General features: G+C 43.4%; 1 protein-coding gene across 1 annotated transcript; it reads left to right on the forward strand.

Moving 5' to 3' along the window:
- The first annotated feature begins 23175 nt into the window (after positions 1–23175).
- Positions 23176–35080, forward strand: LOC135050931 (nicotinamide N-methyltransferase-like). Its single transcript, XM_063957176.1, has 3 exons — positions 23176–23326; positions 30601–30808; positions 34660–35080. The coding sequence occupies exons 1-3, from the start codon at positions 23176–23178 to the stop codon at positions 35078–35080; spliced, it is 780 nt and encodes a 259-aa protein (XP_063813246.1).
- The last annotated feature ends 37009 nt before the right edge of the window (positions 35081–72089 follow it).

The raw sequence follows: 72089 nt of genomic DNA on the forward strand, positions 1-72089 counted from the left end.
TGCCTGTGATTTGAGACTGGGACAGAGGTTCACCTTCCAGCAAGACAATGACCCGAAGCATACTGCTAAAGCAACACTCGAGTGGTTTAAGGGAAACATTTAAATAGGTTGGAATGGCCTAGTCAAAGCCCATATCTCAATCCAATTGAGAATATGTGGTCAGACTTGAAGATTGCTGTTCACAAGCGGAAACCATGCAACATGAAGGAGCTGGAGCAGTTTTGCCTTGAGGAATGGGCAAAAATCCCAGTGGCAAGATGTGGCAAACTCATAGAGACTTATCCAAAGCAACTTGCAGCTGTAATTGCCGCAAAAGGTGGCTCTACAAAGTACTGACTTTAGGGGGGTGAACAGTTATGCACGCTGAAGCTTTCTGTTATTTTGTCCTACAGTATATGTTGTTTGCTTTACAATAAAAAAGAAAAAATCTTCAAACTTGTAGCCATGTTCTGTGAATAAAATTATGCAAACCTTCAAACAATCCATTTTAATTACAGGTTGTGAGGCAACAAAACATGAAAAATGCAAAGGGGTGTGAATACTTTAGTAAGGCACTATATATATATATATATATATATATATATATATATATAGTAAAAAAAAAAGACGGCGTCACTCCAGGTCTTTCAAATAGTGATGGTGTAATTCAGATAAACATCACAAATGCCAACGTTTCGGGGCCCGTAGCCCCTTTGTCAAGGTGTGTGCAGTGCAAAGGAGAAAAAACCTTACCTTTTTAAAAGATCCATGTCACCCACAGTGAGGAGGAGCTTGACCCGCGTCGTCACCGCTGTCGGTTGCCGGGGGACTTCCGGCGTCTCGTGGACTCCTCGTCACGCGAAGGTGCCCGTCCACTTCCGGTGTCCCGCAGTAGTGACATTTCGATTGGGTCCCGGCCGTGGTATCCATGGTAACCCGTGCCGTTGCCAATGCGTTTGCGCGCCGGGATCTGCATAGAAACAATAAATGTGAAAGGGTAGTAGTGTAAATCGTACAGCATATTAGTGCTACGTCTTCAACTATGGATTTAAATTGTAATAAAAGTGTTAAAATAAGCCAGGTTCATACTGCCGATTAACAAGGCTATATGTCCTATCATACTAAGGTCCTGCCAGGTTCTAAACGGCGGGCCGGGATTGTATGCTTTGCATGGGTGCTAGTTATATACAGAGTAATAGGACTGGAATACGCAAAAAAAGAAAGAAAAAGGGGGGGGGTGACAGGGAAAGGGTGGAAGAGGGTCTGGGGGGACGCGGAAAGGGAGGTAGAGGGGCTGGGGGGGGGAGAGGGAGAAGGGGAAGAAGGGATGAAATACGGGAACGGTGAGAAGGGGAAGGGAGGAGAAGGGTAAGGGGGGGGGGATGGGGGAATTGGCTACCTAAATATCTAGGAGAAGGGTTGTACTTATACATATGATACATTATAGAACTGGCCTCTTATCCTATTGTAGTATTATTAGGGCAGAGAATAGAGGGAGAGAAAGGTAGAGCCCATCACCCTATGTTATCTATATAAATCAGAGGAGACAAGACTATATGTGGTCTATGTCCACAGGTGGCAGAATAGACTCATGAGCTTATTTCTTTGTTATGGTATTCCACAGAATCTGTTCATTGAGTCCTTTCGGATGGATTGTTTCCAGCTTGAATATCCATTGTGCTTCCATTTTCAGCAGCTTTCCATTTCTATCACCTCCTCTTAGGCTCATGGAGATATGGTCTATAATCATATACTTCAGCGCACTGAGCTGATGCTGCTTGTTCACGAAGTGTTGGGCTACTGGTTGATCTGATTTTCCATTCCTGATGGCTGCCATAATAGCCGATCTGTGTAGTGCCATCCTTTGCCTCAGGTCCCTGGTGGTCTTCCCCACGTATCCTAATCCACACGGGCAAGTAATGAGATAGATTATGTGCGTTGTTGTACACGTTAAAACATGTCGGATACTGAAGGTTTGATCTTTGCTAGGATGTTTAAACTTTGATCCTGTTAGTAGGGATTTGCATGTGGTGCACCCAAGGCATCTGTAGCACCCAGGTGCTTTTGTGAGGAAGTTCACCGGGGGGTTGGTATCAAATCCTGTAATATCTGAATGTACTATGTAGTCTTTGATATTCTTGCCTCTTGTGAAACAACTCATCGGTCTCTTTGATTTAAAACATCTTAATTTATTATCAGTCGTGACAATTGGCCATAGAGCTTTAGTAGCTCTCTGCACTACCGGGCTGGAGGTGCTGAACTTGCTGGTCCATGGTATGGTGTTCTTGTTGTCCCTTGAGGTCTTCCTCAGCAGTATTTCTCTTTCGAGATTTAATACTTCCTGTTTCTGCTCCTGGAGCTTAATTGAATTATACCCCCGCTCTATGAACCTATTCATGACTTTATTCAATTCTGTGTCCAGTGTGTCATGGTCGCTGTGTATCCTCGCGGTTCTCATCATTTGTGACCTCGGTAGTCCTCTGATGAGTGGCTTGCGATGATGGCTGTCTGCCCTCAACAGAGTATTCTTATCTGTCGGTTTAGAGTATAAGGTGGTACTAATCTTCCTATTCTCAATTTTGACTGTCACATCCAAGTAGTTCATACTAGCCGTATTGTTTTGAAATGTGAATCTGATATGTTCCGCTTTCAGATTAATATCTTCCATTAGGTCTTTGAAAAGTCCGCCCCCCCCCGTCCACAGCATAAATACGTTGTCTCTGAAACGACAGTATAGTAGTATATGTTGTGCTATGTTTGGATCCTTGAAGAAAAGTTTATTTTCCTCCTTAAACATATACACATTTGCGTACGATGGCGCTACATTACTTCCCATCGCGCATCCATTGCGTTGTAGGAAGTATTTCCCGTCAAACAGGAAATAATTCCTATGTAGTGTTAGGGAGAGAATATGCATAAATAGATCCAAGTTCACTGCCTTCATATTTTCATCCTGGAGAAACTCTCTGACCGCCTCCAACCCCTCAGTATGAGGGATGCTTGTATATAGGCTACACACGTCCATTACACACATCTGTGTGTTCAGCGGGACTGTGTCTATATTTTTCAGCCTTAATAGAAAGTCTGTTGTATCTTTGATATACGTTGGTTGTTGCGCGACCAGAGGTTGCAGTACACAATCTAAAAATTGTTATACTGGCTGATATAATGAGTCTCTTGCCAAAATTATAGGTCTCCCAGGGGGCTTTCTGTTGTCTTTATGAATCTTGGGTGTGGTGAAGAGAACCGGTACCGTTGGGTATTTTTGAGTTAGTGCATTGTGGATCTTGCTGGAGATGTCGCCTCTGGATTCAGCTTCTTCCAGGATTCCATCTAATTCTTGTTTGAATTTATAAGTTGGATCCATCTCTAGTGCTTGGTATGTCTGTGTCTCCCCCAATTGGCGGTAGATCTCTTCCCGGTACTCACGTACGTCTTGGATTACCAAGGCTCTGCCCTTATCTGCCGGGCGGAAGACCACGTCTTTATAACCGCTGAGATCCTTTAATGCATCCCTCTCATCTCTTGTCATGTTGTTCCTTTGTTGTATAGGGGCACTGGTGTAGCGCGTGACAGAGTCATCCATTAGCCATATAAAGGTTTTTAATGAGGGGTTAGATGACTGGGGGTCAAATGTGGAAGTGGAACGGGTAGTTAGAAATTTATTGAATACCGAGGTGTTTGTTTGTGTGTCCATATGATCTTGAAAATATTCCTGTAGCCTTAGTTTCCGTGAAAATTTGTGTAAGTTCATTTTCCAGGAAAAAGCAACGTGTCTATTGGTTGGGACATATGAAAGACCCTTATTGAGAACCTTAGTCTCTAATGGTGTAAACACTCTTGAGGAGAGGTTGTATATTAGGTTTTGTTCTTGGCTGCTCGGCTTCTGTAGTCTCTTGTTTTGGCCCCCTCTATGGGTGGCCGCCCTCTTGCTCCTTTGGCTTTGGCCTGTGCTTCCCCTAAAGGGATCTCACTTAGCGGGGGCGAGGTATAATCTGAGTCGGGTGCCAAGAATTCGCTGTCGCTGTTTGAGGAGTAGTTATATTTGGATCCTCCATCTCTTTTCTTCCTCCATTCCCTCTTAAAGATATAGTTACGTGGGCCGGTCTTATGCGTGTCTCCTCCCATTAGCCACTTGTATACTTGATTATCCTCATAGTCACTTTTGACAATGAGGTGCTTATTTCTCTTGAAGCGTATAAGCTCCTTCTTGTATGCATCACATTGGCCCTGAAGTTTGGACATCCAATCATGTGACAAGTCTTCCTGAAGTGTCCTTAGGTTCTCTTTCTCAAAGTTGTTAATTTTGTCTCTGGTTACCTTCATCTCTCGTCCCACTTCCTCTACTACTAATAGGACTAGGTCAAGGCTACATTTGTTTAATATAGCCGTCCATTTATGGCAAAAATCAGAATTATATCTGCCCAGCGTGGGCACGTTTCTAATCCTAAATCCCCTTGGGATCATCTGCTCCCGGAGGTACTGGGATAAGGAGATCCCATGCATAAGGTAGTCGATTTCTTTTTTCTTTAATTTTAAGAGCTGGTTGAACGTGTCCTGGACGTCACCACTGCGGAACACCGGAAGTGGACGAGTGCTTTCGCGTGACGAGGAGTCCACGAGACGCCGGAAGTCCCCCGGCAACCGACAGCGGTGACGACGCGGGTCAAGCTCCTCCTCACTGTGGGTGACACGGATCTTTTAAAAGGTAAGGTTTTTTCTCCTTTGCACTGCACACACCTTGACAAAGGGGCTACGGGCCCCGAAACGTTGGCATTTGTGATGTTTATCTGAATTACACCATCACTATTTGAAAGACCTGGAGTGACGCCGTCTTTTTTTTGACTACATGCCCTAACCAGCACGGAGGGCACCCAGGCATCTTATACCAGCAGGACCAGGAGTGCCGGGCACCATAACTACAATTATATATATATATATATATATATATATATAGTGATCACAGTCAATCTGGCACTTACTTCAGTCCAGTCAGCTTGCAGTGTGCCCTGGCTATACAAATCCAGGAAGGGTATTAAACATACCACGCACGGCACTGCTGATAAAACTCCATTATATTGAATACATGTTACAGCATATTCAAGCAACATTTTTGGGCCACTGTAGAACAGGCTGTAATAGCAGCCTGATGACAATTTCTAAATAAAACTGGGACACTACGATCATGCTGACAAATTCTATACACTAATTTTGCATCACAAACAACAGATACTATATGAATAAATGTAGCAAAAAAATCCCAAAACACACTTTTCTTTTAATAAAACACCATACTCACCAGCTGGCCATGGCACATCAGAGTCCCTGACATAAGTCCCACGGACCACCCCAGGAGGAATCAGGACCTGAAGTGGCTCCTCATACTCCAGGTAGGTAGTGATGTTAGGGGGGGCCCTCTTGTCTGCCATGCTGACTTCACCTCTTTGGACATCTTTGCCTCACACAATGCTTTATATCATAGAAGGACTTGCATCATGTGTCATCCGTCCTGTGCAAGTGGCCTTTCGCATTCACCAGCTTTGCCCAAAATCACATTGTTCTTTCATGTACAAACTTTGACAGCCTCATGACCAAACAGCTGTCGGCAATGCTTCATCACCTCTTGCACCAGGCAAGGGCGTAGCTACCATAGGTGCAGGCAGTGCAGCTGCTATGGGGACCATAGTATTTATGTAGGGTCAAATAGCTCAATGAGTAGGGTGTTGAATAGAATTTAACAGGTTATAGGTTTGAATCCTGGGTATGGCAGTATATTGAAAAGTGTTATTTAATCAAGGGTATTATAATAAAAAAACAACAAGATCTCAAGTTAAGTGAATGTGGTATAAAGATGATTTGTGTCCAAATCCATTCTCTTGCAGTGGTCTATAAATGTGTGTTATTATATATATATATATATATATATATATATATATATATATATATATATTAATCTTGTCATGCCCTTCCCCACAAGGCATGTGCCTTATGTCCCTATTAAGAAAAATGGGGGGGGGGAGGCAATTCTCTCTCTGACACAGGGCTCCAGTATAAGCTCTGCTCCATGTATTAGGAGGCGGGTGTTCACCACTATGGTTGTCAGTTACAGCAGCATCTTCCAAAAGTGATGGTGCAGTTCATGGGGTAATAGGCAAATGAGTGATACTGGGTAACACATTTCATCCCACAATGCACTGGGACTTTCTCCAGACTAAAGAGAAAGTTCCCAGTGCATTGTGGGACAAAACCATAGCGGTGAACACCTGCCTCCTAATAGACGGAGCAGAGCTTATACTGTCGCAGACAGATACCCGGGGCATTGGCCGCCTCACCACCTGGGGAGAGAGATACGGCCCTGGCTTTAGTGGAGGAATTCCCGAACTTGTGGAGGGGTAACTATTACAGCAGCTATCTTACCATGTAAAGTGCTTTGTATTCTAATATAGCCGATACGCCGGCTGCTCTTATTAATCATGTAAGGAACATTGTTACTATTACAACAAACAGCCTGTCCATACAGCGGGGTAATTTGCTACACTGACATCATTGCAACAAACTGCTACGTAATTACAAGGAATAAAATACAGGATAGCAGTGTAACTGGAGATTGAGAGGGAATTTATACCAGTGACTATAAAAAATTATACAATTATCTCTGGTAAACCAACAATGTCTCCTAATATATTGTGTATATTGAATGAAAATATATACATTTTTATGTTTTCTGAACTTTTGTGTTTTTGTGTTGTTTGATATTGTTCGTTTTTAAATAAATGTGTTTCTTTTGAAGTGGGATTATCCCAGCATAGATGCTAAGCACACAGCCACTTTTTAATTATATTTTAATGTATACATTTATGTTATCACGAGCGCAGTGTTTAAATAACTATGGTTTACTTTTTGCCAGAGGCTCCAAAACAGACTCAAAACACATGCAGCTGTGATACATTGAAATAAAATAAAACATATAATAAGTGCCGGGAGGGTGGTACTGGCTTAATACTGTCTTGTATGTGTGTTGATTTATAATTATACCACATTTAATAAGCAACCGAAAATAAGACATCATCTGTATAATAACAACACGTGGACACGAGATTTAATCTTTGTGACACAATCTTTATTTTTCATTTCCACTTAATGTATATCAAGACTCTGTGAATTTAACTTCTCTTTTTCACTGTACTATTTGCTAAAGATGTGAGTAAAAATCACAATGTTTTATTGAACAGAAATTAAGTTATGTTTTTTTTTCTCTTATGCACCAAAGATACAGTTTGTCTCTCTTTTTTCTAGTGGAAGAAAGCAGTGTCCTGAAACTGAACATGGTCAGCAGTTTGTGCAGGTACTGTACGGCAGAGGGACATTTGAACCAGAAACCATTGGTCAATTGGGAAGTTATACAGATGTCCCTCCTCAATTGTAACAAGATTTTCCATCTGTATGACCTAGACAAACTGGACCTAGATCCTTAAACAGCAGGCTCATGCTCTGTCTCAGGCCTGCACAAAACTAATGGCTGTGTTGCTCTTTCTTGCTACTGGCAGCTTCTAGTCTGTCACTGGCAGAGTGATAGGGGTTTCACAGTACCTGCTCTCCTGGTATCTGACTCATGTGCTGGATGCATTTTAGCCCCACATAGATGCCTCTATCTGCTTCCCTACCCAGGAGTTACATAGTTAGTGAGATTGAAAAGAGGCAAAATGCCCATCGGGTTCAACCTGTATTCTGTGTTAAGCTGTTCATATTATAATGCGCCTGCTGGAGTAATGGTTTAGTACCAACTGACAACTATGATTCTTACCACTCCCAGCAATTATTGTCAATATCTTAAATGCTATAGCCTTGGATACTTTTGCCAGTTAGAAATTTGTCCAATCCATTTTTAAATGCATTTACAGAGTTTGCCATTATTACCTTCTCCGGCAGGGAGTTCCAAATCTTTATTGCCCTTACCGCAAATAACCCTTTCCTACGTTGTGTACAGAATTTTCTCTCCTCTAGCCTCAGCGAGTGCCCACGTGTCCTATACAGAGTTTGTTTAATAAACAAATCCCCTGCTAACTCCTTGTAATGACCCTTTATATATGTGAAGCTATAAATAATGTCTCCTCCTAGATGCCTCTTGTCTAGTGTATACATTTTCATTTCCTTTCCTCGTACTCTCGTGTCTCTAACCCTTTAATCAATTTAGTAGCTCACCTTTGAACTCTTTCGAATCTCCGATATCTTTTTTAAATTATGCACAAAATAGTCTAAGTTGGTGTAGTGAAATGAGAAAAATGTATATACAAAATATTTTTTAGAAATAAAAATGTGAAAATTGGCATGTGCATATGTATTCACCCCCTTTGCTATGAAGCCCCTCAAAAGTTCTGGTGCAATCAATTACCTTCAGAAGGCACATAATTCGTGAAAGGAAGTCCACCTGTGTGCAATTTAAGTGTCACATGATCTGTCAGAATAAACACACCTTTTCGGAAAGGCCCCAGAGGCTGCAACACCATTAAGCAAGAGGCATCACACCATGAAGACCAAGGAGCTCTCCAAACAAGTCAGCGACAAAGATGTGCAGAAGTACAGTACAAGTCAGGGTTGGGTTATAAAAAAATATGCAAATCTTTGATGATCCCCGGAGCACCATCAAATCCATCATCTTAAAATGGAGAGAACATGGTACCACAACAAACCTGCCAAGAGAGGGCTGTCCCCCAAAACTCACAGATGGGGCAAAGTGGGTATTAATCAGAGAAGCAGCAAAGAGACCAAAGGTAACCCTGAAGGAGCTGCAGAGTTCCACAGCAGAGACTGGTGTATCTGCGCATGTGACCACAATAAGCCATACACTCCATAGAGCTGGGCTTTATGGAAGAGTGGCCAGAAAAAAAGCCATTACTTAGTGTTAAAAATTACATGGCACATTTTATGTTTGCCAAAAGTAAAGTGGAAGACTCGCCAAATGTATGTAGGAAGGTGCTCTGGTCAGAAATGACTAAAATTTAACTTTTTGGCCACTAAGGAAAACGCTATATCTGGCGCAAACCCAACACATCCCATCACCCCAAGAACACCATCCCCACAGTGAAATATGGTGATGGCAGCATCATGCTGTGGGTATGTTTCTCAGCAGCAGGGACTGGGAAACTGTTTCAAGTCAAGGGAAAGATGCATGGTGCTAAATACAGGGATATTCTTGAGCATAACCTGTTTCAGTCTGCCTGTGATTTGAGACTGGGACAGAGGTTCACCTTCCAGCAAGACAATGACCCGAAGCATACTGCTAAAGCAACACTCGAGTGGTTTAAGGGAAACATTTAAATAGGTTGGAATGGCCTAGTCAAAGCCCAGATCTCAATAAAATTGAGAATATGTGGTCAGACTTGAAGATTGCTGTTCACAAGAGAAAACCATCCAACATTAAGGAGCTGGAGCAGTTTTGCCTTGAGGAATGGGCAAAAATCCCAGTGGCAAGATGTGGCAAACTCATAGAGACTTATCCAAAGCGACTTGCAGCTGTAATTGCTGCAAAAGGTGGTTCTACAAAGTACTGACTTTAGGGGGGTGAACAGTTATGCACGCTGAAGTTTTCTGTTATTTTGTCCTACAGTATATGTTGTTTGCTTCACAATAAAAAAGAAAAAAATCTTCAAACTTGTAGCCATGTTCTGTGAATAAAATGATGCAAACCTTCAAACAATCCATTTTAATTCCAGGTTGTGAGGCAACAAAACATGAAAAATGCAAAGGGGTGTGAATACTGTGGCAAGGCACTATATATATATATATATATATATATATATATATATATATGTATATATATATATATAGTGATCACAGTCAGTCTTGCACTCACTTCAGTCCAGTCAGCTTGCAGTGTGCCCTGGCTATACAAATCCAGGAAGGTTAATAAACATACCACGCAACGGCACTGTTGATAAAACTCCATTGTATTGAATATATGTTACAGCATATTCAAGCAACGTTTCTAGGCCACGGTCATCAGGCTGCTTCCACAGCCTGTTCTACAATTTCTAAATAAAACTGGGACACTACGATCATGCTGACAAATTCTATACACTAATTTTGCATCACATTAGAAAACATCAGATACTATATGAATAAATGTAGCAAAAAACTCCCAAAAAACACTTTTATTTTAAAAAAACACCATACTCACCAGCTGGCCATGGCACATCAGTGTCCCTGACATAAGTCCCACGGACCACCCCAGGAGGAATCAGGACCTGAAGTGGCTCCTCATACTCCAGGTAGGTAATGTTGTTAGGGGGGCCACCTCCTGTCTGCCATGCTGACTACGCCTCTTTGGACATCTTTGCCTCACACAATGCTTTATATTATAGAAGGACTTACAGCACGTGTCATCCATCCTGTGCAAGTGGCCTTCCGCATTCACCAGCTTTGCCCAAACCCCATTCTTCTTTCGTGTACAAACTTTGACAGCCTCATGACCAAACATCTGTCGGCAATGCTTCATCACCTCTTGCACCAGGCAAGGGCATAGCTACCATAGGTGCAGGCAGTGCAGCTGCTATGGTGCCCAGAGTTGAGAAGGGCCCACCTTCCCTGTCAAAGTTACATGTGTTATATACATTTTTTTTTTGCCTTTGGGTCCTTTCAAACTGCAATATACCTAGAGGTAAGCCCCTGAACCTGCTCATTGTATTGTGGTATATAATGAACTGGAGGGCATTTTTTAATATTATGTAAAATGAACCGGGGCACTGTAATGAGGAACAATATGAACAGGGAACACTATATATCATAATGTGAATTGGGGGTGTTGTGCTGCATAATGTGTACTGGCAGCCCTGAAATGTGACATAGGGTGAACTTAAGCACTACTACGATTCATAAAAGAAACTAGGGCACTATTATGGGGCATAACATTAAATAAGGCTCCACTATGGTTCAGAAAATGAACTAGGGTACTATTATAGGGTATAAAATAAACAACTGCTGCACAGAAGTGTCTCCCTATAAGCATTTGGACGAAGGCCCCATTAAAATGTTGCTATGGGGCCCACAAAGATCTGGCTATGCCCCTGGTACCAGGGACATATTTACACCAAATGTAAACTTGACGTTACACCCAGTCCAGGTGCGCTGCAGGGGTGCCTCATACTATCCTCAACAGAACAGTGTAGCCTCAACTGCCACCTCCTCCACCTACCCTCCAACCAAGACATGGCACACAGCACTTACCACCCAAAAAATACGGCCACACTGACAAAATATGGATCAGAGTAAAATCCAGCCATGTGCGGCAGTGTACAACAGATGCTGCCGGAAAACACAGTTCTGGAATACGAATGTCTTCAACATCGGAAAATACAAATTTGAAAAACTCAGGAGCTGAGTAAATTCCTGAATGTGAGCTTCAAAATATAGACATGAAAATGGCCGATGCCAACTGAGATTGATCTCTCCCCGAATTGGCAGAAACACGGGAATTTAGGAAATTTACCCCTAGTAATTGTCATGCAAGAAGAAATTATCAGAAAGTGCTCTTTTAAAATCACTAAATGATCTCGCCTACAACTGAATTTTCCAACGTGTTTTGAAAACATAATGAAAAATTAAATAATTAAAAATAAATTGATTAAATAAGATTAAATTGAGCAGTTTAAATTCATTCAAAAAATTATATCACCATCACCTATTAGGGCATAGAAAAGCTTGTATGAATGACCCAGGTATGAGGAAAGGGTAAAGTGACCACGTGAATACCAGGAGACTATCCCCTTCGTAATGTACGTCTGTCACATTTATAAAAACAAGCAGATACTGTACATGGGGGTCACAATAGACAACATAGGATATAAATCAAACTTATGCAGTATCACTGTAACAATCATGTATAAGTATGACAAAGGGAGAAACTCAGGATGAAAATGGTGCCTTATTGATCATCCACTGATATTATACTGTGTTATATATATTAGGAATGACTAATGTACTGTAAAATGAACAATGCAATTACAACAGAAAGGCTCATTTACAAACCATATACAGTACAAAATGCAGACAGTTGGCTGTAATGTGCTATACAGCATCAGCTAATGTCAATGCTTCCTGTAAGCAGAAGGCGCAGAGAGCAATATCAGTAGGAATTGTTCCTACATGTAGGAGCAATGACTGCTGGAGCTACTGTCAGGGGAGCTGACAGCTCTGTTGGGCCCTGGTACTGAGAAGGGGCATGGCCAATGCAGGGAGAAATTTGACATTTTAAAAAGTAGTAGGTTATGAGCATCCATGAAGAAGCCGCGTGCACCGCACTGAGTGGTACCGGTGAACGATCCGGCAGGCGGTCAGGCTGGTGTGATTGTAGGAGAGAGAGGACTGACTGCTTCTACAGCTGCCTTTATCCTCAGCCCAGAGGTTTGCGATCGTATTGTCGTCGCCCAGAGAGAGTAAAAATCCGCCCAGTTCAAGTCTGAGTACGCCTTGCGAAAATCTCTGCAAATGCCGGTCAGCTGCAAATCCATTCACAACTCACTCATCATCTAATTATTTTTTCCGGTCCGTAAAGTCTGTGCGTAGCCCAGGACTTACTCCTACAGTGCGATAAAATCAGGTGTGTAAAATCAGTGTGCTAATTGCTTTATTGTGGGGACTGGGGACCAGCAGTATTATATAGTAGGAGGAAAGTGCAGAGTTTTGCTGACCAGTGACCAGTGACCACCAGTATTATACATTCTCTGCCTGAAAAACGCTCCATATCTGTGCTTCATTGTAGTACATAGTAGGAAGACAGTGCAGAATTTTTCTGACCACCAGTATAACTATATATATATAGCAGTACGGTACAGTAGTCCACAGCTCTACCTACCTCTGTGTCATCAAGTATACTATCCATCCATACCTGTGGTGCATTTCAGTTTTGCACAGTTTGCTGACCACCAGTATATACTATATAGCAGTACGGTACAGTAGGCCACTGCTCTACCTACCTCTGTGTCGTCAAGTATACTATCCATCCATACCTGTGGTGCATTTCAGTTTTGCACAGTTTGCTGTCCACCAGTATATACTATATAGCAGAACGGTACAGTAGGCCTCTGCTCTACCTACCTCTGTGTCATCAAGTATACTATCCATCCATAACTGTGGTGCATTTCAGTTTTGCACAGTTTGCTGTCCACCAGTATATAATATATAGCAGTACGGTACAGAAGGCCACTGCTCTACTTACCTCTGTGTCGTCAAGTATACTATCCATACATACCTGTGGTGCATTTCAGTTTTGTACAGTTTGCTGTCCACCAGTATATAATATATAGCAGTACGGTACAGTAGGCCACTGCTCTACCTACCTCTGTGTTGTCAAGTATACTATCCATCCATACCTGTGGTGCATTTCAGTTTTGCACAGTTTGCTGACCATCAGTATATACTATATAGCAGTACGGTACAATAGGCCTCTGCTCTACCTACCTCTGTGTTGTCAAGTATACTATCCATCCATACCTGTGGTGCATTTCAGTTGTGCGCACTATATATATTAGTAGGCCATTGCTATTGATATATTACTGGCATATAATTCCACACATTAAAAAATGGAGAACAAAAATGTGGAGGGTAAAATAGGGAAAGATCAAAATCCACTTCCACCTCGTGCTGAAGCTGCTGCCACTAGTCATGGCCCAGACGATGAAATGCCATCAACATCGTCTGCCAAGGCCGATGCCCAATGTCATAGTAGAGAGCATGTAAAATCCAAAAAAATAATGCTCAGTAAAATGACCCAAAAATCTAAATCAAAATCGTCTGAGGAGAAGCGTAAACTTGCCAATGTGCCATGTATGACACGGAGTGACAAGGAACGGCTGAGGCCCTGGCCTATGTTCAAGGCTAGTGGTTCAGCTTCACCTATGGATGGAAGCACTCATCCTCCTGCTAGAAAACTTAAAAGAGTTAAGATGGCAAAAGCACAGCAGAGAACTGTGCGTTCTTCTAAATCACAAATCCCCAAGAAGAGTCCAATTGTGTCGGTTGCGATGCCTGACCTTCCCAACACTGGACGGGAAGAGGTTGCGCCTTCCACCATTTGCACGCCCCCTGCAAGTGCTGGAAGGAGCACCCGCAGTCCAGTTCCTGATAGTCAAATTGAAGATGTCACTATTGAAGTACACCAGGATGAGGATATGGGTGTTGCTGGCGCTGGGGAGGAAAGTGACAAGGAGGATTCTGCTGGTGAGGTGGTTTGTTTAAGTCAGGCACCCGAGGAGACACCTGTTGTCCGTGGGACGAATATGGCCATTGACATGCCTGGTCAAAATACAAAAAAAATCACCTCTTCGGTGTGGAATTATTTCAACAGAAATGCGGACAACTGGTGTCAAGCCGTGTGTTGCCTTTGTCAAGCTGTAATAAGTAGGGGTAAGGACGTTAACCACCTAGGAACATCCTCCCTTATACGTCACCTGGACCGCATTCATCAGAAGTCAGTGACAAGTTCAAAAACTTTGGATGACAGCGGAAGCAGTCCACTGACCACTAAATCCCTTCCTCTTGTAACCAAGCTCCTGCAAACCACACCACCAACTCCCTCAGTGTCAATTTCCTCCTTAGACAGGAAAGCCAATAGTCCTGCAGGCCATGTCACTGTCAAGTCTGACGAGTCCTCTCCTGCCTGGGATTCCTCCGATGCATCCTTCAGTGTAAAGCCTACTGCTGCTGGCGCTGCTGTTGTTGCTGCTGGGAGTCGATCGTCATCCCAGAGGGGAAGTCGGAAGACCACTTCTACTACTTTCAGTAAGCAATTGACTGTCCAACAGTCCTTTGCGAGGAAGATGAAATATCACAGCAGTCATCCTGCTGCAAAGCGGATAACTCAGGCCTTGGCAGCCAGGGCGGTGTTAAACGTGTTTCCGGTATCCACCGTTAATTCACAGGAAACTAGAGAATTGCTTGAGGTACTGTGTCCCCGGTACCAAATACCATCTAGGTTCCATTTCTCTAGGCAGGCGATACAGAGAATGTACACAGACGTCAGAAAAAGAGTCACCAGTGTCCTAAAAAATGCAGTTGTATCCAATGTCCACTTAACCACGGACATGTGGACAAGTGGAGCAGGGCAGACTCAGGACTATATGACTGTGACAGCCCACTGGGTAGATGTATTGCCTCCCGCAGCAAGAACAGCAGCGGCGGCACCAGTAGCAGTATCTCGCAAACGCCAACTCGTTCCTAGGCAGGCTACGCTTTGTATCACCGCTTTCCATAAGAGGCACACAGCTGACAACCTCTTACGGAAACTGAGGAACATCATCGCAGAATGGCTTACCCCAATTGGGCTCTCCTGGGGATTTGTGACATCGGGCAACGCCACCAATATTGTGCGTGCATCACATCTGGGCAAATTCCAGCACGTCACATGTTTTGCACATACATTGAATTTGGTGGTGCAGAATTATTTAAAAAACGACAGGGGCGTGCAAGAGATGCTGTCGGTGGCCCGAAGAATTGCGGGCCACTTTCGGCATTCAGCCACTGTGTGCCGAAGACTGGAGCACCAGCAAACACTCCTGAACCTGCCCTGCCATCATCTGAAGCAAGAGGTGGTAACGAGGTGGATTTCAACCCTCTATATGCTTCAGAGGATGGAGGAGCAGCAAAAGGCCATTCAAGCCTATACATCTGCCCACGATATAGGCAAAGGAGGGGGAATGCACCTGACTCAAGCACAGTGGAGAATGATTTCAACGTTGTGCAAGGTTCTGCAACCCTTTGAACTTGCCACACGTGAAGTCAGTTCAGACACTGCCAGCCTGAGTCAGGTCATTCCCCTCATCAGGCTTTTGCAGAAGAAGTTGAAGACATTGAAGGAGGAGCTAAAACAGAGCGATTCCGCTAGGCATGTGGGAGTTGTGGATAGAGCCCTTAATTCACTTAACCAGGATTCACGGGTGGTCAATCTGTTGAAATCAGAGCACTACATTTTGGCCACCGAGCTTGAACCTAGATTTAAAACCTACGTTGTATCTCTCTTTCCGGCAGACATAAGTCTGCAGAGGTTCAAAGACCTGCTGGTGAGAAAATTGTCAAGTCAAGCGGAACGTGACCGTCAACAGCTCCTCCTTCACATTCTCCCGCAACTGGGGCTGCGAGGAAAAGGCAAAGAATTCCGAGCCCACCCGCTGGCGGTGATGCAGGGCAGTCTGGAGCGAGTGCTGACATCTGGTCCGAACTGAAGGACCTGCCAACGATTACTGACATGTCGTCTACTGTCACTGCATATGATTCTGTCACCATTGAAAGAATGGTGGAGGATTATATGAGTGACCGCATCCACGTCAGACAGTCCATACGTATACTGGCAGGAAAAAGAGGCAATTTGGATGCCCTTGCAGAAACTGGCTTTATTTTACCTAAGTTGCCCCCCTCCAGTGTGTACTCCGAAAGAGTGTTTAGTGCAGCCGCTCACCTTGTCAGCAATCGGCGTACGAGGTTACTTCCAGAAAATGTGGAGAAGATGATGTTCATCAAAATTAATTATAATCAAATCCTCCGTGGAGACATTCACCAGCAATTGCCTCCAGAAAGTACACAGGGACCTGAGATGGTGGATTCCAGTGGGGACGAATTAATAATCTGTGAGGAGGGGGATGTACACAGTGAAAGGGGTGAGGAATCGGACGATGAGGAGGAGGTGGACATCTTGCCTCTATAGAGCCAGTTTGTGCAAGGAGAGATTGATTGCTTCTTTTTTGGTGGGGGCCCAAACCAACCAGTCATTTCAGTCACAGTCGTGTGGCAGACCCTGTCGCTGAAATGATGGGTTCATTAAAGTGTGCATGTCCTGTTTATACAACATAAGGGTGGGTGGGAGGGCCCAAGGACAATTCCATCTTGCACCTCTTTTTTCTTTCCTTTTTCTTTGCATCATGTGCTGTTTGGGGACTATTTTTTTGAAGTGCCATCCTGCCTGACACTGCAGTGCCACTCCTAGATGGGCCAGGTGTTTGTGTCGGCCACTTGTGTCGCTTAGCTTAGCCATCCAGCGACCTTGGTGCACCTCTTTTTTTCTTTGCATCATGTGCTGTTTGGGGACTATTTTTTAAATCTGAAATCCTGTCGGACACTGCAGTGCCACTCCTAGATGGGCCAGGTGTTTGTGTCGGCCACTTGGGTCGCTTAGCTTAGTCACACAGCTACCTCATTGCACCTCTTTTTTTCTTTGCATCATGTGCTATTTGGGGACTATTTTTTTGAAGTGCCATCCTGCCTGACTCTGCAGTGCCACTCCTAGATGGGCCAGGTGTTTGTGTCGGCCACTTGTGTCGCTTAGCTTAGCTATCCAGCGACCTTGGTGCACCTCTTTTTTTCTTTGCATCATGTGCTCTTTGGGGACTATTTTTTGAAGTGCCATCCTGTCTGACACTGCAGTGCCACTCCTAGATGAGCCAGGTGTTTGTGTCGGCCACTTGGGTTGCTTAGCTCAGTCATCCAGCGACCTCGGGGGAAATTTTAGGACTAAAAATAATATTGTGAGGTGTGAGGTGTTCAGAATAGACTGAAAATGAGTGGACATTATGGTTATTGAGGTTAATAATACTATGGGAACAAAATGACCCCCAAATTCTATGATTTAAGCTGTTTTTGAGGGTTTTTTTGTAAAAAAACACCCGAATCCAAAACACACCCGAATCCGACAAAAAAATTTTCAGGGAGGTTTTGCCAAAACGCGTCCGAATCCAAAACACGGCCTCGGAACCGAATCCAAAACCAAAACACAAAACCCAAAAAATTTCCGGTGCACATCACTAATTATTTTTCAGTTTGGCCTCACTCGTGCACACTACGATCCATATGCATGCACAGTTGATCAATAATCAGCCTTGCGAATTCGCACAACAGCGATCAGGTCTGATTTATTTATGGAACTATTTCCAGTATAAGTATAGCAGCAGTTTCGAGAGATGCACAGTCCAAACAAAAACAAATAAAGTTCCAGAGAACTATTCCCAGTAAGCTTGTGGTGGTTAGTATAGCAAGAGCGTAGACAATTGCACAGTCAAAGCAAATAAGGCTTAATTCAGGCAAAACATTTGTAAGCGCAGTATAGCATATATCTCTTGGTAAAAGACTTAGGGGCCTATTTATCACCATCCGCATTCAAGGATGCGGATATGGTGTGATAAAATTGCCCAAATCCGCACTGCGATAATTGATTACATCGCACAGTTGAATCAATTATCGCATGCAGGGACAGAGCTTGCTAGCATCATCGGGGAGTTTTTCAGGAAAAATCCCTTTATGTCCTTCTGCGCATGCACTGCCACCGCCAACATCACCGCTACCGCTTCTGCCAGGTTGGCCCACTGTTGCGACTAACCCCCCCCAACGCGCCACGGACCCCTCCTCCACCTGCAGTAAATATACTTACCAGTCCAGGTAGCTGGTGATCGCTGCTCCTGCAGTGCTGCCGGGTGTCGGATCCTGTGCGCTGCTGTGACCCCCAGTGCTGTAAAGTGAGTTCCCATTTTGCAGTGTCACTTTACTGCACCGGGGTCACAGCGCAGCACATGGAGGCCCCGGCAGCCCGCAGCGGAGCACCGATCACCGGCTCCTGGTCTGGTAAGTATGTTGTTTTTTTTTAAACCAGTGATCAGCTTGTGTGTTCATCGGACACACAGAGCTGATCAGACTGGCCGGTCCCCACACAGCTTTCTCTGCCAGAGAGCAGAGAAATCTGGGCAGAAGGCAGCTTATCACAGTGCTGCCTTGTGATGTCGCCAGACTGAGAAGGCGTTAATATCACAGGGCTCACTGCAAGTTTTTTTTTCACATTTTTTTTTTCAGGAAATTCATTCCAAATCGCATTTCCCATTTTAAGTATGGGGAATGCAATGTGGGTTACTAAAAATAAGTGAATTAAAGGATTTGGAGCAATTTTCCATGAAAACTGGTCCAAAAGCCCTTTAATACATTTAAGTGATACTAAAATAGTGTAAAACGGGTGTGAAAACAACCTGTTTCACATAATTTTAGTAAAAATAATGTTAATAAATATTTATTAACATTATTTTTGGTAAAAAAAATAATAATGTGAAAAAGGGTGTTTTCTGTTTTCACACCCTTTTAACATTTATTTAGTATCACCAAAATGTATTAAAGGGCTTTTGGAGCAGTTTTCTTGAAAAACTGCTTCATACCCTTTAATTGTCATGGTTTTAGTAACCCACATTGCATTCCCCTTACTTATAATGGGAAATGCGATATGGCCGAATTTACTAAAAAAAAATGTCAAAAACACAGCAGTGTGCCCTGGTATATTAATTAGTGATGAGCGAGGTTCGGTTTTACTCGGTTTTACTCGGTTCTCAAAACGGCATCTTATTGGCTATCCAAAACACGTGACATCCGTAAGCCAATAAGATGCCGTTTTGAGAACCGAGTAAAACCGAGTAAAACCGAGTAAAACCGAATCCGCTCATCACTAATATTAATGCCAGCTCCGGCTGGCGAAATCACAGGGCAGCACTACAAGATCCCTACTTTTGCACAGCTTTCTCTGACCCCACTCGCACATGTGCAGTTAGGCTGCTGCTCAAGACTCAATCTCATTCTCAGTCAACTGCGCATGTGTGACGGTAATTTTGGGTTAACTTGCGTTCCACTGTGTTCTACTGCACATGCGCGGTGGCCATTTTACATCGGCTTTCCATTCCGCGAGCGGGTTTCATGTTCCATCGTGTCCCAGTGTGCTTTCTGATTAATAGTAAGGATATTACCAAGATACAAATTTAATTTATTTTTTTAAATGGATGCTTGGTGGACAGTTTTATTTTGGCATTCAACCTATTTAGAAACAATAGTGTTATTAAAACTCATCCTCTTTTTAGCCCCCCCCCCTCCTCCCATAAAGGGAGATCTTTAAGATATCAATAGAAATCACAAAAGAAAAATGAGAACAAATAACAGCAATTGGACAGTCAATTGCTTAGTTGAAGTAGTACAAGTGGTCTTCCGACTTACCCTCTGGGATGACGATCGACTCCCAGCAGCAACAACAGCAGCGGCAGCAACAGCAGGCGTACCACTCAAGGATCCTCCGGAGGGATCCCGGTTAGGAGAGGACTCCTCAGTCTTGCCAGTGACATGGCCTGCAGGACTACTGATGTTCCTGACTGAGGAGGAAGTTGACGTTGAGGGAGTTGGTGGTGTGGCTTGAAGGAGCTTATACGCCAGTACCACTGTAATTATATGGTAGGATCACTGTACTTATACGGCAGGATCACTGTAATTATATGGCAGGATCACTTTAATTATACGGCAGGATCACTGGACTTATACGGCAGGATCACTGGAATTATACGTCAGGATCACTGGATTTATACGGCAGTACCACTGGACATATACGGCAGTACCGCTGGACATATACGGCAGAACCGCTGGACATATACAGCAGTATCAATGGACATATACAGCTGTATCCCTGGACATTTACGTCAGTATCACTGGACTGGATTTATACGCCAGTACCACTGGAATTATACGGCAAGATCACTGGACTTATACGGCAGAATCAGGGACGGTTCTTGGGCGACAATAGGGGGCGTGGCTTTATACAGGGGGTCATTTACACCCCCTGTACAGACTGAAATGATGTGCGGTGCGCGATGACGTCATCACGCACCGCACAGTAAAGGACCTCTCCACGAAGGGAAGAAAGACAAATATGTGAGGTTATTTGTGGACTGTACAGTTGGGATGTAATTAGATAGGGAGACTTTGAATGTTATGTGGGTGGGTCCGGAATTTGATAAGCTTCTCTGAAGAGCTGAGTTTTCAGGGAACACTTGAAGGTTTGGAGACTACAGATGATGATTTATATGTATAAAAAAGTTGCTTGGGGCTGAAAGCTTGGGCAGAGATGAAAGATTGGAAATTTGTTGTTTTGCAGTGTCCAGAGTTTTACGATAAGAGTGGTAAACGGTCTTATACAGTATGTGTGGAAGTCACTTGAAGTACGAGATTTACGCAACTGATGTTCTACTTTACGTGAAAGTTTTTGTAGGTGTCTTGTGAATTTAGAGTGCCTCAGTTTACATCTAAAGATGGAGCCACAGTAGCCGAGAGCGTCTTCGTTCGGGCGGACGTGCGCCCATGACGAAGACGAGCCCCATTCACTAGAATAGGAGATCATCTCTGTGCACTCTCGGCGGGGCTAGGCAGATGGATCGCCTAGTCACGCCGGGAGTACACGCCGGCGATGGAGCCACACTGGATGAGTACAGCTCCATCTGTAAGTCTGTGTGGAGTGTTAATGGTAGCTGGAGAAATTTCCTTGAGTCCTTTTCTTGAGTCTGGTTCAGGTGTGATACAGCAGTCTCAGGAGAGGTGAATGTAGAAAATGGTGAGAATAGGTGTTGCAGAGTGGTGGATAGTTGTTGAAAATTAAGGGTGTTAATATTTCTGTGGGTTTGAGGAGGTTTGGTAGACATTGACTTTGGAGTAATGGAGGAAAGCATACAGGTAATAAGAGTCAGGTTCTGAGATATTTTTGTTTCCGACGCTGTCACAGAACTAGTTGGAGATTAGTATGCAAAGTTGGAGGGTCTTATATAGCTTCTTCACATTCAGAAGATCTAGGCTGGAACCACGTAAAAGGCACAATAATCCACATACCAAAAATAGCAAGAGGTAGTTGGCGAAGAACAGCGACACAAAGTCTTAAACCACAGGTGGTCTTCACCAGGGATTCCCGCAAGGGAATTTGGGCTCAGCTGTGCCCAAATGGGACAGTCTTGGCTCCCTGTCTGGGTCCCCTATGCTATCACTAGAGAGTAAGAATGAGATTCAGTCTAGGAACTGATACCCAAGGGATATCAGACTGGTTCTGATGACTGAAGACTTGAAACTGGCACCGATGATCAGGAAGATTGGACTTGCACTGATTATCTGGAATTTTGGATTTACACTGATGGTCTGGAATAATGGATTAGCACTGATGGTCTGGAATATCGTACTTTCACCAGTGGTCTGGAATATCGGACTTGCACCGATGTTCTTGATAATACAATGTATAAATGCCGACAACGGATTTAACAATGGAAGAGACTAGGTCATGGTAAGTGTCCTCAGAAGCAGACTGGTTCAGCAGGGGAGCACAGCTACACCACTCACGCACAGAGCTGTGTGATTTATGGAACTGGCCACCTGTGCCCTGGAAAGCAGCAAGCTATATACCTCTGGGTTGCTCTGGATTGGCTGGAAGTGTCAGATTGGACAGGATTGTTCAGTAGAGAGTCAGCTGCTGGAACCAAGATGGCAACATCTATGGTTTAGGCCCAAACACCAGGAAGTGGAGCACTATGGAGGGTTAAAGTAGGATTATACACAGAATGCTGAATGCGCTGTAAAGAAGCAGCATAAATAGACTTCACTGACAACTAAGCACAATGAGCAGAGACCAGCTGCTGAACACAGGTGACTAATCAGTAGTTTTCAGCAGTAACACAGACTGCAGCTTGTATGCTGAACTACAGGAGTTTTGTCAGAGGAAAGACACCAAACATGAGAAATGTAGTCAGGATTGTCACAATAAGGTTTTGATTTGAGCGAGAGAAAGGAGTGTTAGTGAATTTAGAAACTGAGCATAATCTGGTGAATACAAGTTCAAGGCAGTGACCCTCCTGATGAGTAGAGGAGTCAGACCATTAGGAAAGGCCATAAGAGGAGGTTAGAAAGAGTAATTCAGGGGCATTGGGAGATTGTGGACTGTCAATAGCGATATTTAATTCACCCATAATGAGTGTGGAAATATCAGAGGATAAGAAGTGAGGCAGCCAAGCAGAAAAATCTTCCAGAAATAGTTTGTGTTGCCCAGGTAGGCGATAAATGGCAGCAACAGAAAAATGGATCAAAATCCTAATAGAATATACTTCAAATGATGAAAATGTGAGTAATGGAGCCAGTGGTAGAACTGTAAAATTTGAAAAATTGGGACAGAAATATTCCAACCCCGCCTCCTTTGCTATTATCAGGCCTGAGGGTGTGTGTGTAGAGAGCAGGCCATCATGTGACTGTAGTACTGTAAATAAATATCAGCATGTGATAAATATTGAAATAACACCCATGTATTATTCAGATCATCCTGTTAATGCACTATAAAATGTGGTTGAGGTTTTCCCTATTAGTAGAATAACTTGCTGTTGAAAGACTTACGCAATGGCGTCCTCTCCACTGAAGTATTACCAATCTGATGATTTGAATGCAAAACTAATGCTTAAATCATATTTTTCAGCAACAGTGGATAAAAATATTTTACAGGATACAGTCATATTGCCAATGAAGCTACTTCACAAAGTGTTTTCCACAGGTATGTATGTAGATAGAGTATGCAGTGTTTGTTAGGCTGCATCATGTATTCCATTGTATACAGTAGTGCAAAATGTGGGATAGACACTGGAGGGATATCACTGGCCATATCATTATAATTCTCCAGTATCTGTCTTTCATTCTTTTATAGATTTACACAGAACCTTGCTTCTACCCTGTACATGTGACTGAAATGATATTTGATAAGTTCATTCCCCTGCAGGGCAGGATAAAAGCTAGTGTGTGTGCCCCAGGGCAACAAATGTGTGGGGACCCCACCAATAAAATTGACTGCGCACCCCACCGTTGTCACTGCTTAGCCCCTAAGGGGTGCAGGAGAGAGTGTGAGTGGAGTGAGTGAGAGACAACAGGGTGTCAGGGAAAGACAGAGAAATAGTGGGTAAAAGGCAGAGAGAGAAGGAGAGAGAGGGGGAGAATGAGAGAGAGAGAGACAATTTCAGAAATAGAGAGAGAAGAGAGAGATAGAGAAAAAGGGTGTCAGAGAGAGAGAGAAAAGATGTCAGGAGAGGAGCGGGAAAGAGCGAGTTGGTGTGAGGTGTCAGGGAAAGAGAGGTGGGTCAGGAAAAGAGAGAGGATGTCAGTGCAAGAGAGAGAGAGGATGTCAGGGAAAGAGATAAAGAGAGGGGAGAGTAAGAGAGAGAGGGTGTCAGAGAGAAAGAAAGAGGAGAAAGACAGAGAGGGGAGCAGTAGAAAGAGGGTGATGGAGAAAGAGAGAGGGGTGAGAGGGGAGAGAGTGAAGGTGTCAGAGAGAGGGATAGAGTGGCAGCACTTCAGAGAGAGTGAGGTCGTGTCAGGGAGAGAGATAGCGTCAGGGGAGATAAAGAGGGTAAGACAAAGAGAGGGAGAGACAGAGGGAGAGACAGAGAGACATGTTGAGGAAGGAACGGGGAAAGACATGTTACAGTCTGGCTAGGCTTCAGCACAGGTCTCTAATGGGGCAGATGCTTCATGGCATTAGGCCATGCCCCCTTTCATATCTGCAAATCACAACACTGCTGTCAGGAGCCAGCTAGGTAGGGGTAGAGTGGGTCTTTTCCTTATAAAACTGCTGAAAGTATATTTTCCATTTCTTTTTGGGTATATCCATACTGTATGTCTGGTAAGTATGGGGACTATTTATGAAGCAGTGAAAAGTGTGGAGAAGTGAACCAGCGAAGAAGTTGCCCTTTTCAACCAATCAGTTATTATGTATAATTTTATAGAATGCACCTTACAAATGTTACCTCAACACTGATTGTTTGCCATGGGCAACTTCTCCACTGGCTCACTTCTCCACTCTTTTCACTGCTTCATGAATAGAAACCTATATATCTTTTATCACATAGGGGGGAATTCAATTGGGCACAAGGATTTCACATAAAAAAACACCTTGCACACAATTTTGGATTGCCACAGATATGCGCACTTCTGATACCCATAGTAGTCAATTTAAAAAAAGTGGTCTTGGGTTTTTAAGCTCTGAATACCCTACGATGTGTGAAAAAGAAAAAAACAGATACTCACCTCTCCGGAGGTTTCTGGTGGTCTCTGTGGCTCCCAGTGGTCTTCCCTCCATCTTCACACTGGGGAGGGAGCTGCTGGGAGGTGAGGGGGATGCTGAAAGATGTTATTGCTGCCTCTGGGAAGGGATCACACAAATGGGGAAAGGGGTGGCCACCCACACCGAGGGTCACACAAACTCAGCACATACAGTACTCACAATATTTACAAACACTTACACACACTCACACACATTACTACCCTCATCGCTGCTGCAGGAGACTAGGTCCCTACACTGGTGAAGACATCACCTTGGAAGAGAAGTTTTTACAGAATTATAAAGCTAACTGGAGAATTCTAATTGCTTAATTAGGCCTCAGAAAGGGTGGAGGTGAAGGGGATTGGTGCCGCTGGGGTGACAGAGCAAGTTCTGCTGATTTTTCCTAAAAATAACAAGTTCAGGAAAAATCAGACTTGCTCTAGGGGTGCGTGAAAAAAGATATAGAAGATATATATAGATATCCCAGCATCTCATATTCTGTCCTCTAATTGAACAGTAAAACTCTGGAGCAGCGGGAAAACCCCCGCACCATGGGATTTTTAAATTTCCCACCCTCTATTGAAGTCTCCCCATAGCTTCTGCATAGTAATCTCTTTAATACGCTAATTCTCATGTACTGAATTATATTCTGTAACTGGCTTGAGTTTCCTTCTACTAGGTGTTATATTGTTATGATTTTTTATTTTATATTTATAACATTTCTCTAATTAAGTACAATAAAATGATAACTTCAAATTTCATAATGATATTGACCTTACAAATGTGTCCACATATACTTAGCCTCAAAATGCCACACAGCGCAAGACACCAGGAACAACTGAGATGCAGAGGAGCAGCAAACCATATTTTTCTTATTTGCAACTTATTCAAATTGCAGATGACATAAAAATTCCACTCACAGTGTTCCAGATCCTTTGGGCTGCCACTTGTAGTTTTTTGCACCCAGTTTCTTTATCTGAATAAGACACAAGACGCTAGCTGCGTCTCAGCCCCCCAGACCTCACTTGCCAAGATGGGTTCTTTGCCACGATTTAAGCAACAGTGCATGAGGGAACATCTGTATATAAATTTGCATTTACAGTTGACATTTTTGCTAGTGTCAATGTATAATTATGTCCCATATGAATCAGATTGTTTAACCCCTTCTCTTTGGAGAACAAGCGGGACTTGTCCACCAAGTGTACAATAAGACTGCAGCAGACAAGCCCCACTCACCCTTGCTCACACACAGAAAAAGCCTTCTTAACTCTCCTCCTCCGGTCTTAACAACTGGTGGGGACACCTGGCAGCCCCCAGGTCACATCTGGAAGCACAATTAAAAAATACAAAAAAAAACAAAGAATACAAATTGTGGGGGCAGTGATTTTAAGTACCTCTAACCCCAAAACCTACAAAGATGGTGCTACACTAGTTTTAAATAGGGCACTTCCCTCTTTCAACTGCAGTGCCCACATCACAGTTAATGTTTGGTGACCAAACGCCCTCCACTGCAGAAAAATAAAAAATATGTAATCCAGGCATGGGGGAAGAGTTCACTCAACCTGGCTACAAATAATTAAGGGGCACCAATTTTTGAAATAGAGGCATCCCGTATTTCAAAGATTGAGGCCCCTTAGTATGTATTGCCTATCGATCACTTGTGATCACCAGGCAATTTTACCCCATGTTATGGAAAACTTACATTTTCCATATATTTGGGGAGGGGGGCACTTCATACCCTATCATCCCCATAATGACAACTGCAACCAAGTGTGCACCCTTATTTAAAAGTATTGACTCCCCACTTTCAAATAATGTGTCCTACTAGCAGTTATTGTGCAGACAGTATTACCCTGCGCTACAGAAAACAGACATATACTGTATGGCTGGGAAGGCGCTATCATGCCCATTAGCACAGTACATCTGTCACCTAAATTTCAAAGAGAGTCCCCTCTATAAAATGATGTGGCCCTCTTAGCAGCAATTATTAGTGATAACCAGAAAATACCACCCAGGGCTGTGCAAAAAAATAGTTTTCCATAAATGTGGAAAGGGCACATTGTGCTCTAACTCCCCCATACTGTCCCGCACACATGGCCACCGAGAGTCAGGGAGCCAGGGTTATCTTAATGATTCTAGGGGCCTTTGAGCAGGGTTGGGCTGAGCTGGGGAGCATCTGCTTCCCTGGCTGGTGTCTCCAGAGCTTCTTGGAAGGCAGAATGCTGTCCAATACAATCAGAGCAACCAGACAAAATTCTCTACCTGCCTCCCAGCCTGCAGCAAGACAGTGAATGTCTGTCAGCATGCTAATTGGTGGATGGTTGGAGCTATCCATCAATCAAAGTGCTAACCGCCATTCATGTGCAGAGACAGTGCCAGACAGCAGGAGGTGTAATTTATGATTTTTTTTCCAATTATTTCCATGAATGAGTGGATATGGGCTCCAGTACATTGCTTTGACCAGGGCCTAAAATTTTGTTAAAATGACCCTGGGGTGAGCAGGTACTAATTACCGAGAGCCAGGCTTGCTGGAGGGTCTCAGCAGGAGTCTACCTCTGCCACATCCCTGGCCCCCCTCTTCCTGTCAGCATCCTACAGTATGTCTCCCCAACCCAACACACGCTGCAGTGTGCTGGGCTGCACTGGGGCCATGGAGGCTGCTTCCTCCTCTACTTTGTGGGGTGAAAGCAATCACACTGTTGACTGCCCCTGGACTAGCCCCTGACTGAGGTCCTCATGGCACCCCCCACCTTGATCAGCATGGCACTGAAAATAACATTTGTCATCATTTTTTTAAGGGGATGTGGACACGCCTCCTGCTACGCCCTTTACATTATCTGTGCCCATCCAAGCCCTCTACAGCCCTGCCCACATGTTCATGAAGGAGGCGAGTCTCCTCTTTAAAACAATGTACCCTCTTAGCAGACTATAAGGGTCTATTAATGAAGCAGTGAAAAGAGTGGAGAAGTGAGCCTGTGGAGAAGTTAGCCATGGCACCAATCAGCTGCTCCGTATAATTGTATAGTATGCAAATTATAAATGTTACTTCAATGCTGATTGGTTGCCATGGGCAACTTCTCCACACTTTTCACTGCTTCATGAATAGACCCCTACAGGGCCAGGCTGCCCATCTGGCACTTCTGGCAAATGCCAGAAGGGCCGATGGGCTGGTGGGCCGGTCCTATCAGGCAGAGAGCCAGGAAGGCCGCGCGTAGCACAGCCTCCTGCTCTCTGCTCTGGCTGCTCCCCTGCCTCCCTTCCTGTCTACATAGAAATGCAGGCATGCCGTGAGTCCATGTCCCCATGACTCGTGGCACGCCCCCGTGTGCTGGTCATGTGCCCCCACTCCCCCATCCATCTCCTTGGAAACGGGGGCATGCCGCAAGTCCACGCCCTGCTGACTCGCACCATGCCTCCAACTTTAGTGCTTGCGCGGCCCCGTACACAGCACGCGCCCCTTCATGTGCACACGCGCAAATACATGCCAGGGATGATTTCGGACCCCAGTCCGTCCCTTGACACCTAACATACCCCTTTCACATCTCCAATGCCGTATCCCACCCAGGAATTGGAAACGGGACCTTGCTGGGTGGGATCCGCCATTGGAGGCTAAGCGCTGGCTTCCCGACTCGGCAATTTGCCTGGTCGGTTGCCAAAGTGGTGGGGAACGGAGCCAGCAACGGGGCAGAGGCGGGAGTTGAGCTCATCTCCACGCCGCCTCTCCCTATGTAGTAAACGGGTCCCGGGCCGAATCCATATACGCTGCCACGGAACCGGTATTCAAACCGGGAATAACACTTCTTATAACACGGGTTGAATTACCAGGTTAGCGACCCAGGAATTCGGCCATGGCCCTTTCACACCGCACATTGACCCGTGTCGATACCGGGTTATTTATGCGATGTGAAAGGGGTATAACTGAAACATTGCACAAAAAGTAACATTTTCCACAGTTGGGATGGGGCAGGGCGGGGGGGGGGGGGTTTGATCTAAAGCCCTTATATTCCTCATATTTTGTTAAAAAATTAATCTCTCATTTAACATGGTAGGTTTTCTAGCTTTTAAAATGGTTGGCCCTGTTGGGCTACAATATTCTTCCTACATAAAGTAAGCATTTAACTTGAGACAGTGAATATTTCACTGCATTTTACTATTTTGGAAAGGTGGGTTATTGATTTGGTTTATTTGTTTTGTTTTGTTTTACATATGATAGAATGAGTAAAAAAAACTAATGGTATTTTCTAAATATACAAAGTATTCTGGGAAAATAAACAAGGTACTGTACAGTATATTTTGTGTAGGTACTGCATAAAAAAAAAATCTGTTATATTGATGTTGGAATGTGACAAGCACAAATGTGAAAAAACATACCTCAGCACCAGGGTCAGAAAACCATCAGCAGTGAAGGTATTTAATAGTTTTAAACAATCTTTATCTTTTTAAATTTATGTGATTGATACAATACAACAAATGTCCCCATATACATGGTCAAGTCACATTATTATGACCACCAGCTACTGTAGGTGCAGTGACCATCCATTTGCTTCGGAGCCCCATACACAGCAGGGTTTGCTAAACTGTCATTTTAGACACACGTCTGGTATCCCTCAGGTTCATTTTTATGGTGAGCTACTCCACTGTAGCGTGACGGTCGGCCTTCACGCACCTTCGAAGTGGACGTTTACCTCTCACATCAATGGCACGTGGATCTCCGCAGTTTCCATGTCGGTGATTCACAATGGTGCCAGTTGTCCAGTCATGATACACCCAAACCACAGAAGCATGCAAACATTTCACAAACTGCCCTGTTTCAGAAACCTGCCACTCTTGGCCCAAAAGCCGCTAATCATACCTTTTTGCAACTTGGATAAATCACCCCTTTTACCCATGACAGCAACGAGTGATATGTGTGCAGACGGCCTATCGCACACCTTATATACCCACCAAGCCAGTGCACAACACGTGACGTACTACATGGGCCAAATGTAGGAGGTGGTCATAATAATGGGACTCGACCGTGAATAAAAATGTATCAGTGGGGAGTGTGTACTACAAGCTTCATTTGCTCATTGGAAGTTCTGCTTGAATGATTATAAATGGTCTGTAAAGCACTGTTTGATAAGTAGCCACTTTATAAATAATTATTAATAAATATGTGAATAAATGTGGACAACTGTGCAGTTCCGTGCTGCGTCCAATGCACACCACCCAATATCAACTTTTTGGATTTTTGTCTGTTGGATCCTTACATCCACCCTCTGTGAAGCTCCTAGAATTGTGGTGCCTGATTTTGTTTTAGGAGTAATTAAAAGGTAAAGTGACACAGTACAGGTAGGGTATCTCATAAGACTTCTACTGAGTTTGGCATGATTTATTGACAGTTATATTGTCTACGATCATAACGGAAACTCAAAAATAACGACAGGTACTCCATGTTAACAGAGGACATGTCAACATTGGCATAATGTCGACAACTTGTCCTTTCCCTAAGCCAAACCCTAACTATAACCCTATTGTTGACAGTATGACTAAATAGACCTGGCATATGTCTTAATTTTAGCCAGGTTAACATAGTAAAATAAGACAATGTGGTGTAGAAATAATGACTGTCTATATAGTCCTTGTCAACATGAGGCTGCATAGCCTTCTACTTAAGTGAGGGATACTCTACGCTGAATGGTGTTTTACTTTTCCTGATTTCATTTTATTACAAATTGATTTATTTTTTTCTACAGAAAACATTAGTGGAAAAATCCTAATTGATCTAACTGCTGGTCCCAGCATCTCTCAACTCTTCCCAGCCTGTGCATTATTCAAAGAAATTATCATTTTAGACTGTAATGACCCATGTGTCGAGGAACTGAAAAAATGGGTGAATAAAGATCCAGATGCCCATGATTGGACTTTTGCTGCACAAATTGCAGCCGAGGAAGGAGATGCAAGGTAACTATATAATTATATTTTAATTATTATCCATAAACTTGTTAGCAGCCCGTCAGAATGATGGAACAACAGAACAGTAGTGTCAGCGGCGGCGGCTGTGCTGCCTGAATGGAGCAACGTTTGAATTGCTCCATCAGGCACCATCTAATGGCTGCCGGTGCGCAAAACACTTGAATTGCCCCCATAGAGGTGTGGAGCAGCATTAGCCTTTTATTATATAGCATGGTAAAAAATCAAAAAAGTGCTAAAAATCTGATCTACGTCAGGTCTGATAAAATTGTCTTACTTGTAGGAACAGAACACCTAATAAAAAAAAATCTAAATCCCTTCAATTGTATTGATTACAAATGGTGAGCTAATAAGAGATGATATCTATTACATAAAGATGACTGCTGATAGAAATTAGATCAAGTTATGTGCGGGGTGGAGCGGCTCGGCTGCCATGGTAGCTTTGACCTGCCTCCGGGTTGTCTTCACACAGCCAGGTCTTTCCCCATTCTAGTCATGTGAGGTGGTCCCGCCCCAGGGACGTCTTTTTATATGGGCTCAGTGGGCAGTTGTACTAGGGCCCCAGAAGTATAAGGGCCCTAGGTTGATAGTTGAGGGTCCCATTTTTCCATGGGCACCAGATATTTTAAAATCATCACTGGGGAACCAGACATATCCGACTTCAAAGCATTGACTCCCATCTGAGCCTGTTAATTGCTCTTCCGAGCCAGATACTGTATCTCAGGTTTTGTCTGACATAGAGTTTTTCTAAGGGTATATTCCAAAAGTTGGGAATCTTCCCTTTCGGTGGACACTGACAGATCGTCTCTACTATGCCAAGAACCAGAGATATCAGCCTTCCATCAGCTGGTCCCTGCTCCAGCTCTACACGCTTGGTATACAGTTTTATATTTTTGTTGGGTGGATTGCTCTGGCTCCTGAACTCTGATCCCCAGGTCCCCAGTACCTCCTGAAAGGTGGTACTCTCTAGTTTCTTTTTTTTTATCCCATTGAAAGCTAAGATATTTATTTACAGGAAATGGGGATATCTGCAATTAAGCAAGCAGCCCTCCCACCAGAAAATTATAAATATTAAGACCAATCCACTATCCACCCCTCCCCTGCATATTAAACATCCCCTACCACCCTGGAAGTCATGTACTGGGGCTCCTTCATTCAGCCCATTGCCTCCATCAACAGTTTAGTGTTCTACCTCCCACCCCATATGTGCAGTAAAGGAGCAAAAACAAGAAATTACTGTTCCAGGTTCTACATGCTGAGCAGAAGATAGAACACCCTCTACTGCCTGATGGACATCAAAGCTGCCGTTGATAGCATGCCCCATTCCTACTGCTGGAGGATGGGTAGAGGCCCCAGTATATTATTTTGCCCAGGGGCCTGCACTGCTGTTAAGACGGCCCTGTCATGCCCTGCAGTTCCAAAGTGACAGGATGGGGTGGGTGCAGCTGCGGTGACCTGACATATACCATATCCCATTTACTAGTATTCCATATGACATTCCCCTGTTCATCACAGAGCATTCACTGGAACTGTGGATGGAACAATACATTACATCACAGAATGGGTTTCAACACACAAGCCTTGACCGAATAAACAGCAACAGAATAATTTACTTTATACCTCCAAACAAATCATTTCCTGGGAGAGGACCATTATATTAGCCTTGGGTCACCATCTACTACACTTATATTCTTGTTACATTTACAGCTGACATGAGCAGTACTAAACCTTCTTACGATGGGAGTTTTTTTTCTAATACCAATAATCTGACAGTGACAATCCCTGTGGCCTAACCGCTCACTTGCATTGCATAAGGTGTAATCGTGGCTCCATCTGCACCGCAGCGCGCCCACTGAGGATCGCTTATCGCAGCGCCTGGGAAGCGCGTGCATGTGAGACATGCACGTGCCCATTCACTGCTATGGGAGCGTCTCAGTGCACTCCCGTAGCGCAGATAGGCGCTGGATCATCTAGTAACACCGGGTGTACACGTGTGTGATGGAGCCACATTAGATGAGCTCGGCTCCATCTGTATACACACTTTGATGTAACCCCACTCTGCTGCTGTTGCCGTTATCAAATATTCCAGAACTCTTTAGCTCAAGGTGTCTACAAAGGGGGTTTGTCAGCAAGAACAGCTGTCAGCAGTGACTGTAGCAAATTCACTATGAAATGAGTGGAGAGATATCTGTCCTAGTTCAGCAGCCCCCTCAGTTATTCCTCCTTGGTGCCCCCCTGACAGCTGGAGCTCAAAAGGGCAGTGCTTCCACTGCCTCTAGGAGTTACACCATTGTATACACCCCATAATGTACCAGGCATAGAAAGTAGAGATGAGCGGGTTCGGTTCTAGGAGAACTGAACCCCTCTGAACTTTGCCTTCCGAGTCTGGATCCGAGCCAGGCTCGGATCTTCTCTCTTGACTCAGAAACCCGAACTCGGCAAAACGTCATTATCCTGCTGTTGGATTCTCATGGGATTTGGATTCCATATAAGGAGCCGCGCTTCGCGGCCATTTTCACTCCAGTCTCGGAGAGTGAGAGGACGTGTATTCAGTGTGCTCAGACTCTGTTTATTGGGGCAGGAAAGTGGGGTGACAAGTGTTGTGTTGCTAAGTCCAGTCCATCTATCCAGTGTAGCTGTAAAGTGGGTTAGTCAGTGTATTGTGCTGTATCAGTCCAGGCAGTCACAGTGTTGGTGTTCTCTGCTGCCATATATCCAGTGTCCTGTGTTATCAGTAATTCCATTGACGATATACGCTGCTGCTATATATATATATCCACTGCTGCAGTATAACAAATTACAATTATATTATTATTAACAACCTGTTGGGCTGCATCAGACCAGTGGTAGTTTTTGCATCATGTGCTGTTTGGGGCCTATTTTTTAAATCTGCCATCCTGTCTGCCACTGCAGTGCCACTCCTAGATGCGCCAGGTGTTTGTGCCACAAACTTGTGTCGCTTAGCTTGGCCATCCAGCTACCTAATTGCACCTCTTTTTCTTCTTTGCATCATGTGCTGTTTGGGGCCTATTTTTTAAATCTGCCATCCTGTCTGTAACTGCAGTTCCACTCCTAGATGGACCAGGTGTTTGTTCCGCACACTTGTGTCGCTTAGCTTGGCCATCCAACTACCTAATTGCACCTCTTTTTCTTCTTTGCATCATGTGCTGTTTGGGGACTAGTTTTTGAATAGTGCCATCTTGTCTGCAACTGCAGTGCCACTCCTAGATGGGCCAGGTGTTTGTGCCACACACTTGAGTCGCTTAGCTTAGTCATACAGTCACCTTGGTGCAACATTTAGGCCTAAAAACAATATTGTGAGGTGTGAGGTGTTCAGAATGGACTGGAAATGAGTGGAAATGATGTTATTGAGGTTAATAATACTGTAGGAGCACAATTACCCCCAAATTCTGTGATTTTAGCTGTTTTTATGTTTGTTTGTTTGTTTTCCAAAAATGATCCAGATCCAAAACCAAAACCAAAACACGAAAGGGTGATTTTGGCAAAACCAAACTAAAACACAAAACACGAAACGTGCCCGCCGCACATCACTAATAGAAAGAGGTCCATTTTCGTATAATTAATTGCCCTGTGTGTTGAAGATAGCAAATGTCCGTGAGGTACAAATGCATTAATCATTTGAGAGAGATAAAGTGGTGATGTTGCCTATAGCATCCAATCAGCTTCTGTAATTTTATAAACTGTGCTAGATAAATAATAGCTATAATTGTGTTGGTTGCTATGGGTAACTTCTCCACTCTCCCATCTAGAAGGTTTATTACATCCCCCCCATAATATCTACAATTTTAACATGATAGTGACATGTTTATTTTTCATTTCAGTGGAAGCTATCAAGATATAGAAGCTATGGTGAGAAGAAAAGTGAAATGTATTGAGAAGTGTGACCTGGCCAAGGAGAACCCTACATCTCCAAGAGAGCTTCCAAAGGCAGACTGCATCCTCTCTGTCCGAATGCTGGATGTTGTTTGTGAAGATAAGAATGCGTACCGCAGAGACCTGAGACATATGTCATCTCTGCTTAAAGTTGGGGGGCATTTAATATTGATTGCAGATATCCACTCTTCTTTTTATTTTATCGGGGAAGATAAGTACCAGCTACTAGATTATGATGAAAACTTTCTACAAGAAACTCTAAATGATGAAGGTTATTTGGTTAAAGCTTTTATACCAATAGAAGTGGAGGGATCCTCTGATCTCTATGAAGTTAAAAAATCAATACTTGTTGTTGCTCAAAAACAATGATAATCTTTCTTAATGACTTCAAGGCTGGAGGGTTTACAACCCCCATGACCGAATATTTGGAGTGCATCCATTGGTGGTGGTGACTAACTTTATTTCTGAGATTCCCATGGTGAATTTAGTTTCTCTCAGTAGAGACGAAGCTTTCTTTGGTAATATATTGGGATAGAGGGGATTCTGCTATATACAGAAAAATAGGCAAATTTTGGGGAAAATCTTTTAAAATTCTTCTTTATGTTACATTGTCCATTAATATAGAAATAAGTAACCTTACACTATGTTACCCACACACGTAAATTGTTACACTGTGTGAGGACTGGAGTATTATATTTGTGTGACACCAGACATGCGATGCCTAGAATAATAACCTAGAACCAGGGTAATTGTGGACTCCACAAAGAGCCAATGAACACCCTCACAAAACAATAGGGGTAATTCAGAGTTGATCGCAGCAGTAAATTTGTTTGCAGTTGGGCAAAACCATGGGGGTAATTCCAAGTTGATCGCAGCAGGAATTTTGTTAGCAGTTGGGCAAAACCATGTGCACTGCAGGGGAGGCAGATATAACATGTGCAGAAAGAGTTAGATTTGGGTGGGTTATTTTGTTTCTGTGCAGGGTAAATACTGGCTGCTTTATTTTTACACTGCAAATTAGATTGCAGATTGAACACACCACACCCAAATCTAACGCTATCTGCACATGTTAAATCTGCCTCCCCTGCAGTGCACATGGTTTTGCCCAACTGCTAACAAAATTCCTGCTGCGATCAACTTGGAATTACCCCTCATGTGCACTGTAGGTGTGGCAGATATAACATTTGCAGAGAGAGTAATAGGCCCTACACACTGGCCGATTTTTTGAAAGATATGAACGATCTCGTTCATAAATGAACGAGAACTCGTTCATATCTTTCAATGTGGAGACTCCTGCGATGAACGATGCGCGTCCCCGCGCTCCTTCATCGCTGGTCTCCTGTCGGCTGTGCATGCAGGCCAATATGGACGATCTCGTCCATATTTGCCTACACTTCAATGCAGCCGCGTGACGGGGGGAGTGAAGAAACTTTACTCCCCCCGTCACTGCCCCCCCGCCGCCGGGTCGCTCGTCGGCCGTATCCGCCGTCGGGCAGCTCGGCGGCGGGTCGGCCAGTGAGTAGGGCCCCTTAGATTTGGGTGTGGTGTGTTCAAACTGAAATCTAAATTGCAGTGTAAAAATAAAGCAGCCAGTATTTACGCTGCACAGAAACAAAATTACCCACCCAAATCTAACTCTCTCTGCAAATGTAATATCAGCCACACCTGCAGTGCACATAGGGGGTCATTCCGAGTTGATCGCTCACTAGCATTTTTTAGCAGCCGTGCAAACGCTATGCCGCCGCCCACTGGGAGTGTATTTTAGCTTACAGAAGTGCGAGCGGTTGTCTCGCAGAGCGCATGCAAAAAAATGTTGTGTAGTTTCAGAGTAGCTCAAAACCTACTCAGCACTTGCGATCACTTCAGCCTATTCAGTTCTGGACTTTTTTTCACACACCCCCTCAGCGTTCACCCAGCCACTCCTGCGTTTTTTCTGGCACGCCTGCGTTTTCCCAAACACTCCCTTAAAACGGTCAGTTGTCACCCAGAAACGCCCACTTCATGTCAATCACTCTGCGGCAACCAGTACGACTGAAATGCATCGCTAGACCCTGTGCAAAACGTCATAATTCGTTGTGCCCATACGTCATGCATGCGCATTGCGCCACATGCACAGAACTGTCGTTTTTAGCCTGATCGCTGACCTGCGAACAAATGCAGCTAGCGATCAACTCGGAATGACCCCCATGGTTTTGCCCAACTGCTAACAAATTTGAGGCTGCGATCAGATCTGAATTACCCCCAATATCCTTGGTGTCTGTACATTGCCAAGATGAAAACCGATGTTACAGTACCCAGAGGTCTGACGCAGAAAAGTTCTATATACTGTAGCAAGAAATACTTCATTGAAGGCTGGAGCTGTATAAGAAAATATATAATATCTAGCTGGGTGGGTTATATTGTTTCTGTGCAAGGTAAATAGTGGCTGCTTAATGTTTACACTGCAATTTAGATTTCAGTTTGAACACACCCCACCCAAATATAACTCTCTCTGCACATGTTACATCTGCCCCACCTGCTGTTCAACATGGCTTTGCCCATTAGAGAAAGATTTTGCTTTTGTGATTAATGCTGAATTAGTCCCTTAGTGCATAACGTTCTTTGTAGTGGAACAAACATTTGATACAAGTTCCAGTATGCTCACCTATAGTGACCTCAGTGCATAGACATATGGAGGATGTTGAATCCCATTTTATACTTCCAGTGAAAAGGAACTAAGACCAAATATCCAAGTTCCCAAACTCCGCCATTACAGTCCATGTATAAAGGACACTGGCGTTTCTCTAATGGGTGCAGTGTGTGTGGTGCACACGGGCCCCTGAGTCCAGGGGGCCCACACTGCACACACTGCACCCATTTTTCCTATACTTACCTTTCCGGAGTCCATCGCTGACCGTGTGTGGGCACCCTCCTCTCCCATAGCCGTTGCTAGCGCTCTCAGCACTGTAGACTCTGGCACAGTGGCGAGTCTACAACGCATGCGCAGGACTCCAAAAAATTGGCGCGGCTGCCATTTTTCGGAGTCCTGCGCATGCGCTGTAGACTCTGGCACTGTGCCAGAGTCTACAACGATGAGTGCTCTAACAGCGGTGCAACGGCTACGGGAGAGGAGGGTGCCCACACATGGAATCTGCACATGGGTCCCCTCCTCTCTAGACACGCCCCTGTTAAAGGCTATCCATGCTTGAGCACAAATGACTTAATTAGTACCTCAGTCAATTTGATTTAACCATCTGAACTCAAGCATGGTTTTCCTTAATATCTGCACTATGGCAGACTTTGTAATGTGTAACTTGTTGCAAAGTTGTGAAACAAACCTAGATTGTTCTTGTCTGTGTAAGTAACTATGGCTTTAAATAAATCTGTGTTCAACCTAAACACTTGTGTTCCTCCATTGTGATGTTTTCTTCATTGGTATAGTCACAAAGAAAGACAAATAGTGCACTATACACAAGGACATGACCAGAGACAACTGCACAGGGGGCCTGATCCATGTTTATACCCACATGCTTTCACAGCTGCGATTTATCAGACTACGGAATTGCTAATCTTCTAAAGTGAAGATGCCACCCTGAAAAGAATATAGACACCCACCGGAGCCATCGCAAAGTCCTCAGGAACTACTGACACGTACGCAGCATTAATGCAATAGTGAGGAACATCGACTCCTCAAGTTAATCTATAGTCACACGCAGGGGTGGAGCGAGGGTGGCTACAGGGGCGCACTTGCTCCGGGCACCAAAAAAGATAGAGGGCGCGCTTCGCGTCACAGGCCACTGTACTGGCAGCCACAGAGCAGGAGGAGAAGCAGAGGGGACGCACACTGACTCGGACTCAGAGACTATGTAGGGAACAGGGCAGGCCAAGGGCGACAGAAGGAGACACTGATAGCCGACACATGAGGGAGCTCCGTCTGCCCTCTTTATATGTCTCACTGTGTGTTTGTAGCTGTGCAGCAGGGTTAATTATGTCCTCCAGCACCACTCTCTGTCCCAGCTGTTGCAGCACCTCTCTTTTTCCTGGAAGCTGCAGCACATGTCTCTACTTCAGATGCTGTAGCACCTCTTTCGGCCGAGACTTCTGCAGAACCTCTCTCTGCCAAATCTGCTGTAGCACTTCTCTCTACATTGATGCTGCAGCACCTCTTTTTGCCCCACAGGCTGCTGCAGCCCCTCTCTCTGCCCCTAAGACTACTACAGAACCTCTTTCTGCCCCTCAGGATGCTGTGGTGCAGCTCTCTCTGCCCTTCAGGCTGCTGCACACAGCTCTTTCTCTGACCCTTAGGCAATTCTGGCACATTATTTTCATTGAAGCATAGTGGAATAAGCAGGTCTTGGATGGCAGTTCTAGGGAATTATTTTCATTGAGTCATTGGGGGTTTATCAAAATCGGGGGGTGGGGGCAATTTTGGTGAATTATTTTTATTGATAGTGGGGTTTTCAGGTCTCTGGGAGGGTGTCACATTTGGGGCATTCTTTTTATTGAGGCATTGAGACATTATCAGATCTGGGCGGGGGCCAGTTTTGGGGCATTATTTTAATTCAGATATTGGGTGGGTCATCAGGTCCTTGGGGTCACATTTGGGACTTTGTTTTTATCGAGGAATTGGGGGCAGTGAAGACAGGTCAGTCAGGGCAAATATAGTGTTTTTTATTTATTTGAAATAAGTGAATAGTTAAATACGGCTACTTCCATAGTAGCTCTATAATGGCATAATGTGTATAAGGGGTTCAACCGTTGTGTAATGTGTGTAACGGGGTCTACTGTGTAACGTAACGTGTATAAGGGGCTCTACTTTGTGGCATAATGTGTACAAGGGGTACTACTATGTGGTGTAATGTGACTAATGTACACTACTTTGTGGTGTAATGTGAATTAGTACTATTTTATGGCCATCCACCTTCCCAGTGAAGCTGTTTTGTGGCAAGTTAATTGTGGCAAGTTAACTTTGGTTGGGAGCCAATTAACCTACCAGTATACTTTTATGGGAGGAAACCAGTTTACCCGGAAGAAACCCACACAAACACGGGATAATACACAAACTCCACACAGTTGTGGCCATGGTGGGAATCAAACCCATGACCTCAGTGCTGTGAGGCAGTAATGCTAACCATTACACTGTCCATACTGCCATGCCCCTATATTGTTGTTGCAAGCCTTCAGCATGCACTGACCCTATTTTAATCATGGGGGGCACACAAAGGAAACTTTTGCCCTGAGCTCCACAAGGTCTAGAACCGGCCCTGTCACCTGTTTGGGATTTTTAAATATATTTTCTTTTAAAATGTAACATGCCACCACATGTTGGCTAGGCCCCCAATTCAGTACAGGGGAGGGGGCGCCAAAACATACTCTTGCTCCGGGCACTATGGTGCCTAGCTGCACCTTTGGTCACATGTACTGTACATGATCGCTTCTAAAGGCAGATACACGCCCACATTTTTGTACCCATTCCCCGTTACCTTCCTCAAATGGTCCTTTCCTGCCAATCACACTGCATTAAAAATCTCACTGCACCGGTACGTTATGATTACGGCACATGCGCAGTCTGCCGATAATAGCTCAGTTGCGTGATCGGCCATTGTGCGCAAACCCAGGGGGCATAGGATAATAAATACTTTAGGTGTCTTTGTTAGATGTACAGTAAGAGCTGGGGGGCATCAATTTTAGTTCTTGCCACAGCTACTAAAATTCTTGGTTACAGTTCTGACTTTGTTTATTGATAAATTAAATTTTTACAGGTAGGTACTTTTTAGAATTTTTGTTTAAGTTTTGTTCAGTGCAGATGACCATTATATCAGAAAGACCTGAGATTGGTGATTCCAATCCCCTTACTCTGCATTAACAACTCTTACAGTAAATATAAAAAGCTGCAGGAAAGGGGGAACATCCTAGTGTTAGGAGATTTTAACAATCCGGATATAAATTGGAGTAACGATTCATGTGTAAAAACTAGGAGCAGCAGGTTCTTAAATACATTAAAGGATCAATACTTGACTCAATTAGTCGAGGACCCAACTAGAGGTAAAACTATTCTGGACCTAGTTATTACCAATAATGTGGACATTATATCAAACACTAAAGTTGTGGAGACCTTGGGAAACAGTGACCACTATATGATCACATTCAACATCAGTTTCAAGAAACAAAGCTATAAGGGAACAACTAAAACATTTAACTTTAGAAAAGCTAACTTTAATATGCTGAGGCACTAAATGACATAAGGGGTAATTCCAAGTTGATCACAGCAGGAATTTTTTTAGCAGTTGGGCAAAACCATGTGCACTGCAGGGGGGGGGGGGGGCAGATATAACATTTGCAGAGAGAGTTAGATTTGGGTGTGGTGTGTTCAATCTGCAATCTAAATTGCAGTGTAAAAATAAAGCAGCCAGTATTTACCCTGCGCAGAAATAAAATAACCCACCCAAATCTATTTCTCTCTGCACATGTTATATCTGCCTCCCCTGCAGTGCACATGGTTTTGCCCAACTGCTAAAAAATTTCCTGCTGCGATCAACTTGGAATTAACCCCATTGACTGGGAAGTTTTGTTTCATGGTAAAGACACAAAGGTAATGTGGGTTGCTTTAAAAGGGTTGCTTGATAGCAATATTCAAAAATTCATTTCCATGAGCAGTAAACGCAGGAGTACTAAACTCAAGCCAAGCTGACTTAATAAGGAGGTCAAAGAAGCAATGGCTAAAAGAGGCGTGCTTTTAAAACATTTAAATCTAATGAAGGGGATGAGTCATTCCAGTATTATAAGGAATGCAATAAAAACTGCAAAAAAGTAATAAGGGCAGCTAAAATTGTAAATGAAAAGCAAATCCCTATAGAGTAAAACCAATCCTAAAAAGTTACAAAAATACATAAGCAGTAAAAGGATAAAGAAGGAGAATGTAGGCCCATTAAAAGATGAATTGGGAGCTTTGAAAAAATATGATAAAATAAAAGCTGAAATACTAAAAATGTTTTTTTCCTGAGTATTCACCAGGGAGGATCAGCCGCTGAGAGTACTGCATAATGATAGTGAAGGTAATGACTCTTGGCTTGATGCTTCTTTAAGTGAGGATGTAGTCCTGGAGAGACTAAGCAACATAAAGATTAATAAATCACCAGGCCCAGATGGTTTTCATCCGAGGGTTATTATGGAGCTTTGGTCGCAGCTAGCAAAACCCTTATACTTGATTTTCCATAGTTCAATTACATCAGCCATGGTACCAAAGGATTGGCGCATAGCTGAGGTAGTGCCTTTATTTAAAAAGGGAACTAAAAATAATCCAATTAGTTTAATCTCTACAGTGGGTAAAATATTGGAAGGTATTTTGAGGATTATCTGCAGGTTAATAAGATTATTAGCAAAAGTCAGCATGGGTTTGTAAGGGACAGATCATATCAAACTAACGTAATTAGCTTCTACGAGGAAGTGAGCGAGAATCTTGACCAGGGAAAAGCAGTGGATGTGGTATATTTAGATTTTGCAAAAGCCTTCGATACAGTGCCTCACAGGAGACTGATCATCAAATTAAGGGAACTTGGCCTAGGATATACTATTTGTACATAGATAGGTAATTGGCTGGATATCAGGATACAATGAGTAGTGGTCAACGAGATGTTCTCCAGCTGGGCACTAGTAGACAGCGGAATATAAGAAGGATCCATACTTGACCTGCTGCTGTTCAATATATTTATCAATTATCTAGGAATAGGCCTGGAAAGCACAGTGACAATCTTTGCAGATAATACTAAACTGTGTAAGGTAATTAATTCAGAAAGCGATGTGGAGTCTCTACAGAATTACATATTTAAACTTGAAACCAGGGCATCTAAATGGGGAATGAGGTTCAATATAGAAAAATGCAAAGTTATGCATTTTGGGATAAAAAACAAACTTGCATCCTACACACTAAATGGGGAAAATATAGGGGTAACTGTGGTGGAAAAAGATTTGGGAGTGCTCATAGATAATAGGCTTAATAATAGTATACAATGTCAAACTGCAGCAATAAAGGCAAGTAAAGTGCTTGCGTGCAAAAACCAGGGCATTGAGACAAGAGACGAGGATGTAATCCTGCCACTGTACAAATCATTGGTACATCCGCACCTGGAATATTGTGTTCAATTTTGGACACCACATTCTAAAAAAGATATCGGGGATCTAGAAAGAGTTTAAAGGCGAGCTACTAAATTGATTAAAGGGTTAGAGACACTGGAGTATGAGGAAGGGCTTACTAGGTTAAATATGTATACACTAGAAAAGAGGCGTCTAAGAGGAGACATTATTAATATCTTCAAATATGTAAAGGGTCATTACAAGGTGTTAGCAGGGGATTTGTTTATTAAAAGAACTCTGTATAGGACACGTGGGCACTCGCTGGCGCTAGAGGAGAGACAATTTTGTACACAATGTAGGAAAAGGTTCTTCATGGTAAGGGCAATAAAGATTTGCAACTCCCTGCAGGAGAAGGTAATAATGGCAGACTCTGTAAATCCATTTAAAAATGGATTGGACAAATTTCTAACTGCAAAAAGTATCCAGGGTTATAGCATTTAACATAGTGACATTAATATCTGGGAGTGGTAAGAATCATAATTGTCAATTGGTACTAAACTATTACTTCTGCAGCCCATTATAATATGAACAGCTTAACACAGAATACATGTTGAACCCAATGGGCATTTTGCCTCTTTTAAACCTCACTATGTAACTATATAGCTGTCTTCTTCCTGCCCAATGCTGACTGGCACCTTGTTGCATCTATCCTATAATCACTGTCTTCAGACCCTGAGCCCTGAATTCTGCAGACTAAGTAAAAGGCTTGCCAGTTTGCAGGCACACCCAATGGCTGTGTAGCGTATAATGTAAGTGTGGTATGCAGTGATGCCATGTTAGTGGGACTGGAGGGAGCAGGGAAGAGGTGATTGTTGGATGAGCAGGGAATGGAATGAGGACACTGGAGGTGAGTAGGGTGAAGTGCAGCAGCTTTAGTGGAACTGGAGGAAGTAGACAAAAGGGGATACATATCAAACCTCTGAGAAAAATGGCAGTTAGGAGGTGATTGGTTGCTGCAATGTATCACTCACAGTGAAATTTATCACTCATTGATAAATGAGCCCTTATGTGTGTACCTGTGGAGCTGACACTGTTAGAATCAGTCACGGTACGTATCTAATATTAATCCTCCTCTTATAATGTTAATCCCATTTATATATCACAAGCTCTTTCCCTGGCACAGTTAATCTCTGACACAACTCTTCCCCCTGACCACTGGTGAAATTAGAATCTTTTTCTTGCAGGAACTCTGTGCGTGAGTGAAAAAAAATGGTCATGGCCACATGTCACAAGGGGAGTGGTCACACATCACAGGGGCATAGCCACATGACATGCCCCCATTTCTCTGCACTATGGGGGTCAAATTGTGTCCTTACTACATTCACAACAGTACCTGTGCCAAATTGAATTGCACATTGTACATGTGCTGGGGTTTGGGAATTGTAGAGAGAGAGCAGCGCAATGAGCTGCAACACAAATGCTGTCATCTGTGGAATTGCTCTTACACATCTTTTGATTTGCAGATGATTGGACTCACTCTCTGCAATTCCAAAACCCTAGTACATGTACTATGTGCAGTTCTAATATATATGTCACAGGCACAGCGTGCGTGTACTAAATAAAAATACACCTTACTGAACCTACATGGTGGTTTCGCTGTGATGGGGAACCTCTGAAGAAGTCCATCCTCTCTGGGCAGACGGTGTCATCAATCGGTATTCACTATTCCTGTAGGAAATCCCATGGTCTGGAAGATGCCTGTTTGTGTGAGAATATAACCATCATCATCATATCATCATCATCATCATCATCATCATCAATCATCATCATCATACAATAGAGGTTCAACCAGACTTGTGTCACCTGTCACCTCCTTCCTCCTGAATACCCTCCAACTACATCCCCCTGAATACCCTCCAGCCTCCTCATCCTGAACTTAGGAGGATCAGGATGAGTAGGAAGAGGATGATGAGGATGAAGATGATGAGGATTAGGAGGATGATGAGGATGAGGAGTATGAGGATGAGGAGGATCCAATCTAACACTCTCCAAGTGATGATGCATCTAGCCCGCAGTCACACACAGATATATTAGTGACACAAATCGATGCATTTTCAGCAAAAAAAAGTTGTATGGAATCTTTCAGCTCAATCACATCAGGCATCTACCACTGCGTGGTGTTTTGAGGATAAATGTATAAGAACAGGATGAAGTTAAAATGCCGACAGTTGAGATCTCTGCATTGAGGAGACAGGTGCCAAAATCCTGACAGCTGGAATTTTACTGATGGATTGAAGCCTGACACTCGCCCGATATAACCACTTGGTTGATGGGTCCACACCCACAACTGAGTGGGAATAGGACCTGTGGCGAGCAAAGTGAGTCACCTGGCCTGGAGCGTGGTGAGCCTGGGAGAGGACTTGCTGCCTCGCATGCGGGTTTCTGGCAGACCGGATGCAGCTGTCGGTATAGTGACAGCCTGTATCCCATCTGCCGGTATATCATACCAGATCCATTATAACACATCTGTAGAGGATAGTGACATTTTGGAAAATGCGATATTATCATATTAACCCTATAACTTAATAACGGCGATAATATTTTTAATACGTTAACGCTACTGGTGGGCTACATGTGTGCTGCAGAGCCATGTACAGAGCTATTTCTGCTCCATTCATTGCCAGAAGCCACCGGATGCTGCCAGACTTGGTAGCAGCAAGTTACCAGACCCCATTGATGCAGAAGCTGTCAGAAGTGGAAGCCGCCAGCCGCCATAGCTGCTTGCGCTGGAAGCCGGTGGATCCATAAACCAACAGACTAACTCGCTTGTGGTGGAATCAGCTGGACCTGGAAGACACCAGCCACCATACCCAATTGCAGTGGAGGTCACTGGATCCACAAGCCGCCAGACCGGCTTGCCGCGGAAGCTGCTGGACATGGAAGCTCTCAGCTGTCAGACCCGATTGCTGCACTGTGATTCAGGGGTACTGGGCAGACTCCCTCTCTGACACTTAGCCTGGGGACACCAGATCTCCCACCCAGCTGGGTACATGCATTTGGGGATCTAGCAGGAAAGGAACTATAATACTGTGCCATACTTATAGACATTATGGCTGATATTGCTTATATAGGGAGACGCTGTGAGAGGAGGAGGCGTGGAGCTGTGAACCAGAAGCGGAAGTGCTCTCGTGTCGCACGCAGGTGAGGTCAGACGTGTGTGAGGGGATGTGCGGAGGTGCCGGAAAGGGGGCCCGAATCAGTCCAGATCAGGTACTGGGCACCTGAGGGGGGGGGGGGGGGGGGGCGCAGCCGCTGCGGCTCTCTGTGGAAGTCTGCTAGGGGCTGCCTTTTGTGTGAGTGAGGGACTGTAACTTTGAGGGGCTGTGATTTTTGTGTGAGTTAGGGGCTGAGTTTTTGTGTATGTGTGAGGGGATGAAATTGTGTGTGTGTGTGTGTGTGTGTGTGTGTGTGTGTGTGTGTGTGTGATTGTGTGTGTGTAAGGGACTGAGATTTTGTGTGTGTGTGTGAGTGGCTGAAATTGTGTGTGTGTGTTTGTGTGTGTGTGTGTGTGTGTGTGTGTGTAAGGGACTGAGATTTTGTGTGTGAGGGGCAGAGATTTTGTGTGTGTATGGCTGCCTGTTTTGTTTTTGTGTGAGAGGCTACATTATTTTTGTGTGTGTGAGTATACTAGGTACTGCCGAGTGACACTGCTGCGGCCGAGCTGTGAATTGCTGCCGCCACAGCCTGGCTCTGGGGTCAGAGCCTACTGCTGCTGCTGCCAGTTTGAGCTGCACAAGGGGGCTGGAGTTTACTGCTGCAGACATCAGAGAAGCGGATGGAGGGGGCCGGAGATTGCTACCGATGCTGCTGCTGCCACTGGTGGAGCCAGGGACTACTGCTGCATAAAAGAGAAGTATAAAGGGGTACAAAAGGATAGATAAGTATAAGCCCAACCTCATTATTTTATAAGTGAGTTTTTTTTGTGTTTTTGTTTTTTATCTCCTGTTCTCTCTGTCCTTCTTTTTCTCCCCTTGTCCCTGTTTATTTTGTATTATCAATTACTGTCCTATTGTGGTATATTGTTTCTCGTCACAGCTAGGCTATATTACTGTATTGAATTTAGTGATGTGCACCGGAAATTTTTCGGGTTTTGTGTTTTGGTTTTGGGTTCGGTTCCGCGGCCGTGTTTTGGATTCGGACGCGTTTTGGCAAAACCTAACCGAAAAATTTTTGTCGGATTCGGGTGTGTTTTGGATTCGGGTGTTTTTTTCAAAAAAACCCCTAAAAAACAGCTTAAATCATAGAATTTGGGGGTCATTTTGATCCCATAGTCTTATTAACCTCAATAACCATAATTTCCACTCATTTTCAGTCTATTCTGAACACCTCATACCTCACAATATTATTTTTAGTCCTAAAATTTGCACCGAGGTCGCTGGATGGCTAAGCTAAGCGACACAAGTGGCCGACACAAACACCTGGCCCATCTAGGAGTGGCACTGCAGTGTCAGGCAGGATGGCACTTCAAAAAAATAGTCCCCAAACAGCACATGATGCAAAGAAAAAAAGAGGCGCACCAAGGTCGCTGTGTGATTAAGCTAAGCAACACAAGTGGCCGACACAAACACCTGGCCCATCTAGGAGTGGCACTGCAGTGTCAGACAGGATGGCACTTAAAAAAAATACTCCCCAAACAGCACATGATGCAAAGAAAAAAAGAGGCGCAATGAGGTAGCTGTGTGACTAAGCTAAGCGACCCAAGTGGCCGACACAAACACCTGGCCCATCTAGGAGTGGCACTGCAGTGTCAGGCAGGATGGCCCTTCAAAAATATACTCCCCAAACAGCACATGATGCAAAGAAAAAAAAGAGGCGCACCAAGGTCGCTGTGTAACTAAGTGTTAGGGTCTCCTGCCCTGTGCTGCCACGTCGTCATGGCAACCGGGAGACAAGTGCTAGCGGAGTAACCCGAGCGCAGCTGATACTCCGGTTCGGGTCTTTTGCTGTGCAGTGGTTACAGGCTTTGTGCACGGCAGGGGATCCGGTGCTGGTTTTTGTGCTCACAGTCTGTGAGGTCTGAGTGGGGCGTGGACAGCACCTGCTATTTAAAGCCTCTTCTCAGGTTAAGCAGATGCTGCTGAATCTTTGTTGGTTAGTCAGTTCCTGTAAGTTAGCCAGTACTGTGTAGCTTTGTATTTGTTTGTTGCTTACTGCAAATAGGCCTTGGGATTTGGTACTACACTCTGCCAATCCAGACCTAGCAGTAAGACTGGAGTCAGTCGTTTAACTTGCTGGGGTTCTTTTGCTACTCTGTGAACTTAGCAAGTTTGCGGCTGTATTCTCAGACTTGCCTGCCAAAATCCTTTCTCACTGTGCAAGGTGTTCTGGTGTCAGTTTAGTGGCAGTAAGCTGAACCAGTGCACTGCAAGTGAGGACTAGGATTGTGGAGACTCTCCTTGTGTCTATTATTCCATCTCTGACCAAGGAGTTTACTGCCACACCCATTGGTAACCCTTTAGGGTTTTGCTGTTGCCCTTAGCAACAGCATTTCGGGTTCTCTACGTATTAAAACACAACATCTCGCTTCTTTCATCTGAGCACTCCTAATACTAGGGAGACACCCAGTTTCTTAGCCTCTGGGCTTCTCTGTTCACTTTGTGTTTATTTTGTTACCCTATCACCTTCTGTGTACGTAATGTCATATTCCCCAGTCTGTCTGTGAGTTAATTTGTTTTGCATCCCTCTCCGTTCAGACACCAGTACATTCCTGCAGGCACTGGTGTGCATAACATATTCAGCAGCCAAATACTCCTGTTGAAATTTTGTGGGAATATGGAGCATACCCCTCAAAATACTTTGCAACAGGTGGTCGATCAGGTGCAGGTCTTGACTCGACAATTTAATGATTTGTCCATTAAAATGCACACCTCCCAGGCCGCTGGCGGAGCTCCCGCAGCAGCAGCACCTTCAGGGGTTAAGGAGCCGAAAGTAAATCTCCCGGATCGTTTTTCTGGAGATCGCTCGCAGTTCTTTTGTTTCAAGGAGAGCTGCAAGCTATATTTCCAGCTTAGGCCTCAGTCTTCTGGGTCAGAGATTCAGCGGGTGGGCATAGTGATTTCCTTGCTACAAGGAGACCCACAGGTCTATGCATATGGGTTGCAGCCTGACTGTCCGTCGCTTAAAAGTGTTGATGCTTTTTTTACGGCACTGGGCATGTTGTATGATGACCCTGACAAGACGGCCTCAGCCGAGGCTCAGATTTCGATCCTTAAGCAAGGGCGAAGGCCAGTTGAGGTTTACTGTACGGAGTTTCGGAGGTTGGCCCATGATACCCAGTGGAATGACCCAGCCCTGAGACACCAGTACCGAAGAGGTCTTTCTAACCAGATAAAAGACCAACTGGTACAATATCCCTTGCCTGATAGCTTGGATCAGCTCATGCAGTTATCCATCCGGGTGGATAGACGGCTGAGAGAGCGTAGGCTTGAAAGGGAGACCGAGGTTTCCTTCTTTCCCAAGGGAACCTCAGACTCTGAGGAATTTTCCGAGGAGCCTATGCAGATTGGGGCTACCCGCCTCTCCTTGCGTGAGAAGACGCGGAGGAGACAGCAGGGGTTGTGTTTGTACTGTGGGAATAAAGGTCATGCGGTAGTATCATGCCCAGAAAAGCCGGAAAACTTCAGGGCCTGAGGGTGATGGGAAATATCCTGTCAGGCCAGAAGTCAGAATTTCCCAAGAAGACTTTTATCATTCCGGTGACCTTGAAGATCCTCGGTCAAACTGTCAAGACTGAGGCCTTTGTGGACAGTGGGGCCGACGGGGTTTTTATGGACCGCCAATTCGCCCTGAAACACTCTGTTCCCTTTGTACCCTAGGCATCGGAAATTGAGATCTGTGGGTTAAACGGGGAACCATTATCCCAGGGTAAAATTACCTCTTGCACTAGCCAGATTTCTTTGTTTATTGGAGCCACACACTCTGAAAAATTGTCCTTTTATGTGACTGTCTGTACTTTTGCCCCATTGGTGTTGGGGTTACCCTGGTTAAGGGCCCACAATCCTCAATTTGACTGGGTCTCTGGGGAGATTCTTAGTTGGGGTACTGATTGTTTCAGGAGTTGCTTGAGCCTTCCAGTCAGGCTCTCGCAGCTAAGTTTGCCAGGATTGCCAGGATGTTATGCAGATTTTGCGGACGTGTTCTCCAAAAAAGTTGCAGAGGTACTACCTCCCCATCGCCCCTATGACTGTGCCATTGATTTGTTGCCGAATGCTAAGCTTCCCAAGAGCAGGTTGTACTCCCTGTCACGTCCTGAGACTCAGGCTATGGCAGAGTACATTCAGGAGAACTTGGCTAAGGGATTTATCAGACCTTCACAGTCTCCAGTTGGGTCGGGGTTCTTCTTCGTGGGTAAAAAGGACGGTTCGTTGCGACCCTGCATCGACTTCAGGGAATTGAACCGTATCACGATTAAAAACTCATACCCACTGCCTCTCATTTCGGTCTTGTTTGACCAGCTTCGTACTGCCACCATTTTTTCTAAGATTGACCTACGCGGTGCGTACAATCTAATCCGAATAAGAGAGGGGGATGAATGGAAGACTGCCTTTAATACCCACTCAGGGCATTATGAATATTTGGTGATGCCTTTTGGGCTCTGTAATGCCCCGGCAGTCTTCCAGGATTTCATGAACGATGTGCTCAGGGAATATTTGGATAGATTCTTAGTTGTATACTTAGATGACATCCTAATCTTCTCCCATTCCCTGGAGGAACATCGGAAGCATGTACGCTTAGTCCTCCAGAAACTCAGAGACCACCGGCTTGGGGCGAAGCTGGAGAAGTGCGAATTTGAAGTTCAGCAAATTGCATTTCTAGGATATATTATCTCCCCAGAAGGTTTCCAAATGGAGGGTTCCAAGGTACAGGCAGTCCTGGATTGGGTGCAGCCCACTAGTTTGAAGGCGCTTCAGCGTTTCCTGGGCTTTGCGAATTTTTATAGACGATTTATCGCTGGATTTTCGTCTATAGTGGCGCCCTTGGTGGCACTCACTAAGAATGGGGCGGATGTTGCTCACTGGTCTTGTGAGGCCAAAGCGGCTTTTGCCCGTCTCAAAAGGGCATTTGTCTCGGCCAAGGTGCTGCGACACCCAGATCCAGAGCGTCCTTTTGTGGTGGAGGTGGATGCCTCTGAGATGGGTATTGGGGCAGTGCTCTCTCAGATGGGAGTGTCTGATAATCGCCTTCATCCCTGTGCTTACGTTTCCCGTAAATTTTCGCCTGCCGAGATGAATTATGACGTGGGTAACCGGGAATTGTTGGCTATTAAGGATGCACTCGAGGAGTGGAGACACTGGCTTGAGGGGGCTAAGTTTGTGGTCTCAATTCTCACCGACCATAAGAATTTGGCATATTTAGAGTCAGCGAAGCGTCTCAATGCCAGGCAGGCACGATGGGCTTTGTTTTTTGCTCGCTTTAATTTTTTGATAACATATCGCTCTGGGTCAAAAAACATCAAGGCTGATGCGCTCTCGCGGAGTTTTGCTCCAATCCAGGAGACCACCGAGGAGCCATTGCCCATTGTGTCCCCATCATGTATTAAAGTGGGCATTACCCAGGACCTCTTGTCATTAGTCCTTAGAGCACAGGAGCAGGCTCCTCCAGACCTTCCGGTAGGTCTTTTGTTTGTGCCTCCTAGGTTAAGACAGCGAGTGTTCCTGGAATTCCATGCCAAGAAGTCGGCAGGTCACCCGGGTATTGCCAGAACTCGGGAGTTGCTATCTAGGGCGGTGTGGTGGCCCTCGGTGGCTAAGGATGTGGATCAGTGGGTTCGGGCATGTGACATCTGTGCCCGAAATAAGACTCCTAGAGGGGTTCCTGTCGGCCCATTACATCCACTCTCTATTCCATCTAAGCCATGGACCCACATTTCAATGGATTTTGTGGTGGACTTGCCCAAATCCTCGGGGATGACAGCCATCTGGGTTGTCGTTGACAGGTTTTCGAAGATGGCGCACTTCATTCCACTGGTTGGGCTGCCATCGGCCAGATGCCTGTCTGAATTATTTATGCTGCATGTTGTGCGCCTCCACGGGTTGCCACTTGATGTGGTCTCTGACCGCGGATCCCAGTTTGTGGCCAAATTCTGGAGGGCATTTTGTTCCGATCTCCAGATTTCTGTCAGCTTGTCGTCAGGCTACCATCCGCAGTCTAATGGGCAGACTGAAAGGGTAAACCAGTCCTTGGAGCAGTTCCTCAGGTGTTATGTCTCCAAGTGTCAGACTGACTGGGTTGCTCATCTGTCCATGGCGGAGTTTGCCTATAACAACGCGGCTCACTCTGCTACAGGGATCTCTCCCTTCCTTTGTGTGTATGGGCATCATCCTAAGGCCAATTCTTTTGACCCCCTGGACTCCACGCCTGGTGGTTCCTCTGTGGTTTCGGTCCTTAGGGGTATTTGGAGGAAAGTGAAGAAAGCCCTTGTGTCTGTGTCATTAGTGACCAAAAGGGTTTTTGATAAGCGGAAAAGACCCTGCAGCTTCAAATTAGGAGACTTCGTCTGGTTGTCTACCAAGAATTTGAAGTTGAGACAGCCATCTCATAAGTTAGGCCCCCGGTTCATCGGCCCTTATAAGATCACTAGGGTTATCAATCCGGTGGCATTTCAGTTAGATCTGCCCCGTTCTTTGGGTATCAATAAAACATTTCATTGTTCCCTTTTAAAACGGGCGATTAGTAATCCTTCTTCCAGTGGAAGACCTTCTCCTCTTCTGATACGTGGCCAGAGGGAGTTTGTTGTTGAAAGGATTCTTGACTCCAAGATGGTTCGGGGTCGGCTGTCATTTTTGGTGCACTGGAAGGGGTATGGCCCGGAGGAGCAGTCGTGGGTGCGCAGTTGTGATCTTCATGCCCCCAGACTGATACGCTCTTTCTTCTTGCAGTTCCCCGATAAACCCGGTGGTAGGGGTTCTTTGACACCTCGTCAGAGGGGGGGTACTGTTAGGGTCTCCTGCCCTGTGCTGCCATGTCGTCATGGCAACCGGGAGACAAGTGCTAGCGGAGTAACCTGAGCGCAGCTGATACTCCGGTTCGGGTCTTTTGCTGTGCAGTGGTTACAGGCTTTGTGCACGGCAGGGGATCCGGTGCTGGTGTTTTTGTGCTCACAGTCTGTGAGGTCTGAGTGGGGCGTGGACAGCAAATGCTATATAAAGCCTCTTCTCAGGTTAAGCAAATGCTGCTGAATCTTTGTTGGTTAGTCAGTTCCTGAAAGTTAGCCAGTACTGTGTAGCTTTGTATTTGTTTGTTGCTTACTGCAAATAGGCCTTGGGATTTGGTACTACACTCTGCCAATCCAGACCTAGCAGTAAGACTGGAGTCAGTCGTTTAACTTGCTGGGGTTCTTTTGCTACTCTGTGAACTTAGCAAGTTTGCGGCTGTATTCTCAGACTTGCCTGCCAAAATCCTTTCTCACTGTGCAAGGTGTTCTGGTGTCAGTTTAGTGGCAGTAAGCTGAACCAGTGCACTGCAAGTGAGGACTAGGATTGTGGAGACTCTCCTTGTGTCTATTATTCCATCTCTGACCAAGGAGTTCACTGCCACACCCGTTGGTAACCCTTTAGGGTTTTGCTGTTGCCCTTAGCAACAGCATTTCGGGTTCTCTACGTATTAAAACACAACATCTCGCTTCTTTCATCTGAGCACTCCTAATACTAGGGAGACACCCAGTTTCTTAGCCTCTGGGCTTCTCTGTTCACTTTGTGTTTATTTTGTTACCCTATCACCTTCTGTGTACGTAATGTCATATTCCCCAGTCTGTCTGTGAGTTCATTTGTTTTGCATCCCTCTCCGTTCAGACACCAGTACATTCCTGCAGGCACTGGTGTGCATAAAACTAAGCTAAGTGACACAAGTGGCCGACACAAACACCTGGCCCATCTAGGAGTGGCACTGCAGTGTCAGGCAGGATGGCCCTTCAAAAAAATACTCCCCAAACAGCACATGATGCAAAGAAAAATGAAAGAAAAAAGAGGTGCAAGATGGAATTGTCCTTGGGCCCTCCCACCCACCCTTATGTTGTATAAACAGGACATGCACACTTTAACAAACCCATAATTTCAGTGACAGGGTATGCCACACGACTGTGACTGAAATGACTGGTTGGTTTGGGCCCCCACCAAAAAAGAAGCAATCAATCTCTCCTTGCACAAACTGGCTCTACAGAGGCAAGATGTCCACCTCATCATCATCCTCCGATTCCTCACCCCTTTCACTGTGTACATCCCCCTCCTCACAGATTATTAATTCGTCCCCACTGGAATCCAACATCTCAGGTCCCCGTGTACTTTCTGGAGGCAATTGCTGCTGGTGAATGTCTCCACGGAGGAATTGATTATAATTCATTTTAATGAACATCATCTTCTCCACATTTTCTGGAAGTTACCTCGTACGCCGATTGCTGACAAGGTGAGCGGCTGCACTAAACACTCTTTCGGAGTACACACTGGAGGGAGGGCAAGTTAGGTAGAAAATAGCCAGTTTGTGCAAGGGCCTCCAAATTGTCTCTTTTTCCTGACAGTTTACGTACGGATTGTCTGACGTGCCTACTTGGATGCGGTCACTCATATAATCCTCCACCATTCTTTCAATGGTGAGAGAATCATATGCAGTGACAGTAGACGACATGTCAGTAATCGTTGGCAGGTCCTTCAGTCAGGACCAGATGTCAGCACTCGCTCCAGACTGCCCTGCATCACCACCAGCGGGTGGGCTCGGAATTCTTAGCCTTTTCTTCGCACCCCCAGTTGCGGGAGAATGTGAAGGAGGAGATGGTGACGGGTCACGTTCCGCTTGGCTTGACAATTTTCTCACCAGCAGGTCTTTGAACCTCTGCAGACTTGTGTCTGCCGGAAAGAGAGATACAACGTAGGTTTTAAATCTAGGATCGAGCACGGTGGCCAAAATTTAGTGCTCTGATTTCAACAGATTGACCACCCGTGAATCCTGGTTAAGCGAATTAAGGGCTCCATCCACAAATCCCACATGCTTAGCGGAATCGCTCTGTTTTAGCTCCTCCTTCAATGTCTCCAGCTTCTTCTGCAAAAGCCTGATGAGGGGAATGACCTGACGGCTGGCAGTGTCTGAACTGACTTCACGTGTGGCAAGTTCAAAGGGTTGCAGAACCTTGCACAACGTTAAAATCATTCTCCACTGCGCTTGAGTCAGGTGCATTCCACTTCCTTTGCCTATATCGTGGCCAGATGTATAGGCTTGAATGGCCTTTTGCTGCTCCTCCATCCTCTGAAGCATATAGAGGGTTGAATTCTACCTCGTTACCACCTCTTGCTTCAGATGATGGCAGGGCAGGTTCAGGTATGTTTGGTGGTGCTCCAGTCTTCTGTACACGGTGCTTGAATGCCGAAAGTGGCCCGCAATTCTTCGGGCCACCGACAGCATCTCTTACACGCTCCTGTCGTTTTTTAAATAATTCTGCACCACCAAATTCAAGGTATGTGCAAAACATGGGACGTGCTGGAATTTGCCCAGATGTAATGCACGCACAATATTGCTGGCGTTGTCCGATGTCACAAATCCCCAGGAGAGTCCAATTGGGGTAAGCCATTCTGCGATGATCTTCCTCAGTTGCCGTAAGAGGTTTTCAGCTGTGTGCCTATTCTGGAAAGCGGTGATACAAAGCGTAGCCTGCCTAGGAACGAGTTGGCATTTGCGAGATGCTGCTACTGGTGCCGCCGCTGCTGTTCTTGCAGCGGGAGGCAATACATCTACCCAGTGGGCTGTCACAGTCATATAGTCCTGAGTCTGCCCTGCTCCACTTGTCCACATGTCCGTGGTTAAGTGGACATTGGGTTCAACTGCATTTTTTAGGACACTGGTGAGTCTTTTTCTGAGGTCTGTGTACATTTTCGGTATCGCCTGCCTAGAGAAATGGAACCTAGATGGTATTTGGTACCGGGGACACAGTACCTCAATCAAGTCTATAGTTGGCTCTGAATTAACGATGGATACCGGAACCACGTTTCTCACCGCCCAGGCTGCCAAGGCCTTAGTTATCCGCTTTGCAGCAGGATGACTGCTGTGATATTTCATCTTCCTCGCAAAGGACTGTTGGACAGTCAATTGCTTACTGGAAGTAGTACAAGTGGTCTTCCGACTTCCCCTCTGGGATGCCGATCGACTCCCAGCAGCAACAACAGCAGCGCCAGCAGCAGTAGGCGTTACACTCAAGGATGCATTGGAGGAATCCCAGGCAGGAGAGGACTCGTCAGACTTGCCAGTGACATGGCCTGCAGGATTATTGGCTTTCCTGGGTAAGCAGGAAATTGACACTGAGGGAGTTGGTGGTGTGGTTTGCAGGAGCTTGGTTACAAGAGGAAGGGATTTAGTGGTCAGTGGACTGCTTCCGCTGTCACCCAAAGTTTTTGAACTTGTCACTGACTTATGATGAATGCGCTGCAGGTGACGTATAAGGGAGGATGTTCCGAGGTGGTTAACGTCCTTACCCCTACTTATTACAGCTTGACAAAGGCAACACACGGCTTGACACCTGTTGTCCGCATTTGTGTTGAAATAATTCCACACCGAAGAGGTGATTTTTTTTGTATTTTGACCAGGCATGTCAATGGCCATATTCCTCCCACGGACAACAGGTGTCTCCCCGGGTGCCTGACTTAAACAAACCACCTCACCATCAGAATCCTCCTTGTCAATTTCCTCCCCAGCGCCAGCAACACCCATATCCTCATCCTGGTGTACTTCAACACTGACATCTTCAATTTGACTATCAGGAACTGGACTGCGGGTGCTCCTTCCAGCACTTGCAGGGGGCGTGCAAATGGTGGAAGGCGCAAGCTCTTCCCGTCCAGTGTTGGGAAGGTCAGGCATCGCAACCGACACAATTGGACTCTCCTTGGGGATTTGTGATTTCGAAGAACGCACAGTTCTTTGCTGTGCTTTTGCCAGCTTAAGTCTTTTCTTTTTTCTAGCGAGAGGATGAGTGCTTCCATCCTCATTTGAAGCTGAACCACTAGCCATGAACATAGGCCAGGGCCTCATCCGTTCCTTGCCACTCCGTGTCGTAAATGGCATATTGGCAAGTTTATGCTTCTCCTCAGACGATTTTAATTTTGATTTTTGGGTCATTTTACTGAACTTTTGTGTTTTGGATTTTACATGCTCTCTACTATGACATTGGGCATCGGCCTTGGCAGACGATGTTGATGGCATTTCATCGTCTCGGCCATGACTAGTGGCAGCAGCTTCAGCACGAGGTGGAAGTGGATCTTGATATTTCCCTATTTTTTTAACCTCCACATTTTTGTTCTCCATATTTTAATGTGTGGAATTATATGCCAGTATCAATAGCAATGGCCTACTACTATATATACTGCCCACAACTAAAATGCCCCACAGGTATAGAATGTAGATGGAGAGTATACTTAATGGATGACGAGTGACGACACAGAGGTAGGTACAGCAGTGGCCTACCGTACTGCTATATATAGTATACTGGTGGACACTGTCAGCAAACTGCTAAACTAGTCTAAAATGCACCACAGGTATACAATGTAGATGGATAGTATACTTAATGGATGACGAGTGACGACACAGAGGTAGGTACAGCAGTGGCCTACCGTACTGCTATATATAGTATACTGGTGGACACTGTCAGCAAACTGCTAAACTAGTCTAAAATGCACCACAGGTTTACAATGTAGATGGATAGTATACTTAATGGATGACGAGTGACGACACAGAGGTAGGTACAGCAGTGGCCTACCGTACTGCTATATATAGTATACTGGTGGACACTGTCAGCAAACTGCTAAACTAGTCTAAAATGCACCACAGGTATACAATGTAGATGGATAGTATACTTAATGGATGACGAGTGACGACACAGAGGTAGGTACAGCAGTGGCCTACCGTACTGCTATATATAGTATAATGGTGGACACTGTCAGCAAACTGCTAAACTAGTCTAAAATGCACCACAGGTATACAATGTAGATGGATAGTATACTTAATGGATGACGAGTGACGACACAGAGGTAGGTACAGCAGTGGCCTACCGTACTGCTATATATAGTATACTGGTGGACACTGTCAGCAAACTGCTAAACTAATCTAAAATGCACCACAGGTATACAATGTAGATGGATAGTATACTTAATGGATGACGAGTGATGACACAGAGGTAGGTACAGCAGTGCACTCTGCACTGTACTCCTCCTATATAATATTAATTATACTGGTGGTCCCCAATCCCCACAATAAAGCAGCACACTGTGAGCACAGATATGGAGTGTTTTTCAGGCAGACAACGTATACTGGTGGTCACTGTCAGTAAAACTCTGCACTCTACTCCTGCTATAGCTGCTCCCCAGTCCCCACAATTAAGCAGTGTGAGCACTCAGCACAGATATATCATGCAGCACACTGAGCACATATATGGTATGGAGCGTTTTTTTCAGGCAGAGAACGGATAAAAAAAACTGGTGGTCACTTATCAGCAAAACTCTACACTGTACTCCTAACAGCTGCTCCCCAATCCTCCCCAAAATTAAGCAATAAAAAACAAACAAGAATCAACTGTCTTCTACAATAAACGGAGAGGATGCCAGCCACGTCCTCTCCCTATCATCTCCAATGCACGAGTGAAAATGGCGGCGACGCGCGGCTGCTTATATAGAATCCGACAGCGGGATGATGACGTTCGGGCGCGCTCGGGTTAACCGAGCCATACGGGAGAATCCGAGTATGGCTCGGACCCGTGTAAAAAGGGTAAAGTTCGGGGGGGTTCGGTTTCTCGGAAACCGAACCCGCTCATCACTAATTGAATTACACAGATTGTTTTTCTTTTTCTCTTTTTCTTCTGAAGGTAACAGGGAGTTAGACCTAACAAACAATATGGGTGGGGCTGTGATTGGGGATCTCACTCAGTGCATGTTGTGCAAGATGTACGCACACCTGGAGCAACAGTCCCAGTGTGATTACATCTGCACGAGGTGTGTGCAAACGGTTACCCTGGATTCCCAGGTAACTGATCCAGAGCAAACTGTTACGCGGCTGAGAGAGATTCACAATCTCGAGCAAGGCTTAGATAGAATAGTGGAGGAGTTGCAGGAGGGGTCACCGGTAGATGAGGCTGACGAGGCAGCTAGCTTGGTTACAATTAGATGGAAGAAAAAGATGGGGAGGCTCGACATTTCTGAACTACCAAACCCCAACAAATTTGCCCAATTGGAAGAGGATTCGGTGGATAGAAGTGAAGAAATAGTGAAGAAATGACAGTGTTCCCTCTAGCAACCAGAGGAGCGGTCCCTCTGGTGCAGTTGGGATAAAAGATAGTGAGGTTCCTAGTCATATTGTGATGGTATGGGATTCTATCATCAGGAAGGTAGATAGGGCAATTTGCTACCGACACCGTTATCGCCATACAGTCTGTTGTCTCCCAGACGCTTGGGTACGGCACATCGTGGACCGGGTAGATAAATTGTTGGGAGGGGCTGGGAATGACCCGGCGATCTTGGTGCATGTTGGCACCAATGACAAAGTTAGTGGAAGGTGGGATGTCCTTAAGAAAGACTATAGAGACAAGAAACTTAAGGCAAGGACATCTAAGGTAATATTCTCCGAAATATTACCCGTGACATGCGCTAGCCCAGGGAGGCAGAGGGAGATTAGGGAGGTAAATGTGTGGTTTAGGGATAGGTGCAGGAAAGAGGGGTTTGTGTTCCTGGAACACTGGGTGGACTTCTCAGTCAGGCGCCATCTTTTTTGTTGTGATGGATTGCACCTGAATGAGGAGGGGGCAGTGGTGCTGGGGGGAAGGATAGCTAGAAGGTTGGAGATTTTAAACTAGGTGCCTGGGGGAGGGTTTAGCTAGAAACTATGGGTCATGTAGTGAGAATAGTGGGGATGGCGGTAGTGAACGAAATACGGGAGGAGTAGGGGGGGAGGGAAAGAGCAGCCGTCAAGGGTATTAACATGGGTATTATAAAAGGTTTTACCAAAACACTAACTAATAACAATTATGGGTCATCGTTGCTGCATAAAGAGAATGATGTCCCTAGCACAAGGGGAAATACTTATCTTAATTGTATGTATGTAAACGCTAGAAGCCTTACAGGTAAAAAGGACAAACTAGAAATCCTTGCAACAAGCAAACAGTATGATATTATAGGCATTACTGAAACTTGGTGGGACGATTCTCATGATTGGACAGACAATCTAGAGGGTTATACACTGTTCAGGAGAGACAGATTAAATAAACGGGTGGAGGTGTATGTCTTTAGGTAAAGCCATTTTTAAAACCTGATATAAGGGAAGATATTCAAGTTGGGACTGTAAATACTGTTTGAGACGTTATGGGTAAAACTTGCATGCGGGGGTAAAGAAATAAAAAAGTTAGTATTGAGGTTATGCTACAGGCTGCCTGGTATTAATGTGTCTGATGAGGAATTGTTACTGATGTAAATTGAACGAGCAGTAAGAGTAGGAGACATAGTAGTGATGGGAGATTTTAACTATCAAGAAATAAATTGGAAAAACGATTCATGTGATACTGCTAGGGGTAATATGTTTTTAAACACACTAAATGATAACTACTTAGTTCAATTAATCAAGGAACCAACTAGGTACAATGCAATCTTAGACCTGGTATTAACAAACAATGGGGAATTGGTATAAAATATTATAGTTGGGGAGCCCATAGGAAACAACGACCACAATATGGTCACATTCAATATCAGTTTTTATAAGCAGTCCTATACTGGCTCAACTAGGACTCTAAACTTTAGCAAAACCAACTTTGACATGATGAGGGAAGCTTTAAGGGATATTGAATGGGAAATTTTGTTTCAAGGAAAAAATACTATGGAGAAATGGAATGTATTAAAATCACTGCTATTTAAAAATACTCGCAAATATATTCCCACGAGCAGCAAAAAAAGGAATAAAAATCCCAAACCAATGTGGCTTAACAAAAAGATAAAGGAACTAATGGCCAAGAAAAGGCGAGCACTCAAAAAAAAAAGTCTGACGGGAATGCGGAGTCATTTCAGCATTATATGGACTGTAACAAAATATGCAAAAAAGAAATGAGTGGCTAAAGTAGAAACTGAAAAACTAGTAGCAAAGGAAAGCAAACCGAATCCCAAAAAAATCTTTAAATACAGCAAGAGATTAAAGAAGGATAGTATAGGCCCTTTAAAAGACAAGTTGGGAGTCTTAATCAAAAATGATAATGACATAGCGGACAAACTAAATTAGATTTTTTCAACGGTATCTACAAGAGAGGACCAAATGCAGGGACTAACACACAATCTCAACAAAGATAATGTCCTACTGCTAAGTGCTTATTTAAGTGAGAAGGTAGTCTGTGACCGATTAAAGAATTTAAAGATTAATAAGTCACCGGGTCCCAATGGAATTCACCCAAGGGTTCTTATGGAGCTTCACTCTGAACTTGCAAGACCGCTATTTTTGATCTTTAAAGATTCAGTTATATCAGGTATGGTTTCCAAAGACTGACGTACAGCGGAAGTAGTGCCAACATTAAAAAAGGGAAGTAAAGCTGAACCGGGTAATTCTAGACCAGTTAGTCTTACATCTATAGTGGGGAAAGTATTGGAAGGTATTCTAAGGGATAGTATTCAGAAGTTCCTTGAAGCCAATAAGGTCATTAAAAGGAATCAACATGGATTTGTGAAGGATAGATCATGTCAAACCAACTTGGATTTTATGAAACAGTAAGTGCGAACCTGGATCAGAGTAAGTGGATGTAATCTTTTTAGACTTTGCCAAAACTTTCTATACAGCACCACACATGCGACTTATCTATTAGCTACAAGAAATAGGGCTAGGGAGCACAATATGCACTTGGGTCAGAAATTGGTTAGATAATAGGAAGCAGTGCATTGTGGTTAATGGATCATTTTCAAATTGAACTGAAGTGCTAAGTGGAGTGCCACAAGGGTCTGTAATTGGACCACTAGTGTTCAACATTTTCATTAATTACCTAACAATGGGGGTCATTCTGAGTTGATCGCTAGCTGCCGTTGTTCGCAGCGCAGCGATCAGGCTAAAAATCAGCATTTCTGCACATGTGTATGCACAGCAATGCGCAGGCGCATTGTATGGGTACAATGAGCATCGTGGGTTAGCACAGGGTCTAACAAAGATACCAGTCGCATGGCCGAACGCAGGAAGATTGACAGGAAGTGGGCGTTTCTGAGTGGCAACTGAGCATTTTCAGGGAGTGCTTAGAAAAATGCAGGCGTGTCTGGAAAAACACATAATATAAACAAAAGAGAATGGGGTTGTACTGGTAAGGTGCACAAAGAGTAAATTAAAATATAACTTTTATTATCACATTAAGAGGCCGTGTATCGGTCAGCATAGCGAAATATATGGTTAAAAATACGTATAGAGAAAAAATTAAAGTGCTCTAAGATAGAAAAGTGATGAGATTTAAAAATACCTCCACTTTGATGGATGCAAAAACTACGGATGGGTATTATTTAGAATTTGTTCAATTTTCAAGTAAGTTTGTTGTATAAACATATGAATAAATCAAGCCCACAATTAATGGCTGCTGAGAACTTCCAATTCTCGATGTCCTTTATGGTATATGTCTCTATTGTGGATTTTTTGTATGTCTCACACCTTACACCTTCAGATATCCATATGTGTCAAAAGGATTTATTAACATTACTCAGATTTGAGATAGAACAAGGGGTTAGTGTGTATACAAATTTGTATGCCCTGGATTTGCTGTTCTATATCGCCCAAGCATTCACTCCCATTACATAGCCATGTCATCAGTGGTATAAGATGAAATATATTAAACAATTTGGATACAATACGACTTGATAACAAGTGTGTCCTTCTGTTGTGTGTATACTGCAATCACAAAAATTATTGCCTCTACCCCACCAAGGCAGAGAAATAATTGTGTCTAGATGGAATTGATTGTATTACTGATATAAGATGTGCAGACAGAGATTGGCATCTTCTTTAGTACTCCTATGTGGAATGATTTCTAGTCCCTACCAAAAACTATTTGCCACTCTTCAATGGTACTTGATATACCTGTTGGTGATAATATGGTATAGTCGCATATCCCTTTAACTGCATTTACTGATTCAGTAATCAATTGGATCCATTATTGATCCAAGTTATTTTGGCTTAATATATCTGTCAGTGGAAGAGATGATATATACTATCAGCTAAATAAACAGCTCATTGGACCACTGATTTACCTTCAAATTTAAACTCTTAATGTTGGTATCCCTTATGGTCCTAAGCTGACCACATTAAGGTATGTAAGCCCCCTGTGATCACAGATGAAAAAATATATGGAGGCACTCGTAAAGATAAATTTGTAAAATTGATTATAATCCAATTATTTGATACTTCCTATTCACAATATAATGATATCATTTGTTGTCGTAAACCTATTGCATATTGACTGATTTTTAAGACATTTATGACTGTGAGGTATAAGGATAAGTGTGCTACTACGGTATATAGTCAGTCAATATTTATCCACTTATTTTACATAGTCTGATGTCAAACCCGGTGAGTACATACTATGGAGATAGAATTCATGGCATTATATGGGTGAACATGCTGTGTCAGCATCTAATGAGTCTGATATTTTCCCATTTCGGTGCAGCAGTTCTACCCCTAAATGTTAGAGCCCACATCAAATGAATGTAGCTGGGGGCACTTGAATTAGCTCAATCGGCATATATGAAAACAGCGTATGTGTCCTCTATTAATCATATACTGGTGTTTTTACTACTATAATAAACACCTGGTATCGTCAGTATAATCAGTACCCTGAGAGACACATGCGGTTGTAAGTTACAAAGGTAAGTATATTTTGATAGCTCTATTAATCGTATACTGGTGTTTTTAATACTATAATGAACACCTGGTATGATCAATATAATCAGTATCCTGAGAGACACATGCGGCTGTAGGTTACAAAGGTGAGTATATTGTCACGGCACATATTAAGTCAGCATTCATTTGTTTATCTGGCATACCCATGCCTGCCGTTTAACAAAACATCAGATCTTATATATGGACAATTTGCAAATAGACATAATACACGAGAGACTGGGAGGATGAACACGCTGCAGCGGCACCTAAGGAATCGGCATTTGTCCGATTAACGGGTATTCCCGTTTTGCCGTGCAGCAGTCCAACTCCCTATTATATGTGGAAGTTGACAGATAACGTAGTTAATGCAAAAGCATCTCAGTGGAGAAAGATGCCGATGCGCGCATTTCGCATGTAGCTTTGTCGAGGATTAACCCGACAGTCAGTCCTGACAAGACATTTATTCATTTAGGTGGGCCAATCACATCTGACTCTGTGATCACATGGCCACAGTTTCCAATCTCAGCCCGCAACTCCCAGGTGATGTTTTAGATATGCCTTATGATCCAGCCGTAATGTATTTGTCACATCTTTACATAATTTAGTTATAATAATCTCCCGTTAAGGGAGCGAACACACACAATTATATTTGTCGTCACGTGTTTTTTCACTGGTTTATTTCTTTTGCACTGTTCTATATATATATAGCTTTTTTGCACATCTCACTTTTTGGCCACATTCTGCACTTGTCCTCATGTAGCAAAGTTGTTTGAGGATCATCTAACACACCTTTAAAACACATAATATATTTATTATCTCATCTGCCACACAGCTACACGGGTAGCACGCGCAATTCCTTTCACGCACGTCAATTCCCCTCTCTCATTCATTTTTATTTAATAATTAATAATTAATTTTAAATTTTAAATTTTTATTTAATATTTAATTTTTAATTTTTATATATATTTTTTTTTTTATATTTCATTTTTTATTTGAAACGTAGGGATATGGAACACCAATCAGGAATATACTTAATTCTTTATTAACAATCTACATTATGATGTTGGACCATTAATACAATGAAATCTATATCTCTCAAACATACAAAGGATAGGAATTTCAAATATAGAAGTATAGATACTTTGAACCTGGAATCACATAGTGACATGCAGGACATAACGATTCCAGCGTCCGGAGATATATAGAAGGGATGTCCGATCATGTGACTTCAGTTACAGGGATCCGTAGAAAAATCTGATGATTTTAATCCTAACAACTGAGATATAGGAGAACTCGTTTACAATTATCTATTTATTTCCTGACTATTATTATTTGCAGCAAATTCAGCTCCCAGTGTAAGTGGAGTGGATAGCAGTGATGTCTTATACGGGACATATTATATCTCATGTGGATATAAATGGTTAGGTACAGACATTAAAGTTGGAATTAGGAGAGGTTAAATTTTAGATTTAATTGAAAACCTTAATATGGGTCCGAAAAATGTGGGGATTCACCGTTGGTAAAGGTATACCTCACGCGCACTTAGGGTAGATGTAGCGCAAGCAGGATATTGCAGTAACCCTAGGATACAGATATTGATGTCACTAATACGTCATCCGACCCAGTAGCACAATGTAATTCGGAATAGCCAAAGTTTGATCTAAAACATCACTTGGGAGTTGCGGGCTGAGATTGGAAACTGTGGACATATGATCACAGAGTCAGATGTGATTGGCCCACCTAAATGAATAAATGTCTTGTCAGGACTGACAGTCGGGTTAAGCCTCGACAAAGCTACATGCGAAATGCGCGCATCGGCATCTTTCTCCACTGAGATGCTTTTGCATTAACTACGTTATCTGTCAACTTCCACATATAATAGGGAGTTGGACTGCTGCACGGCAAAACGGGAATACCCGTTAATCGGACAAATGCCGATTCCTTAGGTGCCGCTGCAGCGTGTTCATCCTCCCAGTCTCTCGTGTATTATGTCTATTTGCAAATTGTCCATATATAAGATCTGATGTTTTGTTAAACGGCAGGCATGGGTATGCCAGATAAACAAATGAATGCTGACTTAATATGTGCCGTGACAATATACTCACCTTTGTAACCTACAGCCGCATGTGTCTCTCAGGATACTGATTATATTGATCATACCAGGTGTTCATTATAGTATTAAAAACACCAGTATACGATTAATAGAGCTATCAAAATATACTTACCTTTGTAACTTACAACCGCATGTGTCTCTCAGGGTACTGATTATACTGACGATACCAGGTGTTTATTATAGTAGTAAAAACACCAGTATATGATTAATAGAGGACACATACGCTGTTTTCATATATGCCGATTGAGCTAATTTAAGTGCCCCCAGCTACATTCATTTGATGTGGGCTCTAACATTTAGGGGTAGAACTGCTGCACCGAAATGGGAAAATATCAGACTCATTAGATGCTGACACAGCATGTTCACCCATATAATGCCATGAATTCTATCTCCATAGTATGTACTCACCGGGTTTGACATCAGACTATGTGAAATAAGTGGATAAATATTGACTGACTATATACCGTAGTAGCACACTTATCCTTATACCTCACAGTCATAAATGTCTTAAAAATCAGTCAATATGCAATAGGTTTACGACAACAAATGATATCATTATATTGTGAATAGGAAGTATCCAATAATTGGATTATAATCAATTTTACAAATTTATCTTTACGAGTGCCTCCATATATTTTTTCATCTGTGATCACAGGGGGCTTACATACCTTAATGTGGTCAGCTTAGGACCATAAGTGATACCAACATTAAGAGTTTAAATTTGAAGGTAAATCAGTGGTCCAATGAGCTGTGTATTTAGCTGATAGTATATATCATCTCTTCCACTGACAGATATATTAAGCCAAAATAACTTGGATCAATAATGGATCCAATTGATTACTGAATCAGTAAATGCAGTTAAAGGGATATGCGACTATACCATATTATCACCAACAGGTATATCAAGTACCATTGAAGAGTGGCAAATAGTTTTTGGTAGGGACTAGAAATCATCCCACATAGGAGTACTAAAGAAGATGCCAATCTCTGTCTGCACATCTTATATCAGTAATACAATCAATTCCATCTAGACACAATTATTTCTCTGCCTTGGTGGGGTAGAGGCAATCATTTTTGTGATTGCAGTATACACACAACAGAAGGACACACTTGTTGTCAAGTCGTATTGTATCCAAATTGTTTAATATATTTCATCTTATACCACTGATGACATGGCTATGTAATGGGAGTGAATGTTTGGGCGATATAGAACAGCAAATCCAGGGCATACAAATTTGTATACACACTAACCCCTTGTTCTATCTCAAATCTGAGTAATGTTAATAAATCCTTTTGACACATATGGATATCTGAAGGTGTAAGGTGTGAGACATACAAAAAATCCACAATAGAGACATATACCATAAAGGACACCGAGAATTGGAAGTTCTCAGCAGCCATTAATTGTGGGCTTGATTTATTCATATGTTTATACAACAAACTTACTTGAAAATTGAACAAATTCTAAATAATACCCATCCGTAGTTTTTGCATCCATCAAAGTGGAGGTATTTTTAAATCTCATCACTTTTCTATCTTAGAGCACTTTAATTTTTTCTCTATACGTATTTTTAACCATATATTTCGCTATGCTGACCGATACACGGCCTCTTAATGTGATAATAAAAGTTATATTTTAATTTACTCTTTGTGCACCTTACCAGTACAACCCCATTCTCTTTTGTTTATATTATGTGTTGCTAATTGGTTGTCTTAGGTAGCACCCCCGAGATTGATGTATATTAATCCCTAAAGCATATATTGGGGTCATTTGAAGTGATCTTTTTCACTTCACCATTTCTTAATATACAATTTGAGAGTGCAGATCTTCTTCCCAGTTTTTGTTGTCGGGTGTCTGGAAAAACGCAGGCGTGGCTGGGTGAATGCTGGGCAGGTGTATAACGTCAAAAGCCGTCCCTCCATCTTTAGAATCAACACACACGAAGAGTAACTACAGGGCTGGTCTTGTTTTGCACAAAAAGGTTTTGCAGGTGCTCTTCTGCACAAGCGTTCGCACGTCTGCAAAAATACACTCCCCAGTGGGCGGCAAAAATGCTTTGCACGGCTGCTAAAAACTGCTAGCGAGCGATCAACTCGGAATGACCCCCAAAAGTTCTAGAGAGCATGGTGTCAAATTTTGCAGACAATACCAAATAGTGTACGGTTATAAATACGGAGGGGGATGCTAAGTCTCTTCAGAAAGACTTAGTTAAACTAGAAGCATGGGCAGCCAAATGGAGAATGAGCTTCAATACAGACAAGTGTAAGGCAGCAAGTACACTGTGGTAGCAAGAACAAAAATAACACCTACATACTAAATGGGGTAATATTAGGGGATTCTGTACTGGAAGAAGACTTAGGTTTTTACATAGATAACAAACTAAGCAGCAGTACCCAAAGAAGGATTGCAACAATGAAGCCTAATAAGATATTAGCATGCATAAAACGAGGAATTGATGCAAGGGACGAGAGTGTTGTACTCCCATTATATAAATCACTGGTGAGGCCACATCTTGAATACTGTGTACAATTTTAGGCACCAAACTACCAAATCCCTTTGTGTCTTTTTTGCACTCTGTGTAGATTAGATATCATATTAATTATTGCGTTGGTTGGAGAATAGTTCAGTGAATAGCTGTACTTGGGTGCATATTTGAGGGCTAGGGACAAAGTTTTTTTTTTTTCGTAGGATTGATCTGGAGTAATCTATAACATCTGAGGTGGATTCCTCACCTTCCTCTGCCCGCTCCCGTAGAGTGTTAATATCAACCCGTCTAGAAAAATTATTCAACTTCTTAATAATAGTGACTTAGTACTTAAACTTACATCGGATATAAGTCACAATAATAATACTATTAATGACTTGTAGATTTCCAAAACAGCCGTTGGAGAAATCATCGCCGCGGTTTTCCGTAAGACCACATCCGCCAACAGCATTTTACACCACATCAGTTCCCATTATCCCGTCACTCTGAGATCCATTCCAAAAGGAGAATATATCCGAACCAGAAGAAATTGATCGGATGTTGAAATTTATAGAAAAAGAGCAAGATTAGTTAAAGATATACACTATGATGGTCTATGAAAAACAGAACCTGCAGAAATCTTATAATGCCAACAATAAAACTTCAAGTATATCCTAACTTATATCCAAGACAAGAGAACGCACCTTGTGCCAAATAAGATACATCGTTACATACTGTAAAGAGTGGATACACATCAATGCGTCATTACACAAATATCGATATATACTCAACACTGTTTATGATCTGAAGAAAGAATTTGATAAGACCATACAGATCATCTGGAAGATATCAACAAATTTACGGGATAATTTGTTTAGAAGTCACTTTTCCAAGCATCAGAGGAAAAATCCATCATTATCTGTCTGTTATCCCTGTGGACCATGTCAAGCATGCCAATATATTCATATCACTCCGAAGTTCTCTGACAGAAATAACAATAAAACAGAAATAAAAAAGATTCATTAAGTGCTCCACACATTTGGTGTAATTTACTGCTTAATAGGCCCATTCATTTATAAATATATCGGCATGACTAAGATGCTTTTTAAAAACGAATATTGGATCATGTGTATATCATTAAAAATACACAAAGAGATATAAGCAACATGAAGAAAATTACAAGTTTTGGCGTGACACTTTCTACGATTCCACACTAGTAATCACAAAAAGGTGAAAATTTATGATCTAGAACAGTTTGAGCTAGGTATAAGTGGTGGTAACATTACTAAGTAGTCACTAATGAAAAATCTAGATACATATGCCTGTTGAATACTATGACTTCATTAGGATTAAATAAGGAGATACGCTACACATCCTTTATTTGAAAATCTGGGGCCATATGTCAAAATCATATTCTTGGTATCCTTTTTAATGCTTATTAATGGTGGGTTTACTTCATATCCATAACATGGATTGTCAAAGAGGCCGCTGAACCTATATCTGTCCGTACGCTATGCTACCTTGATCCATTCTAATCTTTTACCCTAAATGTTAGAGTAGAATGCCAATATGCTTGTTTGTGCTTAATAGAAGTACATATCTCATGGTGTATGCATGCACAAACATTATATTTACAGTAAAAAGTTTTAATAACTTGGGTCACTAGGCATATCATGTCATCATTTTCCTAAATAGGATCTGTTATGTTAAAATAGCCCGTTACATTATTACCAACATAACATACGAGTATTGTTACTATTCAATTTAATGCATCTGTGTCTTATTTAAACGATATATATTTATCAAATATATTATGATTCTGGAACACATAATACTGGTGTAGATAGGAAGATTGCCCATGATCACATAGTATTATTTGTTTAAAATTCATACCCCCATAAGGATATTACATTAGCAAAATATAGGAATATATAAGATTCATCATGATAAATTCAGTTATATCATCTGTCATGTTGATATTCTATTTACAATATTTAGTGTTACAACATGCATGAAACATCTTAGATTTAGGAACGTTTGGAAATATTTATGCCAAGCACATATCTATATGACACAGGGACCTATATGATTACTGTATACTGAGTTAACTAGTTAGTCAGAAATCATTACAGATCTCTTGTTTTGTTTAGCGATCTTATATATCATGATTCAAATCTTTGTAGTGACCTGTAGTATATGTGTATATACCAAACTCATCATGTAAAGGATTACAGTAGCCGGAACTGCTTATTATCGGTTTTCATATGTATGTCAGTGTGAGAATACGGTATCTTATTTAAACGCTATATATTTATCATATATATATTATGATTCTGGAACACATAATACTGGTGCAGATAATCAGATTGTACGTGATCACATAGTATTATTTGTTTAAAAATTATACCAAAATTATAGGATAAATATCCAGTGGAATTGCCCTGGGGATTATCACAAACTTGGGATGGTGATACATGCTACCTATTATATAGCCTGTTCCCTAGAATTGATTTGGTTTGTTTTTTTTAATTCACATTCAATACCACTCATATCAATCTCATTAGCTTACCAAGTTGCAATGTTACAGATGCACTAATGCACTGTCCTAGCATAATTGGGCAAAACAACAATTCGCACAACCATCGCTGAAACGGCGAACGAACAATTTGCAACGCCCTCAATTGGACATAATAGCCTAAAGAAGAATGCTAGTCCATTGGCTATGTGGATACATCACGGCTGTATCAACCCGAACAAACGCAGCCCGCGTCGACCAAAAATGAATGATTTCGCCCATCAATTTGTTAACTAGTTATGCCACAGAGGCATGTAGTGCCTCATGGCTCATTGTGGTCATTAGTTCCTAGATCAGCCTTAAAACGTGGGGAAGTGAACCTTCAGTCCTCGAGCTGTTGTTGAACTACACATACCAGCATGCCCTGCAACAGTTTTGCTACATTGTTGATGTAAGCATTTTGCTATATCAATGTGTTAATTAGTTATGCCACAGAGGCGTGTAGTGCCTCATGGTTTATTGAGGTCATTAGTTCCTAGATAATGGATAGGCAGAATTCTAATATTCCACCATCAATTTGTTAACTAGTTATGCCACAGAGCCATGTGGTGCCTCATGGCTCATTGTGGTCATTAGTTCCTAGATCATATCCAATTCGCCCATGAATTTGTTAACTAGTTATGCCACAGAGGCATGTAGTGCCTCATGGCTCATTGTGGTCATTAGTTCCTAGATCATCTTTAAAACATGGGGAGGTGAACCTTCAGTCCTCGAGCTGTTGTTGAACTATACATACCTGCATGCCCTGCAACTGTTTTGCTTCATTGTTGATGTAAGCATTTTGTTATATCAAAGTAGTGCCTCATGGCTTATTGAGGACATTAGTTCCTAGATAATGGAAAGGCTGAATTCTTATCTATATTGGGAGAGCAGAGATAATGGCAGCTGCCATGCGCAGCCAAAAGGTACATTTTAAAAATAAAGAAATTGTAAATTTATATGTATACATATAGGAAACAGGCCTGAAAATTACCTTATTTTAAACATGTCATTTGTGATTTAACAGCAACAAAGCTCAAGGTATGTCAATTCAAGGATAATTAAAAATCTATGGGGTTCTGATACAGTGTATACTAAAATATTTGCTACCCCGCTGTTGTATGATATAAATTAGAATTTTCTAAATGCTGTTTAATTCGTAATAAAATCAAAATATCTATATAGTTTTGCTATTTTTCCCGATTCTCAGGGGCAAGTATATGTGTATATATATATATATATATATATATATATACATACAACGGGATGTGCGGCACTCCAGGCGTCTTA

The sequence above is a fragment of the Pseudophryne corroboree genome, chromosome 1 (assembly GCF_028390025.1).
Source record: "Pseudophryne corroboree isolate aPseCor3 chromosome 1, aPseCor3.hap2, whole genome shotgun sequence".
Classification (NCBI taxonomy): domain Eukaryota; kingdom Metazoa; phylum Chordata; class Amphibia; order Anura; family Myobatrachidae; genus Pseudophryne; species Pseudophryne corroboree.

What these genes read in the sequence shown, in the direction of transcription:
- LOC135050931 (XM_063957176.1), top strand. Translation starts at nt 23,176, where the DNA reads ATGGCGTCCTCTCCACTGAAGTATTACCAATCTGATGATTTGAATGCA. An exon ending in TCACAAAGTGTTTTCCACAG is followed by an intron (nt 23,327 to 30,600) that starts GTATGTATGTAG and finishes TTTTTTCTACAG; the next exon opens with AAAACATTAGTGGAAAAATC. An exon ending in GCCGAGGAAGGAGATGCAAG is followed by an intron (nt 30,809 to 34,659) that starts GTAACTATATAA and finishes TTTTCATTTCAG; the next exon opens with TGGAAGCTATCAAGATATAG.